The following is a 72,089-nucleotide window of genomic DNA, read 5'->3' on the forward strand; positions in this document are numbered from 1 at the left end:
TGTTGAAGTGGTTTATTTTGCTGTATTTATTACTGCTTGTTAGTAGTCTGATTAAATTTACCTGTTATTCTAACCCTCTTATTTTTGGTTTTAGCACTTGGGCTGCAGGCCAGTTATTTTACATTTAAGAAGATTTTTGTGATCTACATTCTTGTGTACAAACCCTTATCAAAACTATCTCTCCCCAAGTCCATCCAAGTTTCAGAACTCTATGTCTAGACAATTCCAATCAGTTTCTCCTGCCAGTCTGGTTGACATGGGCTTATTGAGACAGTGCAGCAACTGCCTCATGTTCACTGACAACCCTCTTCTCCTAGCACATAATCCGTCTAATTGCAAGAAATGCATCCACATCAATAAACTGGAATCTATGCTCTGTCATGTCTCAGTCAGTACCCCTGACAAAGCGGAGATTGCCAGCACAAACACCACACCACCCACCTCACATAGCCAAGCACAGCACACACACACCTATACAGAGGTCAATAAAAACTTACCTAAACAGCAGAGACCTCCAAAACACACTCAAAGACATTCCACAAACACTAAACACATCACAGACAGCAGACAACACACTAGTGTCTCACAAACACAGCCCATAAGGCATAACAATAAACTCATACAGCCCATAAAGCACAACATTAAACCAAACATATTAGTCGTTGATGACTCAATTGTGAGACACACCAATGTCCCCCCTCACCAGGCTTGACAAGGAGAAGATCACTGTCAGTTGTCTGTCAGGTACCAGAATCCACCACATCATGCATGCACTTAAGTCTCTGCAAAACAGGTACAAGTATGACTCTGTCATTGTTCATGTTGGTGTGAATGACTTGAGATGTACATGTCTGGACTATATGAAGAGAGACATGATTGAGCTGTCAGAGTATGTGTCCCAGGCAGGTATGACCCTAGCCCTAAGCACCATCCTACTTTCACCAAGAATGATACCACAATACCAACAAAAAATAATTGACTTCAACAATTGGCTTAGTTTGCGTGGCCACAGTAGTGCAGCAGTTAGCGTTGCTGCCTCACATTAAGAGGTTCTCTGCTTCGATTCTCAGCTGGGGTGCCTTCTGTCCATGTCCTCCCTGTGGTCGCGTGGGTTTCCTCCGGGTGCTCTGGTTTCCTCCCACATCCCAAAGACATGCGGTAGGTGGATTGGACACTCTAAATTGGTGCTACACGTGAGTGTGTGCATGTGTGTGCCTTCTGTGGAAGGTTGGGTGCTGGGCTGGCAACTCAACACTGTAAAACTCCACTGCCAATCATGAGCGGACAGGTGATCTGCTGTGGGGACTTCTAACTGGGAAAAGCCAGCAGAAGAAGAAGAATTGGCTTAGTTTCTGATGTCATTCCAAGGGGATCCAATATCTGTCTACCTGGGATGAAATGGTTGACAGGCCTCAGTGCTTTGCCAGAGATGGCCTCCAAGTGTCACCCCTGGGATTCAGGATTCTGGCCAAGGCTCTTGTCTCCCCCTTTGTGCTTTTTTTAGGCAATGTCCCACAGACAAATCTTCCAACATAAAAGATCTGTCAAAAAAGCAAATTGAAGGTCAGGCTGCTTAACGCTAGGAGCCTTAACCTGAAAATGCACTCACTGGAGGCTCTCCTAGCACTGGAAGGTGCTGGCATGGAAACTTGGTTAAAGGGTGCAGAGAGTACCCCTGCCTTACCAGGCTATACCTCATTCCACACATCCCAACCCCAAAATGAGGTTGGGAAGACTAAGGGTGGTGGAGTTTCTATTTTCATTAAATACAAGCACACCTCCAGACTGGTTTGGCAGCATGATTCTCCAGGTGCAATTGACAATTGGTAAGACACTCATTCAGGTTATAGCTAGCTATAGACCCCCTCCATGACTCATGGCACCCACTCCTCCTACCAGGACGTACTTGAGTCCATCAATGTATCCCCTAACATCCTGATCCTTGGTGACTTCAACTACCGCACCATAAACTGGGTGAGCTATTCCTGCTCTAATACACTCACCCAATGATTCCTTGACTTCATCAATTCTAACACACTAGACCAGCTTGTATCATCCCGCACAAGGGGAGATAGCATTCTATACTTGATTCTCACCAACATGGGTGACTGCTGCACCACCCCCATAGTAAGTTCTTCCCTAGTGAGATCAGACCATCGGTCTGTCTCATTTGAATTGTCCATCCCATCCAACCCCCCAGCCATAACCAGGCTAAAAAACTTCTCAAAAACTGACTACAACTTTCTAAGGGAGGGTATCAGTAGCTTCAAAACACTGCTCCCCTCAGAGGATGCAGAATAAATATGCTGAACAGTATACCAGCTGAATATACAAGCACCTGTACAACTGCATGGACTCAGCCATACCCAACAGAACAAGAACCTGCTCCTCAAGGAAACACAAGCCTATATGGTGGACATCCTCTATCAACAGGCTTTACAACAAAAGGAAGAAACTGTTGTCCAAGGGTAGAAAGGCACAAATTCCCAATTGCAAAAACTCTCTTCTTAGCCTCAACAAGCAAATTAGAACATTGTGAAAACCTCCAAAGCTGATTATGAATTGAAACTAGCCTCCAAAACAAAGGCTAACCACAAAGCCTTTTTCAGTTACATCAGAAAACCTCCATGGCAAAGCCCAGGTTTGTTCCAAATTAGTTCTTAATGGTACCACTTACAGTGATCCTGTTGACCTAGCCAACTTGCTAGCAGATAGTTTCAGTGCAAACTTCACTCCCAAACCCACAAAGGCACATTTGACATCCCTGATACTTGCCCTGCACCTCATATCTCCACAGATCAAGTGTTAAAGGCCCTATCCAAGGCAAAGAACACAGTTTCCATGAGATCTGATAGTATCCCAAGCTGTATTCTGCAATATCTCCAGCAAGAACTAGCCTCACCATTGAGCATCCTATCCAACCATAGCCTAAGCACAGGCTTCATTCCAGCAGAGTGGAGAACTGCCATTGTCATCCCTTTGCACAAAGGTGGTGTCACTACTGACCCTGGAAGCTATCGCCCCATTAGCTTGACAAATCTGATCTGTAATGCCATAGAGTGTATTATTATGGACCTCATAAACAAGGACATAGGCAATCTCCAAGCACTTGACCCCACCCAGTTCAGATTTATCAAGGGCAGATCTTGCCTGTTGAACCTAACTGACTTTTTCGAGACTGTCACCAAGGCACTGGATGAGGGAATGTCAGTATATGCAGCTTACCTTGACTTGGCCAAAGCCTTTGACATAATCCCCCACTTGGGCATCATCGAAAAGCTAACACAAGTTGGCAGAAATGCTTATCTCATCAGGTGGGTGGCCAACTGGCTCACTGATAGGGCCCACAAAGTCAAAATAGGTGCCACCACCTCTGACAGCAGCCCTGTTACTAGTGGTGTCCCCCAGGGATCTGTCCTGGGACCCCTATTGTTTGGCATCTACTTCTCAGAGGTCCAGGGAAAGACAAAAGGTCTATGGCAAGTTTGTGGATGACTGTAAGTTGGGTACTGTCATTGACTCCCCAAATGATGTTAACATACTTCAAGAGGATCTCACAGCAACAAATGACTGGTGGCAAAGTCACGGCCTTAAGTTAAATGCAAAAAAAAAAGTATTATCATATCATTCAGCAAAAACACTGCCCCTACTGATTACCACATTAACAGCAACCCCTTAAGCACACAACCTGTGGTGACAGACCTGGGTACACAAGTTGACAACAATCTCACATTTGACCATCATGTAGCGGCAGTGGTCAGAAAAGCCTTTTACCTGGTTCATCTCATAAGTAAAGGAATTGCATCCAGAAAAAAAGGAGGTTATTACCTCTCTGTACTCCTCCCTCATTAGGCCAATAATTGAGTATGAAATCACATTTGTTATGTACCTCTCCAAACACCTGCACCAACTAGAAAGGCCACAGAAATACCACTCAAAGAGAATCCATAGCCTCCACAATCTGTCCTAAGTGAACAGTCTCAAATCAGTATATTCTACTCTGTATTGTACAGATTGCTCATAGGTGATCTGTATCTTGCCTACAAGGCAATCTCAGACTCTGCTCTACTAGAGATGCTCTATATCTGTAAGTCTAACTCTTTACGTAGTACCCGATTGAAAGGCTTAAATCTAATATGTGACATTAACAAAATCTGCTGAAGAGACAGGTTTGTCTCACAAAGGCTGCCCCATCTCTGGAATAGACTCCCCATACATGTCAAACAAAGTACGTCACTGACCATTTTCAAGCACAACCTTGGTGAGTGGATAGGTAACCACAAATTTGTCCCAGGGGTTCCACCTGTGTCCCTCATTGACAGGGATGACAGTTGCTGATTAAGGTTTCTTTTTAGGGGATAAACTATTGTCTAGGCTTGTAAGGGCACTAGAGCCATTAGCCTAGTAATCTCCTATGATCCTATAATGTAACAGATTGAGCTACTGAGTCAATACTATAGCAGGTGTATTTGCAAGATATATGTGCATGCATACAGTCTGTTACACAGGATTCACATAAGCATGTATATTCAGATGGGTATGACGTGTAACGCTGAACTCTCTGTCATGACTTTGTTACCTCAATCTGTACTGACTTGCCAGTACTTCAGCCCACAGAATAGGTTTTGTGACAACTGTGCCAAAAGTAGGTGGCACAACTGTGGACATTCTGTAACAATTTGTGCAATTGTCAGCTATACCTGATATCCTAGGCCTCACATACATCCATCAATATTGATTTTGCTGTGTACTGGTTTGGTGTCTACATCACAGTCCCAAGTACACTGACAATTATCACATTATATGTACAGGTAGTATGTCACTGGAAATCAGGCTATATTTATGGAAACACCTATTCAACTTCAGAGCTGAGTGGCCTAGTGGGTTAATGCATTATTCTGTAGTTGACAGGGTCCTGGGTTTGAGACTTGGCAGGGGGGTAATTATTTTACAGATGGGCCTAACAGTGACAGAAACAAAGAAGGTTTGCACAGTGTGCTGTGCCAGTTAGTCCTGTTTAAATCCTCGCTAATTCCAAATAAAGAAAAGAAAAAAGGGTAATAGGAAAGTGGTGAAATGGGGGCAAGCAGTGGTAAAAAAATGTGAAAGGCAGGAAGGGATGTGTAGGATGGATGTAGAAAAGGACCATAGCTCTCTATTTCTTGTACAGCAGCAGCTGTGTAGGTTGTAGAGAATTTGGAATTTGGAGCCTCACATCCCAGAGAGAGGGATGAGGGTAACATAACTGAGTTGATTAATTGATGTAATGATTGACTACGTGCAGTGTATGTGGGGACAAAATGGAGAGCTATGCATGGGGTGATTTTTTTTTTGTGGGACAGATGCCCTTGTTTAAGAGACAAGACAGCATACAGGGGCAATTTATGACACATGAGGGGGTAAACCCCTTTGACAGGGAGGGTGTTGTGGAATCGGAGAGCCATGTGCCTCCAGATGGCAGCAGTGAGACTGAGCTTCCCAACCATGGGCAGTCAACACTGCTCCTTCACTGCCTTGAAGGTGACTGTGCTGGGGGCTGGGTGCCAGGGCCACCTTGCCCTCCAGGTTGGCCAGTTTTCCCTCAATCCAGTGCAGGCAGTCTTCATAACCATTGTGTATGATCCTGTGCACCATCCCTGGTAGCTGTCACTGGGTGACAACTACCTCTCCACAACCACTCCCAATGGGGACGGGCCCATCCCCTGAGGTAATTCCACCCATAGGTGGGGCAGCACCAGGTTGGGTCCCAGACATGCTGGGACCAGGTGCCACAGCCAGTTGAGGTAGGGTAGGTGGATCACCAGGAACCGACCTACCCAGTCGAGCTATGGTGTTGAGGTTTTTCAAACTGTATAGCTTAGTAATGAACAGACCATTTAGTTAGTTATCACAGCATGCCAGAACATTGCAAATAACCCACTAACATAACATTGCATAACATATGGAACACAACAGTAAATGGGATACCAGTCAGTATTGCAACATCATGCCAGTAACAGTTTTGGTATAAGGCCAACATCATAGGTAATTCAATAAGGTATGTTAGTATGCAACCATTGTAATACATAACAATAATAAAACACAAACCCAACATAATGTTTTGAGAACAACATATGTAAAACTAAACCATACCTGATGTATAACAATAAATTATGATGCAGATAAGGGGTGGGGGAGAGATGAATACATTACATTACTACCAGTATAGTCTATATATTGTTTGCAACAGTACTCTTATATACTCTACAGATCTGCCCTTACTTTATGTATGCAAGTGCCCTATAGCTTCTGTAATACCTGCATACCTCTCAAGCTATCCGCATGGGACAGTATGGGCCAAGCTGTAACACCTACAGGTACACAACTATAGGGGACTATTACATGTTAGGAAGACATATATAACTACCAAGGTGTACTGTGGACAGATGTAGTGTGACTATGCTATTGACATAAATCAAGTGGATGATAAATCTGTGTCCATGGGAATTGGCAGCAGTGATCACAGTCCATGACAGCATGACACTTGAGTGACATGTATCGTGCACAGTACATAGAGTTTACCTATCATGCCGTCCTTGGCAGGCATGTGGTTAGACTATCGGCAGACATTCACAGACACACCAAGCATACAACTTTACCAAGATTAAACAGTTTATTTTGTTAACTGTTATTAGTATTGTACTTGACTTTATTTACTGATGTTTTATCACCTTGCTGAGCAATGCTGTTAACACTCTGGTACATCTGAACACACAAATTATTAACCCATTCCAACAGCTACTGCAGCCATTTATTTATCTGTAATTCCCGTGGAGAGAACATCTGTTAACAACATATAATTGTTTCTATAAATATTTAGTAGTACTTATCCCTGGATTTGAACCCCCATCTGTGTGTGACAAAATGTATAGCACACGCAGCATTTATCAAACTGAGCTACTTAATCACTGCTAAATATTGACTACTGATATGTTCCTAGAGCTCACCTGGTAACAAAATATGACCTAGTAATAGAGGTAGAGTGTTATACAAGACTGCAGTGACACCTGAACACACATGCATGAGATTCATGCATGACAGAGATAGTAGGTGAACTGTGCGTTAATACATGGAATGCAGCTGTAGACAATCAGCCCCTAGTGGATGGAAATATATGTGATGTGTACAGACCATATTGAAGTGCTGGGTTAGCTACCTGACCCATATGCAGTTACAGATGGTATATTTGCAGTCTACAGCTATTACAGTTTCATACTTGCCTGCCGCAGTATACCTAAAATCAGGAATGCATTTTGCTGAAATGCATGATACATTATATCTTATAGTACAGCTCCACATCTACAGTTTAGCAAAACACTCTTTATTAGCTAACCTTCAGTCACTTAGTGGTATTATTCCTGTTTTTACTTTACAGCAGATGTAATACTCGATTCCATGACCAACAGTCCAAAATACACACATATTGCACAACACAGCTTTATTAGGAATGACTTCATGCAGTGATTGGTTTATATCTACAGTCTTTATTGATGACCAATTCATATAATGCAGGTGTTGCAATACAGCTGTAATTCCACAATTAATGCAGTAGAAGCTTTATTTCCTTGATGTTATTAATGCAGTAGAACTTTATTTCCTTAACATTATTAATGCAGTAGACAATTTATTTCCATAACATTATCAGGTTTCATGCTTTCATCTTCATTGAACTGCACCTGGCATTACTCACTTACATCAGTCCAGGTCTATGACCACACTCATTGCTGTACAATCAAAACTGAATATACCTACTGGCAGTTACTAATGTCCACTTTCTTGTCCTCTTCTATAGATTGCAAGATTCTTCTGTACTCACCACACTCACGGTGCAACCTGGCCAGGCACCCTGCATGGGCCTCTGGGTTGTGAGGTCTCTCCTCTGCAGCTATGGGGATAGAAACACACCATTATGCATACCGGTCTATCACACATTCAGAGTAGAATTTGGTAAAATAATGATAACAATACTTACAAACTGGTGGGACAATGTACAAACCAGCTAAGCACTCTTAAACTGTTCCTTGTTTAAGCAGTGCTTGGCTAGGCGTAGCTGTGCTTAGCGGAGCTTAGCTAAGCGCAGCAAAGCAGGATTTAATAATACATTTCATAATTGTGTAATTGCAAAATAAAAGGTTTAATAACATGTCTGTACATTTATACATTATTCCATCAATGGTTTACACATACTTCTCATAATTGTGTATTTGCAACATAAATGCTTCATACCCTGTCTGTGTATTCATACAAATTTTAATCAAGGTTTAATAGTACTTCTCATAAATGTGTATTTACAAACTAAATTTAATAATGTGTCGGTTTAATCAAACAGAATTTAATCAGGATTTAAAAGATGTCTCATACTGTGTATTTACAAAATAACCAAGTGGTGTATTCGAACCCAGCACCTACCGCTGTTACTCTAACCATTCGGCTACATGGCCACATGAAATGCCATTATACATTTACATATATCTCTCCACTACATTTAAGGACCACTAAACACCATGGCTCGCCATGCAAACCCACTCAGCTATTCTTAAACTTGACCTTTCATAAATAATTAAATGTATCCGGTTTCTATTTTTAGATGTCTGGCATGTGTCCATTGCTAAGTGCTGTGCCCTGCAAACATAAAAAAAAAATAAAAATAAAACTTATTGCACTTTTTATTAGTAGAGATAACATTGTTATCCAGCTCTTTGACAGTGCAGGGGTGTGTTACTCATCTCCAGACACAGTAACACACTCACTACACTTATTCCATAACCGTGTTACATGGCTCTCTCTCAGTGGCGTGTCTTCATTAGTATGCAAGGTGCGCTGCCGAGCGTGTTCTGCATATACGACCACGGTACCTTCCATGTAGGCCTTCCACTATTTCTACACAGATTTTATTAAATCCCCAGGACTTGTTTTTTGAAAGGTAAGTTGTATCCCATTTTTTTGGTTTCATAGCTTGTGTTTGATTTATGATTATATTTGCAAGTTGCCAGTATTTCTTATTAAACAAAGACAATAATGCTACAGAACGTACTACTAGAATTCTGACCAGATTTTTTCTAAGTATGTCAGTTAATGGATCATAGTTTGCAAGGGTAAAGTATACACATAATGATTTGTTTGTGAATAAATTTGATTCTATTCTTACATAATTTCCACTAGTATACTGTACAAATGGTGATTTGTTTGTGAATAAATTAGATTTTATTCTTAGGTTAAAGATAAATGAATTATAGATTTTGTTATTTATTAAAGGTTTAGCCATAGATGAGAAAAGAACAATCTTTGTTTTGTCAGTATGATATGTGTGATGTCCCACCACTGGCCCAGTAATCAAGGAGCCTCAATCCTCACCACTGGCAACAGTGGGGGATGTGTACACTGAGAAGATGACAAGTACACACACAGTAAAGTGCAATTTCTCTTAAGAGCACACAGAGACCACAGTCAGTCTGGGTCTGGTTTCTCCCTCTTTCTCCAGATCCCCAATAAGTCTCCCCACTGGCACAACTATATAGTTGAGTCCTTAGCCAGGGTTCCAAGCCAAGTCTTCCAATACTCTCTCTGTCCAACCAGTGCTTTGTGTCCCTGCCCAAGTAGCTCCCATACACTCTTGGAGATGTGTTTTATTTGTGTCTGAAGATGTTTGGTGATTTTAAACCTGATGAAAGTGCTTACTAATAAATGGTATTTTACTGGATTTTGCACCTGTGGTTCTCATCCTTTGCTGTTAATTTTTGGTCTTCTGGTTGGTGAAATTTTGCTTTTTACACACACACCTGGGAAAGGCAGGCACAGGTTTACTTGCTACACCCCCTTCTACCCAGACTATAAGATAGTTATCACTGCCACCAGAACCCCTTATCAGCTACTTTAAGGCCCTTAACAAATGGTGTCCAATCCTACTGTGTAATGTTACTATTAATCCAAATGGTAGTCTGACCAAGAGCAAGGCTATTAGGAGTGGCCTGTATAGTGTCACCAAATAGATATGCAAGTAGTCTAAGAGCTTAAATATCTCTAGACAGAAAAGCCGCAATTGAAAGGTTTAAATATATTTGATAATAGATAATAAAAGAACAAGACAATACTAAATATGTATGCACAGTGATAGAGTTCAAAATCACAGGAAATATTGAAAGCAACATTGCAGGACAGTCTTAAATAAATACAAAAATCATCTAAGCTATACTTAACTATATTCCTAACTGAATATGAAAGAAAGTATTGCACCCCAGTTAACTTACTTACAACAAGGCAAGTGCAGATGTGGTGAGTGGTTGTTTCCAGATGATGCTGTCAGGTCAAAGGCAAAATACAAAATGCACTGTTTCTCTCTGAGAGAGTTCTTAAATTAATATCTCAAATATTGCTGCTGGGATACTTACAGGATGACATAACTTCTTGTCATCTATCAGTTCCCAGCTAAACCCCCATTGCTATAAACTGCCAGCATTTAGCATCTCCCTGTGAAAACACATAAACAAGGGCCTTCTTAGTTAGCATCTCCCTGTGAAAACACATAAACAAGGGCCTTCTTAGATCTTTTATCAAATGTTGGAAGTTGTAAAATAATTTACATTCCTCCACATGTAAAGACAATACAAAAAACTTATAGTTCTAGACATTGTATCTGTTACTGCACTGAAACGGAGAGATAGCATCTTTTTTATGGCCCAGCTATAAAGTAACTTAACCTCAACCATTCTTCTTTTGCAAGTTAATCTCCTGTTAAAATGCATACATCTAAACAATTACAATAGTATACAAAAGTATCTCTTCTGCACACATGTCTATACAATATGACATAGAGTTCTAATACATTTGTAACACAGGCATATGAATCATGTTGCTATTCACAAATGACAATTAACCATTTACAAAATTCCAGACAGCTGTGCTGGCAGTATCTCCCCCTGTCACACTTCTATATAAATCATATTAATATTCACAAATGACATATAATTATTTACAAAATTCCAGACAGCTAGACTGGCAATATTTCTTTTTGTGACACTATGTAAGATATTACCACTCCCATTTGTGTTTCATGACATTTGTTCAAAACACTTGTCAATTAATATCTGGGCATATCTATTTGATGCTGAGTAGATTACCAAGTCAGTGTTTAGGTAATTAATATCCTCTCTAAAGATATTGGGCTGGATTCTATAATTATTGCAGAAGCTAATAGTGGCAGAGCAGTACGCCAAAGGAAGACTTCAGCACACCTGTTGCAGATCCGTTTTCAGAAGACACGCTGAAGGTAGTCCAAGTACTTAACTATTTAGCACAGGATAATTAGGGATTCCGTGCATGCCAGTCTGATTCCAAAACACATTGCACACATACACAGTGCAACTTAAATGCAACAAACTGTCACATGGCTCTGTTTCTGAAATCATCAGCGTATACTTTATGGACTCCAAGGAATTAAAGCTAATACTACTGATTTTGCTGAAATCAGTAGCAAAAGAAAAAAATGCATACAAATTCAACCTGCTGTTAATGAACTGCAACAGGCTGCAGTGACACAAGCTATAAATGAAGCTGTTGCTGTCTACCCTAGAAGGCAACCAGCTTGACTCAGAGTAAGGCCACACACAACTAAACCCATCATCAGACCAGCAAATAATTGACAGGTACTGCCTAAATAGACAACTGGTACAGGCTGTCTGCAACACATGTGCCCCACACATGTCAGTGCAGACACTGTGAGAAAACCCCATCTTCACTGATACTGAGGTGTGCCTCAGCCTGGGTGCACTTGCATCTGGGACATTCCAGGGACACATGAGGGATGCTGTGGGAGCGTCCCAAACAGCTGCCAGCCGTAACCTGGAAAAATTGATGGAAGCCATGTGCAGCATGGTGGATGACTACATGCACTTTCCTTCTACCCCCATGGAGCAGAGAACTGTAATGCACAAGTTTTACAGCATCACAAACTTCTCCCATGTACTCAGTGCAATAGATTGCACACATACCTTTCAAGACAGCAGTACATCCTGAAGTAGACCAATACATCATCTGCCAGGTAGTGTGTGCAGCAGATGTTAGCAGAACCAAAATCATGGCAACATGCCATGGAAATGCTCATGGTGCTGCCATGTGGAGGGAAAGTGGACTGAGGGCTGCATTGCAGCAAAATGAAATACCTGAGGTACTACTTCTAGGTAAGTACAGGAGCAGAGCTAGGACCACCCAAGTCAAGGATACCCCTCACAGCAATATCTATTCTGACCAAATGTGTTTTCGGTCCCCACAACAGGTGACTGTGGTTATCCACTTGAACCATGACACTAATGACCATGTACAGAGAGCCATCTGACCCTGCACAGAAGTCTTGTATAAGAGCACACACAACAGACAGAAACACCATAGAGCATGTGCTTGGTATACTGAAAGCTAGATTCAGAAGTCTGAACACATCTGGAGATGCACTGCAATGCACACCTGAGAAGGTAGCACAGATAAGAACGGTGTGTGCCATACTACACAACATGTCAATCAGAGCACATGGCAGTCTTTCAACTGCAGGTGTGAGTGAACTATCCCTAGAACCCCAGATGTTCGAAGAGGACATTTCACAAGTATATGAGAAGGAGCAGGAAGATGTAAACACAGGTGTAAGCAATGTTGGTTGCGACTATGCGTGCAGGTCAAGGCACAGGCAAAATGGCAGCATCTGACCCACATCTTTGAGTCATGACAAGCCACATATACATGAGTACACAGATTAAACACTGATGTTCGGGTGTTGTCCCACCACAGCAGCGCAGATTGCATCTAATAGCAATTACCCACTAGATATACACATAGATAGCAGACTCTCATTTTGAGCAGTCAATGCAACCATTATCTCACCATGTCTGTGCTGTTGTCCTTCATGCATCTTACATAGTTGGTGTGTCATATGCAAGTTCGTGGACATCTGACCGATGTTATTGCTGTGACTGTTCATTTGCCTGCAGCAGGAGGCAGAAATCCTTTGACACCTGTCCACGCACAATGTCTGTTTGTTTATGTCTTTCAAGATTCCCTCTTTCAGGTTGTTATAGGACACTACCATCAGCAGTGGTCTCAACTGGGTCTGTTATTCTGTGGCCTCACTGGTTCAACATCCAGTGTGCCATAATCCTCTGAATGGCTAGACAAGCTGACCTCCACATCTGAGGCTACAGCTGCAGCAATATCACTGCTAACTTCTTAAACTGACTCTACCAACACGTCAAAGTCTTGTGTCCCAGAGACCCCAATACCATACTGAGACACATCTGAAGCTATATTATGATCCCTGATGGGTTGATGTATGATACAAACAGTTGATGTGCTACAAAGACACAGATCAGGACAATGTGTTTACATCATATGATGGATAGCATCAAAGACATACGACACATATATCTCATTTAATATTCCAAATAATAGTGAATTTACTTGAGGTCTACTGTATGTCTGCTTCACAGAATTCACATACATGAAGTATACAATTTGGTTATGAGGCCAACATACATGACATATGTGAGTAGTACAAAAACACACACACACACACACACACACACACCTGACAACTTCTCATGGAAAGATGATGCTGTTGAAGAGGGATGAACTTCAACTATTGTAGGGGAAAAAACAGCATCAGTGATCATATCAATGTCACCTTTAACTATGTGAACACAGTTAAGACATACAAAAGGTTTGACACACACATACCACTCATATGTGCACTCAATGAGGTTGATGCAGACTGTACTAGGAATAGGAAAAGGACATAGTATTAATGGAGGACAACTACAGGATTAACAGCAATGATAGGTATGAAACGTAGCTAATAATAACATACCACTGACAGACTCCTGCTGTGGAGAGGTTGTGGGTTGTACTATGGAGCCTGCATTGGGAAAGTAAAAAGAAAGACAACACAGTCATGCATTTAGCAAAAACAATACTGACAGTAACACATATACAACACAGTAACAGAGCTGCAGATAACTCATGTGATGAATGTTCCAACTGTACACCAGATGTGCCTGTGTTGAGAAATACTGACATAAATGTCAGTTATCACATGTGTGTTACACATTGATGCAAGCTATGAAAAGTTTACTGTAACATACTTGGTCTGTCAGAACTTGAACTTGCATGACTTGGGCCCCCTACTGGATGTACCTATCATGTACAATGTTAAGGAAATAACAATGTGACAGTAAACAGCAGTACCATGAAATGAGGCTCAGGCAATAAAAGGTAGTGGTCACAGTAGCAGTATGGAGACAATCACCTGCTGATAGAAGCATCTTGAAATGAGGGTCAGGTAATAAAAGGTAGTGGTCACAGTAGCAGTATGAAGACAATCACCTGCTGTTCCCTGGTTTAGTTCCAAAGTAGAAGAACCTGTGAATATTAATGCAAACAGTATTACACATATTGTTTGGACTGCTCTGTCTGTTGTATGAATGTATGTCATTAGCCTTAGGTTCATCACCCTCACTCTGTGTGCTCAACTCTGCTGCTGTAAATCAAAAAATAATATATAAGTGTGCATGTTATCGCACTATGCAGTGATTTTCTCTATACCCACACATGTTATGGAAAGAAAGACATACATGTTCAACCTGGAATTCCAGCTTCAATCAAACCCCTGGGTATGTGTCTCTGTCCTCTTGCTGTAAGCAGTGAGGCCAGAGATATTGTGATGTCATCAGGGTGGAAATGGTCCACCACTGGTGGTGTCCCTTAATCTCTTGTAACATCTTACTCTGTTGGCTGTATGAAGGATCATGTCTGAGCAGAACCATCTACAGGCATCGTGGGAATGGTTGTAACCTCCAACTGTATTTATCATGTTGGTGTGATCGGTCCAGATTTCATGTTTCCATACTGTATTGCCAGAATCACCAAGGAGTCTCTGTCCATGTTGCTGGAGAGCATCAATTATGATTTCATTTTCCTGGGGCTAGGATGGTTGGCCATCTGATAGTGATATGCACATGATAATATTCCTATGTGGGCCTATTTATGCAGTTGAGTCTGTGGATAGCATATGCCAACATAAAACAGTATGCATTGCTCTGCAATGCAATGGTCTGTATAACACTGTGTGTGACAAATACTAATGTGACATATAAAAAGTAACAACAACACCTTCATGCATAACATTTGCAAAATAAACATAACTTACAATATCTTCAGTGTTCATGAGTGGGATTAGAACCCCTCATGCTACATATATGTTGAGTGAAGGTCACAACATCATGCTACAGAAGTCTGCATGCATTTTGCATGACAGTACTACAGCAAGTAACAACTGAACATTTTGTGGAAGGTGTAGGAAAATCTCAGATTCAATAGGCAGGCCATAGACAGTATGGATCCTTTGTATATTGAGCCAGTGCTGATAACACCTTTGTTAAGAAATTGAAGAAGTATCAATAACAGAATGTTTTTAACAGTTTTAGGAAACATGAATTAAGAAATATCCAATTTATCAACATAGCATAGTGCATATAGGTAATGTTAGAATCTGCAGATTGTAGTTACACCATAGACTGCAAGGAATTACCAGTAAGAATTGTGGGCGATCCATAAATCTGCATTTATATGCTGTTCACATTTGCAGTGTAAATCTGTCTATACAACTGCATATGGGACCAAAATCAATTATTTAAAATAGCAACACCTGTATGCATAAAGTTCAAAACAACATCACTCCAGTCACTTATAACAACTTCTGTTAAAGAGCACATTTTGAGTAAAAATTAGTTTAAATAGGTACCTTTGGAAATGACGGACTTGAACAGATGTAGTTATCACCAAAACAGAAATGCAATCAACTGCCAATGTTCCTCTCACTTTGAATCACAGAATCATAGTACATCTAATGTGAGCCCACCTTTAAGTACCATTTGCTACTATACATAATTAATGAGGTTCATTAAAATTCAAGTTTTTGGACTTCCAGTTGCTTGCCTCCACGTAAAGTGGCTTCATGCACCGTAACACCCAGTTGTACTGGGTAAATACCAAATAGGTATCAATAAATGGTACCATGTGGGGCATGTGCACATTATCTGCCAATGATCTGATGACATGACATTAGAGCCATTTTCAAATACTGATTTTAATACATTTTGAAATCACACCATTGCAGAACTGTAAACCGAGTGGTACATCAGTGGGCATTTCTCTGCTTTTTTTATTTTTCATTTGTGGATCATGAGGAGGCAGAAACATGTCCATGTACCCAACTGGACCAATGAGGAGATGATCCAGATGTTTACACTATATGTCAGATTGGAGCAACAAATAAGAGTCAGACCCTGAACTTCACCATGATAGACCTCTGGAACCAGATCACGAGAGAGCACTGAAGACAGACAAGGATCTACTGCACTGGAGTGCAGATTCACCACCTCTATGATGACCTGCATCAGAGAGATGCAGAGGAGCTTCAAAGGAGGGTTTCCTAGGTGTGGACCAAATTGTTGCCTGTGTATGTCAGACTGGAGCAGAGAATGACAGCAGACCCTGAAACTTTGCTATGCTAGACCTATAGATCTGGACCATGACAGAGCACTGAGGACAGGGATCTACCACATTGAAGTGCAGGTTCACCACTGCTATGGTCACCTGTATCAGAGAGATGCAAAGGTGCTTCGAAGGAGGGTCACCTAGGTGCAGAGGCAGCCAGTAGATCCCTACAGTAAGTGTGACTTTCCTGTGTATACCTGGGCATTCCTATGTAATTTAGAGATATATATGTCCCTATATATCAGTTACATGTTTTTATAACCATTTAGTAGCTGCTGATAATAGGTATAATTACATAGACATGGTAACTATTGTCCTTTTAAATATGGGTTTGATTCCAATGCTGTTAATTTGTGTAACTGTGAAAGTAGCAGACTCCAAATCCAACTTCAGACCAGTGACAAGTTGAATACCATAGGGTTCAGTCCTGGTTCCTCTCCTGTTTGGTATCTACTTCTCTGAAGTACAGGTAAACACAGAAGGTCTTTGGCTAATGAACTTCGCAGATGACTGCAAACTAGGAGCCATAATCAAAACTCCTAATGATGTGGACATCCTATAAAAGGACCTCACTGAGACAGATGCCTGGTGTCAAAGCCATGGCCTCAAGCTCAATGCCAAAAAGTGCATTGTCATCCCTTTTGGTAAAAACTCTGTACCCATGAACTACCACATAGGCGGTAGTCTACTTAACACCGAAAGTGTGATAAGAGACCTTGGAACACAGGTGGACAGTAGTCTCTCCTTTGATAATCAAATCACCACAGTAGTCAGGAAATCCTTCTATGTGGCACACCTCATCACAAAAGGTTTCTCATCCAGGAAAAAAGAAATAATTTTTCCCCTCTACTCATCACTCATTAGACCCATTATAGAGTACAACGCCCCTTTTGGTATGTACCTCACAAGACATCTAAAACAACTGGAAAGGCCACAGAAATATCTCACAAAGAGGATTACCAGTATCAAACAGATGCCCTATGCAGACCGTCTCAAAAAACTCCAGCTTTGCTCCGTCGCATATCGCCTACTCACAGGCGATCTCTGCCTAACATACAAAGCTATGTCAAACCCAGAGCTGTTGGACATACTCCACTTAAAGAAATTCCAATCCCTCTGACCTACACACTCTAGGGACCTAAACATTGTCACCACAATAAACAAAACATGCTGAAGGGATAGATTCCTGTCCCAGAGACTTCCCATACTCTGGAACAAACTACCTATCTATAGCAAACAAAGCTCCTCATTAGCACTCTTCAAGAAAAATCTTGATGATTGGATGGGAGATAGGAAATTCACCCCGGAGATCACTTCTGTGGCTCTGTTCGACAGGGGCACAGGAAAATAATTTTCTTGGGTGGCGAAGGCCAGGGTACTGTTTGGCTAGGCTTATATAGGCCCTAGGGCCAATAGCTTAGTACCTACCTATGAACCTATGAACCTATAATAATGTTTATAATATCCATAATTATGACATTTATAGATGTGCATACATTTTACAACATCTATTGACATCATTCATCATTTTACATAGCCACTGTCTTCATGCATCATTGATGCCTGTAGCACCTAGACCATGGATGACTGTGTACTTTGTAGATTTTTGTTATAGTACCACATTATCTCCTACTGCATTGTTATTTGTCAAAATAAAAACTCATTCATAATTTCTTAATTCATTCCTCCTAATAAAGTAAGCAGTCATATTTATTTAAGCCAAAAAGGAATGCCTATCCAACTGCTCACACATATGTTACCGTATATGTGTTGATAGCTGTTATTTCTTTACAATAAATTGCCCAATAAGTGTTTTCAATATTTAGATTCATCCATGATTCACAGGAAACTTGAATAAATACCTTCAGTACTTCTTTGTTGAAAGGAAACCCCTGCTGTCTGTTAGTTCAGCCTATAGGAAAACTGGCCAACATGTCCACATTTTGCTGTTTGGTGGGTTTCACTCCACACAGTGTAAGCATATCTGTAATTGTTAATCTTGGTTTGCTTCACCCATAGCATTGGAGAAGTATATTACAATAATTGATATTAATGTTCATATTGTGCATGAATATGCTCATAATCCTTAATGCTCTGCTAACATCAGCTTTCTAACAACAGGGTTTGTAGAGCAGGACCTGTTTGTTTAATTAAGGACATGTGTTGGCTGTTAGTTCAGTTTGTAAGGAAACCGTCTAACATGCCTACATTGTGGCATACTGTGGATTCAATTCCACAAAGGGGACACACATCTGAAACTGTTACCTTGGTTTAAGTCACCCATAGCATTTCTGTAGAGAAGCATATTCCAATAATTGATATTATTGTATATTTTGAGAATGATTGCAAATAACTTGGTTATTCAGTAAATTCCCAAGAATATATTTGTAATCCGTAATGGTCCATTAACATGAGCTTTTTAAGCACAGGGGCAGTAAAGCTTGATACAAACTGTTATATGTCTGACCAATGTTTTTGTTAATATTTTATACTTTGTAAAAGTGCTATCAAGTTCTGTTTTATCATTAAATATTACAGTCAATACAAGAACAACATTATCCCCATCATTTGAAAGTGTGGGATGGGCAGAATAACAGTTGAAATGCAAAACAGGGAAGATGTATATATTTGCTTAGTGATGTGAACTTTGCCATGGAATATCATGGTCATAAATTATACCTTACTCTGATTCCTGATGTACAGCAACTTGTATGGTTCTGTTCACAGATGCTCTATGATACATGACACTGTCCCATTCTCTGAGGAATGAATGATTTCCATTACAGTTAATGTTTCTGAACACAGGACTGACATGAAGTTTTTCAAACTTTTTATCTACACGATCAACACATGTTCATACTTTGAAATCCTAATCCAGGCTCCATATTGGTAGACCACCTCCCTTCCACATGATGTTCTAAAACCAGGTCATTTCACAGCAATCAGAAGAGGTGCTTTTAGTCAAGATGGATTAGCTAGGCAAATAGCTTTCAACCTTAGAGTTTGGGTGTACAATGTAGTTGCAGGTTAAAATCTCATGTTCTGCAATCCGTGTTTGTAAATATTAAAGACTATATATAAGACTGAAAATGTGATTATCTAACATTTTTCATGAGTAAATTGTCTAGAAACTGTTCTGAGCAATATATATCATTGTTATTTGAGGAATATATCATTCATAATTTCTGTTTCCAGGTGATGAAGATTGGACCAGGAACTCAGCCCTTTGCATCAAGTAGATGCACAGGCTTGGGGAACAGATGAGAGTGACAGGTATGTTGATTATTTTTCTGTTTTATAAAATGAAATGTATCTGATCCTGTTTACAGGCCTGTATTTTTTACAATAGTGTGTATATTGATTAGAATGTAGGAATACCCATAATGCATCAGTAACAAGTGAGATTATCACATTGTCGCTGGACTTAAACTGTGATTTAAATCCACAAATGGTGAACCATCATGTAGGATTAAGCCAGAGCCTGGTATATCTGTCACAAATATTTTAAGGTGTATATTTTGCGTACATGTCTTTGTGTTTTGAGTGTTGCTTGTAGTTCATGTCTTAGTTTATGTCTGTGTTTTCTGGTGACTTGTCTGTTTTTCATAGCTTGCATATTCATTGACTGAATGTGTGCCAGCATTTGCAAACTGTGTGGCATGTCCATTTGTTCAACATGAGTATTACAGTTATCTACAACACCTTGGGTGTTTTTATTAAAATACAGTTATAGCCTTGCTTTACTGACACTTGTGCCCATTTCTTTGCAGTAGGTCATAACCAGCACACCCTGCTGTTCAATGCTGGTATTGTATCTGCCTGCAGCACCTTGGGTGTTTTTGTTAAAACACAGTTATAGCCTAGATTTTCTAACACTTGTGAAGATAGACATCTTTCCAGCATTTCATAATCAGCATACTCTGAAGTTCAATATTTGTATTGCATCTTTTTACAATACCTTGGATGTTTTTGTTAAAACACAGTTATAGCCTAGGTTTACTGACACTTGAGTATATAGACATTTCTTTGCAGCAGTTCATAATCAGCAAGCATCATCAGGATGTTTGTATTTTGAAGGCTATTGATTGGTACTAATTTTACTTAATGAGAACAATTGTGCACATACAATACTGTTAGTACAACATATATTACATTGTCATACGTTGCAAGCTGTGGTGATTGAACATATAACAAATGTGTTAATGTTATATTCATTATACTGATGTATGTTCAGCCAATTATCATGCTCCCAGGTCAGATGTTTGTCACATGGCTTGTCTATTGTCCATAATATTGTCATATCAATTTCCCCTCATTTTAGCAATGACACTCGGCTGCTGTTTATATAAATCATTACATGCAGACAGTACAGTCTCTAGATTTGAACATCCATATATTTTACAGTGCTAATGAGCAGAATGTGTTTCTCAAATCCTATACAGGTTTTCACAATATTATACTGGCATCCTGTTTATGAATAGGACATTGACAGCCAGGCATTTATAAGGTACCTTTGTAGATAATGGGCATGTGCAATTGCTGTGTCAATGTTCATAATTTTCATATTAGTTCTTCTATGATCTTCATGGTAATGATCTGCATGGTAAACATTTGCTTTTCTTTTCTATTGTGTTTTACAATTAGTCCTGACAAGGCATGGTACCTGTCAGTGTTCTCCTCTGAAATGAAGATGATGAGCACATGCCAAGCCACTATCTGACGATGATAAGGAAGTTGGACGCCCTCCTTTCTGAGCCATCATGCCTGCAGTGTGGAGGAGATTACCTCATTACCAGAATCAAGATGATTATCAGGAGGAGATCCAGCAGGCTTTGACTGATTTTGTTCCAAAGACAGATGAGGGACATGATGGGGACATTCTTTTAGGATATGGCTTGGACTATGTGTGATTCTTTCTGGGAGATAGCTGTGTGGTCATTCAGGAGTCTCAGCTCCATCAGTGTGGTCCCTCCAGTCTGTAAGTATTGTCTGTATGCTCCACTTGTTTTATGCTGCAAACATGTTGATTGCCATATAAATGATTGGACTATATATATATATATATATATATATATATATATATATATATATATATATATATATATATCTACAGACACACACACACACACGTGTGCATGCATACAATGTAGCTGTCATGCTTATGTGTTCTTGTCATGTGACATTTACTTCTGTTTCAGTGTGTGCATGACACACCTTAACACATTATACTTTCCTCCCACATTCAGCTGTTTATACATTGTGGCAGTTAACCTGCAGCTAGTGCTGCAAGACATACCTGATATACTTGTACTTTAATGAGACAAATGACAGACAACATATATTTTCCATAATCTATTACTACCCCTGTGGTATGGCTTGGAATTGTGTAATGCCATATCATGTATGTGCAACAGAAGGACAGGTCATTCCACATGTGTTTTGGATGACAGTTGTCATGATGTCCCACTAGCATGATGTAGTTTTGTGTGCCAAGGGTTGCCATTACTGATGCCATGTGGGATCATATATGGGTATATCATGTCTATGTGAGTTCCACCTTTTCTCACTGCATCAAACAGCAATGTAACAGTACTCTATACACACTGTTACAGATAATTTATTCTTTAACAGTACATTACTCTGTGTTTGCTATATTTAAACTTTCCACACCCATTACTTATTCACATAATTTCACACCATCCACAAATAGTTGAATACATTAGCTGACTATACATGTATGTGTATGTGTATATGTATGTGTATAGTCAGATCCATACTCACACACAATTGTACCTTTCATAAGCAAGCATTCACTGACTTACTACTTATGTGTTGTATTGATGCTATCAGGACAGCCCTTTACTCAGTCAGGAGCAGGATGGGTAACATACACCTGCATTTGTTTATTCAACATTTGCAAGGCAGTATATGTGTAAGTGCTTGAAATTCTTACTTTGGCCAGTTCTGTGGATATCAGCAACCATTCTACCCATATGACATACACTTTCCATGAGATTAAATGTATTTTGTTTTGGCTTCTACAGCACCCTGTGTGCTGTACACAAGCATTTGCAGTGTGTCAATTTACATTGTCCTGCCTTTCCCTGATGTGGACCCAGGTTGCCCACCTCCCTACCACCTAAATATTTCCCTGTTATATTTTACAGATATGTTTGCCTTTGTTGCAATTATTGACCATTGCCATGTATTAATTTGACATAATTAACATGTGCCAAATGTATGGCCATATTATGATACAGGACATCTACACACCTGTTGCTGACTACTGCTTGCATTACATCCTTGTTCTCATTTACCTGTGTGTTCATAATCAGTTCCTCTTTTTCAAAATGTCATCAGCCAATTGGCTGATTACATTTTGAAAAAGAGGAACTGATTACCTGTTATTTAGGATCCGAAGACAGCCTTAAAAGGCTGAAAGCACTCATCCAGGATTTTAACTTTTATTATTTTTATAGTGTTTTGACAGTAAACCTTCTCTGTGGTGGCATCTCATCTTTTTGATTTTGATTATTTTGTTGGAGAACGAGCTGCCTCTGGTGACCCTAAGGAATTTGTTTGATTATTATTATTATTTACTTGTGCTTTAACCAATGTATTTTGTTGCCATCCATGTGTACAACCTACTATATTTATTAAGCTGCAGTGTTATATTTTAGTAAATAATCTTACGTCATTCATGTATGAATGTGTATTGATCTTGATTTTGTGTATGTTCCATTTATGCCACTGACAATCTTGCATACACATCTGTACCTGTGTGTTTCCCTTGACATGGCATATGTGTAACAGATATGCATTCCATTACATTTTTTTGGGAGGGGGGTGTAAACCTGCTTGTGTATGTAGCAGCCATTTTGTTGCTTGTGTACAATACTTCTCTTTGGCACTGTGCCTGGTTGTTTGCCTTTCACATGCATGGTTGTAGGTTTGGTTCTGTCCTTTGCTGGAAATATATAACATTGTTAAACTTGTATTTGCTCGTCTATGGTATTACTTGGCTTACATCTGCACTGCTGATGGACTGCTTGGATATGTGTTTATTTACCCAATTTCTATTGTGATCCATATTTATTACCCTGCAACACACATCTACCATTGGTCAGACACATCCATATAAGATGGCCACACAGTTTTCAATATGTTGTAACATGATAGTGCATAGGCAGATATGCTTTCCTGCATTTCACCATGGCTGTTATGCATTCCCACCTTGTCTGATACCTTTTCCTTGCCCATGTTGTGCAGTGTGTTTTCTGTGTAACATACCTGTCCTAACTGTTTATTTTCAACCTTTTTCTGCCTTGTGTTATGATATTTGTTCTAGAGGTATACCTGCTGTGATGTCCTTCTCCTACTCTTTCCCTATCTTTACCTTTGCTTCTATTCCAACTTCCCTCTGTTGTGTCCCTGTTCTTCACCCATACCCACATCTTCTTTTCTGTCTCCCACTTGCCTTGAGTGTGTGCAGAACCTGTATTCCCTACGCAAGTCCCAAATCCATTGTTAGCAAATAGCAAATATGACAGTGTGATCATGATTGCCCTTCACCTTTTCATGTTTTTTATTATAAAAAAAAAATATTTATTTGAATTCCATCAGAACCCTTAAGTGTAACTAAGTATATTTTATTAGTTCAGGTCTTATGGAGATATATGTAGTGGTCTCTGAGCTGACTGCAGAAATTGCTGACGATATATATTAAAATTACATTGGAGCTTTGAAACAAGTATTTTTTGCTAGTGAATGAATTATGGAAATATCCATAGTTGTCTATAATGTTTCTGGGCAAATTTGTGACAAATGTATTATGAACGCCATGCAGCTTACATTGGGATAGTTAGCATTCTTTTCTTTTTAATTGTTTCATAATGGAGTCAGTTATATTTTGTAGTTGTCCTTAACCTTACTGGACAGATTCTGTTTTATATATGTCTGTATAACTAGCAGGATATTTGAACTGGGATCATCTTTCTGTAACTTTGCTAATGTATAACTTGCTCTGACAACCATTTCTCATTACTTATGGATTACTTGCAGATTTGTTTAGTGTGCCACTGCTACTGTGATATTTCATTGTGCACTGAGTTATTCTGAGTCTTTTGTGGTACATTTACATATCACAATGTTGTGCACCAGTTTATGCTGATATTGGTGAAATGTGCTGGATTCAGTGAACTTTACAGAATCTAGCCCATTGCTTTCATTGATTTTTCTTTCTTTGTTTAAAAAGGAAATCCTCATGTTCCGCAGAGTACAGAGATGGTATACAATAAAGTCATATAAATGTATTTTCAGTACCACTACTGAGCAATGCCTAATCCCAATGTATCTTCTTCATGTCTGTCTTTTATGTGTTCTTTTTCAAATATCAAAATACTATCTCATTGGATCAGCAGCAATAAAAGGATGTATACCCTGAAATTTGTTATATGTGTTTTATATGTTTGAATAAGGTTTCACTAATTGTAAAGATTACAGTATCTTCTAAACACACATAATACAATTTTAAAGCATTCATTTTATAACCAAGACTCTTCAAATGTAGTAAGGTTACCTTCACATGGAATTACTGATTTTTAAATTACTAATTTTTTTTTCATTTTGTGTATTTTCATTTTTTTTTTATTTCTTTTGGAATATGAAGAGGTATAAAAAAGGTCACCATGGAGATGAAAAATATTATGTTCCCCTTAGATGCAGAGTTGAAGCCTATTGGGTGAAAAGTAGCACATCTAGTTGTACATCTCAATCCCAGCTTGCAGGAAATAACTCTTCTATTGATGGCAACATGGTGTTATCTACTCAATGACTGTCAGAACTGTCTTTAATTTCCTATGCCATATAAAATGATGTTTAGATTTTAGTAAATAGATTTGATGTATTATGTTTGCTAGGCTGTTTGACAATGGCACACTATTCTAATATATTTTATCTAAATATGCAACTGACATTAATACTGCCAATGTAATAACTAACCAAAACTATCATATGGTTTCACAACAGATTATAAATCAACTAGGTAAATAACTAGGTCAAACAGTAAGAAACCTAATATTAAAATCTCTCTGAATATATTTGGGTGTCAGAAAGATTACTGCCCTTTAATTTGTGAGTAACTATAACTGTAACAAGGTGGAGTTCCACAGCAGTGGTGGATTTCCAATAAATGCTTAATTAAATATTAACACCTGTACTGGCTGGAGCACCATCTGTGTGGAGTCTGCATGTCCTTCCCGCGGTCGAGTGACATTAAAGACATGCAAGTAGGTGCGAGCATGAATAGGTATGCCTTCGTTGAAGGTTGGGCATTGGGCTGGCAACTCGGCACCGTAAAATCCACTGCCAATCATGAGCGGACCAGAGTTCCGCTGTGGCGACCCCTAACCGGGAAAAGCTGAAAGACTTTTTTACTAAATATATCACTTTCAAGGTGAAAAGGAAAATAGATGCAGCTCTATGAAGATTTAAGGACAGAACACATACTACTTAGACAGTTCCCTTATTTACAAGTAGGATTCATCCATCACTAGAATAAAATCAAATGAAATGAAATGGTTTCATGGATTACTGGATTCAAAAATAACATATCAGGATATACTGGAGAAATATGGCCTGTGCTCCTTGTCATAGTGAAGGAGGATTGGGGATGAAGTTATAATTAAAAAAATCAGTAATTTCATGCTGAATCAGAACAGTCAAAATGGAGTCTAGTCAGGAACAGGAATAACACTGTTTGACAAATGAACTACTTCTCTGACAATGTTTTCTAATTGTATATTAGCCTTCCTGCTTTCATAAAAGTATAGATTCTTGCTCATACTTAAAGATCTGAATACTGATACTGGTGTAAACTAGAGACATGTAGTAATGGTTGGGCACCGTTAGGTCTTTAACTCCTTGTGCTATATTATATATGTATATGGATATGAATTTCCATATCCAACAAAGTACCAATAAACATATGTGAGACACAAATATGCAAATGAAATTGAAGTCCACATAATTGTAGCATTTAGGAAGTCAACCATCCTGGATAATTACCATGTTGACAATATGCCCCTAAAAGTTGATCCAGTGGTCAAGGGTCTGGGTGCACACATAAACAGTAGCCTTACTTTTTTTTATTTGTAAAATAATTTTTATTACATTTTAAATAAATTGAAATAGAAGTACATAATTTAAAGTTCAATAGAAATGAAAAAGGAACATGAAGCAACCTAAATAATGTCCATAACAAATATTAACATGAAACAAAAACACTAATATTTTTCTAATAAGTCCTTGAGTTTTTGCCAAGATAGTTTCTTATGGGTGACATTCATAGTTTGATTAAATAAAGTTTGCAATTCTTTATTACATTGCTGCTAGACATATAAACTCTGAAAAAAAGAGAGGATACATTTACTCTTCCAATTCACTGTAATAATCTTTCTGGCAATAGCTAGGATGGACCATAGTAGAGACACTTGGGTTTTAGGAATATAATTAAAGAGTCTGTTATATTACATTTGTCTGACCACAATGTTTGGCAAAGTTTCTGAATTCTTCCCAGAATGAAACAGCCATTTGACACTTCAGTAACATATGTTCCCAGTCCACAAACAGCATATTATTACATCTCCAACATCTTATATTTTTTCTTTTATAGAAGGATGCTATTTTACATGGAGGTAAAAAGCTTCCATTCAAAAACTTCCAAGTGAAATTTTTCCAGTAAATGGAAGATGTGGAGTTACTTACAGATTGCAAATATAGCTTTTTATTGACCTCTGAACATGTTTCCTTATTTACTTTTGTAGAGTAGCCCCAATGGGACATATCAAAATCCATAAAGTCAGGTTTTAAAATTTAATAAATTGTTTATATGTTTGATTTATTTTTATATTCAATATTAATAACCTGAAAAAAGAATTCTAAAATTTTTGGTCCCAGTTTAGTGCTTATATCTAATGACATTTGTAAGTTGTTATTTATGAATTCTCTTAATGCCTGAATGTCTAACCAATTGTTATTAATTCTGTTATATCTAGCTAGATGTTTTTTGTAGAAGTTATGCTATTTCCATCTAAACATTGGTACCAAAATTTTAAATTACCTTTTCCAAGATTAGTTATTGTATTTAAATTAAAAGAGTCAAGACAGCCAGTAGTATACAGTATAGGGAACATTAAGAGCAACATCTATTTAAGTAAATAGTTACTGTTCACAGCTGTTTTGAAAATGTCTAAAATATGTTTAATACCAAAACTATAAGTTGTGGTAATTTTATTATATATACAGTGATTTTTTAAGGCCCAATATGCTATATTAATATTTGGCATGACATTAGAATTCATTTCAGCTGTTATGTTTGAAGTTAAAATTTCTTTGTATAAAGATTTCTAGTTTGATCTATATGATGAGTTAAACCATGAGCTGACAATATTTAGGATAGTTGACTGAATGTAGAGTTCAGTATTTGGGAATCCAATACAGTTTTCTTTCCAATCTCTTACATGCCATTCATATGATATTCTTTGCTTTTGTGGATGACACAAGGATTTTAATAATAAAGAGTTTAACCTTTTTATAATTTTATTAGGAGGTGGTTTAAGTAATGACTGTGCAAGGTATAATATATTTGGTAGTATTATCATTTTTATTAATATAAGCCTATCTTCCATTGGAATGAAAATGTTGTTCTAACTTTCAACTAATTTTGAGATACTATTAATTATGTTCTTATAGTTTAAAACTACTGTTTCCTTCTATTTAGTTTTTATATTAACACCTAAATATTTAAGGTGCTTATATCCCAATTAAACTCATTATTTTTTTTAAAGAGGATGTGGCTTTTTATTTATTAACGTTATTTCTGTTTTAGTCAACATAGCCATAGATATTTTATAGTCTACATTCAATAATGTAATAGGGCGATTAGAAGAACATTACTGGGGGGTTGTCTTGTTTTAAAATAAGAGAATCCAATGAATATTTCCATGAAAAAGGAATATTTAATGAATTTCTAATTTCATCAAATGCATTTATTAATACTTTAAAGATATTATCTGGGATTATTTTATATAATTCTGCAATTAAACCATCTAATCTAGGAGTCTTGTTGTTCTTTAAACTCTTTACTTGATCTTTTAGTTCTTTAAGAGTAATAGATTTATCTAAATTATCATTTTATTGTTTCAATACTTTTTGTTTTATGTTTTCCTTTAAAAAGCTGTCAGTTAAGTTGCTATTTTCTAGAGTTACATCTTTATTATTAATTTGTTCACAGTGTTTCCTAAATGCTTCTAAAATATCTTTCAAGTCCATTACTCTTTTAGGTTTATTATTCATTTGGCATGTAATTTCTTTAATATGATTTACATTGTTTAATATTTTGATCTTATTGCTATTCTATGCACATTTTTAGGGTTTAAGTTTCTACAAATTTACTGCAACTTTATGAATTAGTATTTCTCCACATTTTTGATTAAATTTTTTTTTAATTCTGCAGATTTATCTTTCTCAGGTGGTTTTAATGTTAATTTTAAGCTGTCAATTTTTTGAAGCATCTTTAATTTTTTGAAGCATCTTTATTTCATTATTGTAATCCTTTCTCTTTGTTAAATACCATTTTTTAATCTGCCATAAATATAGGCCTTTAAGGTGTACCATAAAATAACATCAGAGACTTCGCCATTGTTATTAGCATCCATAAAAGTTTTTAGTTCAAAAACCATTCTTTGAACCTTTTATTGTTTTTACTATATATGCTGGCATTCTCTCCCAATGTATTAATTCATTAGATTTTAATGTTTAAATCTGCTCTAAGTTGAAATGTAATGGCATTATGGTCAGACAAGGGACAAGTTATTATTAATACTTCTTCTACTTTAGAATATAGTCCATTAGATGCAAAGACTTTATTAATACTTGTTTGAATACCAAATTTATATGAATATTGAGTATAATTTAGGAAATGATCCAATTTTAGCTCTTGAATATTTCTGAGGTTCATCATATTTGTAAAACTGATTAATTGTTTAGTAGTGGCAGTTATTTTAGGTTTCCTGTCTCTAGTGGTTTCATTTTCTGATAGTATACAATTGAAGTCAACAACCATTAATATTTCACCCTTTGCATGATGAGCTATAATGTCCAGATATTTTTTGCTACTTTAGTACCCATTCAAGGAATAAAATAGACATTGACAAAAGCATGCATCTTCTTATCTATGTCAAGCATGACTAATCCCATCATACCATTTTTGTCAGTATGAAAGTCAATCACCTTAAGTACATCTAAAGACTTCTTCTGAAGTATTATGATACTTCTCCTTTTAACATTGTAATGTGAATCCACCAGTATCAAGTATTGATTACATGTCAATCTTTTTATGTCTTCCTTTATTAAATGTGTTTCTTGTAAAAAAAACTACATCAGTTATTTATTTTAAGGTACTTAAATATACTTCATCTCTTTATTGGATTATTCAAACCATTAATATTTAGTGATATACACTTATATGTTTTCATGTTTTTAATTTTAAAGTGTCTAGCAAGTTTAAATAGCAATTCTATATTTGGCAGTACTTAATTTTAATCTCTTTTGTTATGGACAAAATATTAGAAATATTCAACAACAAAATGAAAAAAAAGTATTTACGACCATTAGCATGGAATCCATCATTCCTGATTTAATGACATAGTCATTCAAATCCACTTCTAACATCTTTAACATTTCTCTAACCATTCTTCTGCATCTACTTCTGAAGAGATGTTTTCAATATTCAGTATTATTCTGAACAAACTTCCTCTAAAAATAAACTATATTAATCTAATTAAATTTAGGTTTATGTTTACATTTAGCTTAAAATTATTTTAAGATCATGTTAAATAAATTTAACTTACCATAATAAATTAAATTAGTGATAGTTTTCATAAGTTTCTAATATGATAAGAATAAAAAGAAACAATAAATGCAATATTCCTTTTAAGCTAATTAGCTGTGCATTGCCCTTTAACTATTGCTATTACAATTCAGTTTACCCAATACTAATTTCTTACTTAGTAAAATAGCTGTCACTTAGAGTTTCTGTATGTTTTACCATGCTAACTTCACAATTTATTTATTTAGGGTTTTGTTGAAACACTTCCAAAGCCCTATCCTGTCTCTTTTCCCTCTAAAACATATAATACATTAAAACTCCATAGGAATGAAATGTCTATAGAAGGTGGCAGAGATGTGTGCTACATGAGACTAACATCAGAAAAATGGAAAGTGTAAGGAAAACAATCAACTACAGATCTAGATGACCACAACTACAAGACTTCTTAGTCCTAAAATAATCAGATAGTTGTATATCATCAACTCTGGAACACAACATGTAGTTGCAATATATAACATGAATTATTTTATTTTTAACATTTAACTATTTGCTTTTTTATGTTAAAATAGAGCTTCAGTCTGTAGTATTCTTGTCCTCTTTTATTCTAATTAACTTATCTCTACCCTGCCCCAGCTGCTATACTGAAACATGGTTACAGAAAAAAGCAAATGAAAGTTTCCCTTAAGGGAAAAGTTCACATCCTGCAAAACTACAACTCACTCAGTATCTAAAGGCTTTGTATTTGACTTAACATTGATTGCTATGTAATGTTTATTATTTCAAACCATCATACAATTTGGCTTTTGCATTGTAATAGTTTCTAAAAGACTGTAGTATATATCAACATACTAAGTCAAAAAATCTAATTTTAACAAGGGAGAGCAGTTCTCTCAAACCCAAAATCATATTTAATAATATAACCCATATCTGTCAACTGTCCAGATCTTAACAAAATGTCTGTCCTTTGCTTTCTACTCTTGTTTTGATTGCCACAAAACCAATGGTCTTCCCAGCAATTTACTGAGGATCGAAGCCAGTAAATAATGACTTACATTAATTTCAGGCACGGTATCCTTCAGAAAATACATACCAAGACAAATGTTATTATTGTATCATCTTTCTAAGTCTACAAGTACAGCATTTAAAAATCTGTTCCTATTTTAACCACTTACTCCCATATCATTCCAGGCTTTATCCAAATTTCTTAATCTAAGGAGTCAAGAGGTATGATATTATCAACACGTATGTCATTATAATTCAGGTCAGTGAAAGAAATCATAACAAAGTTATGCAATAGTTCAGCTTACAAACTACCATTTCATAGCATTTGATAAGTCAGAAGTATCATGTTCCAGTAAAAAAAAGTGTAAGATGTGATCGCAAACATTTGAAACAGATGCTAAACTAATTATATTAAAGGACACTATGAATAATACTGATGATATATCTTTAAATGTTTCAAAAGCAATATAATGCATTATGGCAATGAAAGTAATAGAAAACATGTATCTTTTAGTTTCACACTGTTACCAATGTTATTATAATGTGCTGAAGTAAAAAAAAAGACTTATACCACATTTAGTTTTATTATCACTTGCAAAGTGATAAAGTTACAGAACAGTACATCAGCTCCTTAGAAGTACTATACATTTTATGTCTAGCCATAAATTCTTTTAAAGAGCATATTCTCTTGTCTTTTGTTCATAAGCAGGTTTCCTCCTGTTTCAGTGTTCCATCCTGAAAGCTGTTTAGGTTCAAAGGTGATTTACAGCTCTTCCATTCTTCTGGTAGTTTGCAGTGCCATAAATCTTTCTTCTTGGATATATATTGATTGCAAGCTCATCCAATCCATAAGACCAGGTGAGGTTCGGAGACTAAGGCGGGAAGTAATTTTTACATTTGTCAAAAAGCTTCACCCCATGCTTATGATCTTCTGAGAGTGAGCAACATTCAAAAAAAAAAAACAATCAACAGCAAAAACAGAGCATCATATCTATTAATATAACTGGGCAGTTACTGAGCCAATTTACTTGACTCCAAAACCTTTAAACTCAGCAATTTATTAAAAGAACCACTAATTCAAAATATAACATACATTTTAAGGTTGTTTAACATAATTTATAGGAAATCAAAGCAAAGCAATTGAGACAGCAGAGAAAGAAAATGAAAAAAGAACAACTCATTATATCTATCTATCTATGTATCGATATATATATATATATATATATATATATATATATATATACATTGAAATAAAGTTTCACTTGGATGACAGGTTTTGATTCTGCTATCATTATATTAAATTCAAAGCATTTAACCCATCAAACTCAGAATAATTACCCACTGTCACATTTTCATCAGTATGTTGTAAGCCAGTTAATAAAAGAAACTAATCCTTGTCTGCACATATATTTTACTAAAAATTGTCATCCTGCAGATAAATGTTATTCTAATTAAGTAGATATATAAAATATTATTTCCTAAATTAAGAAGTAAAAGTCTTTACCCTAGTAAATCTTAAGTTGTGAATGTTGAAGCAAATATTTACTATGTAATAATGCATGTTACAAAAGGCAAAACATACAGTCCAAAGTTAAAATAAATGTTAAGAACTTTGTTACTTTTCTTTGAATGTTTTGCTATTATTTTCTTTTAGTGACCATCCAATTTTGACTGCATGTCTTTTTAAACTCACTGATGACCAGTCCATTACTTCTTGTTTATCTACAAGTCCACTTTTCTGTGCAGTGTTCAGAGCTTCATCTAATGTATTAAATTTCTTCTGTACTTCTGGCAGGAACATTTTGATATTTGCTTGAAACAAAACAATATTTGAGCTTTGATGTTTGATTTTTTTAGGCTTTTAAGCAATGGGATGCATGCCTTCCTTTTAGATATTATTAAATAAGTATAGGCATTGTCAAATCTAATTGTTTTACCATTTAAAATTATTGGATTGTTATTCCAAGCTGTTCTTAAGGCTAGATCTTTATCTTGTATTGAGCTAAATTTGACAATTATTGATCCTGGTGTAGATGGGGTTTTTATTGAAGAATTGTTTGAAAGAGACCTGTGTGACCTTTCTATCCCAAAGGAAAGTGATTCTGGCAAATTTAAGATTTTTGGGAGCCAGATGTTTAAACATGAACCATATTATTTCCTTCTTATTTTTCAGTAACACTGTATATTCTTATGTTATTCCTGCTAGATCTGATTTCAAGATCATCTATCTTTTCTAGGAAAGTGTTGTTTTGTTTCAATAGAAATTCAACTTAACTTTCATTTTCATTCCATCTGCCATCCACATCACAGAAATACAGGGCCCGAGGACCTGAATTTTGTCTGTGACTTAAACAGAATATGCTGGAGAGACAGATATGTGTCCCAGAGACTGTCCCTCCTATAGAATAGGCATCCCATCCATATGAAGGTGAATTCATCTATTACTCAGTTTAAGTGTGACCTAGACCGGTGGACAGGGGCTAAGAAATTAACAGCAGGCCTGGCACCCCTGCCTCTTATGGACAGAGGTATTTAATAAATGCTTGGTCCTCAATGTCCTGTTTGAATACAGAATGTCATTAATCTTTTGGGAAAACCTGGCTAGGCTTAGAAAGGCCCCCCCATGTAATCAGTCTAGTACCAGTCTATGAATCTATAAGTATTGTTTCCTAAAAAGACCATCAGTGTGATGATGGGCGAACTTAGATTAAATGAGATGCTAATATTAATACTGTCAGTATACCATTTCCAAATCTATAGTTTAGTTGATTCAGAACATAAAACAAAATCTTCTAAGATTAGTGGCCAGGGTAATCATATAGTTACATGTTAATATCTCCATCAACAATTCAAGGCAATACAATACAATACAAAGAAACATTCAAACTTAACTAAAAACGTTATCACAGACATTGGGGCAAACTTGTAAAAGAAGATAATATTATCAGTTAAGTTTGAAAGTTTTGTTGTATTACTTTGAGATGTTGATTTTGATATAAGCATGTAATTATATGACTACCCTATCTTAATCAGTTTATAAATTAATCAGTAATCTGGCTCTGAAGAATTGTATTATTTCTGGATATTATAAGTCATTCTGTGATTGAAAAGTAATACTGCTTTGTATGGGTCTCAAAGATACACCATGGGCAAAATTTTAGAGATGATCTAGGTCAAAGTACTTTTTATAGCAAATAATTAGTTGAAGCTCTTAGATGATATATGCTCAAATAACAGTCCCTGGAATATGTGGTGGGTCAGTGGTTAAGATTTCTGCTTCACAGCTAGAGTTATATTTCAATCCCTTGGTATCATATGGGTCATATTTGCATATTCCTGTTTTGTCAGTGTAAGCTTCCTTCAATTATACAATGACAGCTCATTTGTATTCAAAAATGTGCATGCTGATTGGACAGTCCAATCAGTTCGCCATTGTAAATTAAGCATATACCAAAACAATAAAGTTTGGCCGCTGAAGTACCATTGAGCAGCCAAACCTTCTATTGAAATATGCTGCGGGACAGCACAAAAATAAAAGAAAAGTCAGGTAAGTTTTCAAAAATAAAGAAACAGAAACATACCTGGTTTTCCTTCTATTTTTGCACTGTCTCTTGTAAAATGTTAAGATTAAAAAAAAAAACAAAAGACAGCAATGGAGATTCACTTTTCTCCATTGCTTCTTCTGCCCACACTGAGGTACTGTGTAAGTGCGGGGATGCAAGTCCCATACACGTGCTCAGTACATCAGTAAAGAAGGATAAACACAATGTAACACATCAACTCTGTACAAAGACATTATTTAAGAAAGGTAAACAATTTCTTTCTTAAATAATGTCATTGTATAAGTAGCAATAATCCACTCCTGGATTTGAGCATATAAGGATTTACCCACTTTTGGCTTTGTTTAATCACCCGGGCTTTGCCCCCATGATCAAACCACGACAACCATGGGTAAATCCTGATATATGCAGACCCTGTCATGGATAATTGCTTAAGTATTCCAGCATCATACTACCTTCCAAATTTTGTTGAACTGACACAACTGTGTATATAAAGATTTTATGTATATATAAAATATTTTTAGTAGATAGTAGTTTGCTTTTGCAGCTTTCCCATTTTACCCATTTACAGTCTTATACTTGTAAGGATAGTGGTTCCTTGGCCATTTCTTATTATATATATATATATGTATATGTACATTTTCTTTCACTAGCTTTACTTTTTGTTCTCTATAACATAACACTTTTAAGTACCCAGTGTAATACTGAGAGTCAGCATTTTTTTCTTGGAGACTTTTCTGGCTGAACAATAACTGAAAAAATGACTGATTCAGTGGGAGAGGCAAGTTCATATTGTCCATAAGCTCAGATGTTGGGTAGCTTTGCTTGCAATCTTTATCTGACTAGAGCAAGTCAGTTGCTGTCATTTGCTGTTTATGTTATTCTAATTGCTAGAATGGGTAAAACAGAAGCAGCATGAGCAATCCTTGCAGCCAAATATAGCATCTATGAGCATTCTGTCATAATCATTAGGTTTCTAGATAGGTCTGAGGAAACTGTTTCTGAGACTTATTCTCCAAGCTGGTGGAAAAAGAAAACATATTAGAAATGCTGCTGTATTCCTGTATTGTAAAATCATTGTACTTTTTATTAACTGTAAAAAAGACATCAGCTTCAGAACAGTAAATTTTACTATATTTATATATAGGTATATAGATATATAAATCATCTATCTGTATTATTATATATAAACAGATAGATACATATCTATATATCTCTGCATCTCTCTCTCTCTCTATATATATATATATATATATATATATATATATAGATAGATAGATAGATAGATATAGATATAGATATACATATAGATAGATATAGATATCTAAATATACCCTGGGAATTCAATAAACTCTGTAGGCTTAGCACAAATCCTATATGGAGTTTACATGTTTGCATGGTGTGCAGCAGCACTAATTGCATATACATGCCACACACCCCATTTAAACATAAACAAGCGTGGTTTTATTGTCATCAACACTGTTTACTTATTTTTATTATTTATTTGCTGTTTGATTACCGGGGAAGTCCACTGGGCCGAATTGACCCATTTTCAGTGGAGGCCCTGGGAGAAAAGCTCCAAGATGCATTATACAATTTAGATACAACTGATAGTTAATATTAAAGATAATATTATGTAGAATAGTTACTCATAAATGCATTCATTATCATGCATATTTAACAAATTCATTAAGCTTGAAGGTAGGAATCATACAGTTTCATTTGAGGAAAACAGATATGTGTTAGGTGTGGAAACAGTTTACATACAAACCTTTTAAGAAAATGTAAATATGCTTTACATACACACATCAACAGTAGAATGCTATTTACAATATTTACAAGGTTGGGCTGTGTGAGGGTGGCTGTAGGAGTTGTTGAATGATTAGAGATAAGCTATAGAAATTGTTGACAGCTTAGATAGGCTCATCGGAAGATAACTATGAGAGTTGTAGAGCTTGGGAACCAGAGCAAGAACCCCCTTTGATTAGGTTGGATCAAGGCAGGTACATTTTCATTTAGTGGACAGGTGTTTGAATAGTCGGGTTTTGAAGTTTTCTGAGTTTAGTATGGTTCTTAGTGTGGAGGGAAGGGAATTCCATGTTTTACCTAGTGAGAAAGATGGGAGAAGTTGGCCAGCAGGACGTTTAGGTTTATGGATAGTAATTAAGTTCTGATTTTCATATCTGAGAGCTCTGTTGGGTGTATAAGGGGGAAGGATGTTAGTTAGAGCGGGACATTTTGTTGGGTGAAATATGAGTCTATGTGCAGTAGTGAGTTGGCGATAATCTAGGTAGTTTGGGAGTTCAAGCCAATTCAGGGATTGTAAGGTTAGGCAGTGATGTGTGGTATTTTTAGATTTAGAGGCAAATTTAGATATTTTGTTGTAGCAGTTTTTTACTTTAGAGGTGATAGAGGAGGACAGGTTGGTTAGGAGAGGGGTTCGTATAATAAGGAAGGAAGAAGATAAGTTGAGGCCAGAGTTTGCCTGGTAGAGTTGGAGAGAAAGTGATTATTCCTATACAGCATACCTAGCTTTTGGTGGGTTTTCGTAATATTTTGTTGAATATGAATATCAAACTTGAGGTGTTCATCTACAGTAATGCCAAGTAGTTTGGCAGAGGGGAACTACCTCTATAGGTGAGTTGGTTTAACTATAGACTTTGAAGTTGTTTTTATCATAGGAGAGGATCTTTGTGGGAGGGAATAGTAGAATCTTTGATTTATTCGCATTGAGAGAGAGGTGGTTTTGGCACATCCAGTTTTCAGTTGTTGAGAAGGCAGTTTGGGTTTTAGTCAGCAATTCAGAGATGTTTGAGGCAGAGCAGACTAAGGTTGAATCATCTGCATATTGAATGATTTTAGCATCAGGAACAGTAGTGTGAAAGTTATTAATGAAGATGTTAAAAAGCATTGGCCCAAAGATGGATCCCTGTGGTATGTCACTTGGGGTAGGTAGGAAGGAAGAGATGGAGTTCTTCCATTTGACTGCCTGTGATCTGTCTGATAGATAGCTGGAGAAACAGGATAAAGCATTACATGAGAGATTAAGGTTTGAGAGATGACAGAGAAGGTGCTTGTGGGAAACAATATCAAAGGCTTTAGACAGATCGAGTAAAACAGTAGAAACTAAGTGTCCTGAATCTCGGGCTTGATTGACAGTTTCTAGGAAAGAGAGTAGAGCGGTTATTGCGCTATGGCCTGGATGAAAGCCATGCTGGTTAGGAGTGAGAAGATTGTTTTGGGTCAGAAAAGGCATAAGTTGGAGGAGGATGCATTTTTCTAGGATTTTGGAGATTGGTGAGAGCAAAGCAATGGGATGAAAGTTTGAGATGCTGGTATTTTTGCCTCTTTTATGAAAAAGAAGAATATAAGCTGAGCACCAGAGTTTGGGGACATATGATTCTTTTATGGATCGGTTGATAATGATGCTGATTGGGAGAGCAATGCTATCAGCAACACATTTTAGGAAGGAAGAGGGAATATTGTCGGGAGCGTTAGAGCAAGGTTTAAGTTTGAACAAAAGTTTTTTATAACGTTAGTGGAGATGGGTTTGAGTTCAAACAGATGAGGTGAGTTAGAAGGGAGAGAGTGTAGAGCTGTTGGGTTATTATTGGGAAATGTCTTGGTGAGAGTAGTAATAGTGTCTATGAAAATGAGTTAAATTCAGAGCCTAGTTCAAGGTCAGATTTACTTGGGCCAGGACAGGGATTATTCTTGGAGCATGGATTGAGGAGTGAGTTTATTGAGTTCCAGAATTTTGGGGGATTTTTAGTGTTATTGGACTGAAGTTTGATATAGTAGGATTTTTTGTCTTTGGTGATTAGTCATTTTGCATGGTTGCGGAGCTGTTTCTATTGGAGCAAGGTATTGGCCAGTTTATTGTTTTGATAAAGCTTCCATAGTTTGTCTCTGTGGTGCATAATTTGTTTTGTCTCTTTGGATAGCCAAGGAGCAGTTTTAGTTTTTATCCATTTGTTTCTTAGTGGGGCTAGTGAGTTTAAAGTATCAAGGAAGACAGAGTTGAAGTATTCTATAGCCTTGTCAAGAGGAAGGATGTTTAGAATTTGCCAGTTCATTGGTTTGAAAGTATTTGAGAAAGTAGTTGGGATGAAGCTACTGAGGTTACGAGTTTGAATGTATTGATGCTGGTATGGGGAGGAACTAGTTGAGCGATGCATGAAGGCTGGGAAGTGGTTGCTAAAGGTATCAGGAATTGTGCCAGAATTGGTTATTTTATTTGGATCTGAGACTAGGATCCAATCTATAGTGGATCCGGGAGGGTTTATTTTGTTAGGTCGAGTGATGGAGAGGATTATTTGAGTGAAGTTATAGAGGCTAATGGCTAGGGAGGGAGAGGGACAATTGATTTTATTTCAGTCAATATTCACATCACCAAGGATATAAGTTTCATAGTTAATTTCAGTAGAGGCCCATGGGAGAATATTTTTCAGTGTAGAGATATTGTTACCAGGTGAGATATATAGGGCAATGATGCAGATATTTTTATGTTTATTTAGTTTTAGAATTCCAGCAGTTAGTTCAGTGTTCTGGAATTGAGGAATTGGAATTTGGAGGGGAATTAAGGTAAGTAGGTTGGAGTAGACTAGGGCAGTGCCTCCACCTTTTTTATTTAGTCGGTCATTTCTGAGACAATGAATTCCTGGGGGCAGAATCTCAGAGTCGGAGATAAAGGACTTGAGCCAGGTTTTGGAGATGGCTATAGCTGGTTGATTATGGCTTAACCAAGCTTGAAATTGGTGTACTTTGTTGTTTAGACTTTGTGCATTAATTGTAAAAATATTTAGGGTGTTGAGATAGGAAGAAGAGGGTAAGGGATGAGTGTTGTTAATAAAGAATGTAGGACCAGGGATAGGATGGATGTTACCAGCTTGGACTAGGTTGTTGAAGGAGATATCCTTTAGCCATATTGGTCTGTCCGGCATGAATTTTGGTAGATTGTAGACTGGAGCAGGTGACAGTGTCTTGACTTTAGAGGAGAAGAGTTTAGGGTGAAATAGGTGCAGAGGGTTGGGCTGAATGAGATAAGAGGAGATATAGTGGAAATGGGAGTAAAAGTGATGGAGAAGGTGGGTTTGTATGGTAGTTGTCTTTGTAGGTGGTATTGGACAAGCATAGGTGGAATATGAGGTAGCATAGTATAAGGGAAGTAGGAACATAAAGAAAAGGCTGGGGGACTGGATGGTGTGATAACTTGAGGAGAGCATATTGGAGCAAAGAGAGAGTGGTATGAGTGGTTAGGAAAATAGAGAAGGCTATGAAGAAGAAAGGGTTTAAAAAGTGATGGAGGTATTCTAGAGATTTAAGGAAAGAGGAGGGGACTATAATTATTGGGTGGAGTACAGATTACAGAGTTTAAGAAGGATGGCTATAGGTGGGAGGAGTAATGAGGGGGAGCTGGTATTGGGTAATTAGGCTGAGAGGGTGGGGTAAGATAGGAATAAAGCTAGGAGTACTGGGAGTGGGTGAGAATTGTGGGGAAGGGGAAGGGAAAGGAGTGAGCCCATAGGGTGAATGGAGCGGGAAAGAACACTAGAGGTGAGTATGGCAGAAAAAGTATCAGCAAAGAGCAGTTTAAAGGCTGTAGTTGGAAGGTATGAGCTAAATATTTCCAGCAAGAAAATGAAGGCTGCCTTTACACAGGGTGGTTAAGCAGGGGGGGGGGAGATATTTACAGTCTAAGGATATTAACTCACAACCAACTGTTTGTGAAAAAATAAAACTTGTTGGGATTATAAAGAATATCTAGGATTTATATTGGTAGATGCTGCCACCTAATGGTAGAAGGAGATAGGAAACAGCAGGGATAGTTGGACCAGTCTTAGGTTTAAATTTATTCTAGGGTAGTGATAACAGGAGGGGGAGAGGGCAAACGGTCTGCGGTAGGCTGCTAGAATTCACACACGGGAGGGCAGACTAACTCTATAGATAGTACATCAAGTCTACATTTAATTAGTGTTAAGCAACATACATTTACACAATCTTGTTGGGGGGGGGTCTTCTCAGTAGTATTTTTCTAAGTACCAGGCAAGCTGGCCAATTCAGAGTGTCTTCAGGTGATGGCTGGAGGTATTCCTCTTGCATTTAAAGCAGGGAGGGAGCACCCGGGATGGATTACTGTAGAGGAGAGGGAGACAACACTGAGTTAGTTAATATTGCAGATGTAGAGGGGAAAGGTAGCAGGTAAGGAATGTTTAGAGAAGAAGGGAGGGTGTAGCAAAGCACAGTAGTAGAGAGAGTCTATGGTTAGATGAGGCTGGAGCAAGTATGTAGAGGAAGATAAGGTTTGGGGGATTAACAATGGAAAGCAGCAGACATTATAGTATGAACAATACAAGTTAGGCAATACAGGCTCCATTAAATAGAACAAAACATTCATTCAGCAGTTCAGCATGCTATCAGTGACCCTAGCCATTTGAAAGGACAGGGTTATACAGCAGTAGAGCCAAATATAAGCAGCAGAAAGCAAGGGGTAAATGATAAAGTAATACTATAAAGTCTCTAAACAATGCAATATATAGTGCTCAACAGACTAACACAGTAAAGTATGATATGCTCAGGCTGTGCAATAACTTGTGCTGAACAGCTTTCAAAACAGTTTTCAGAACAATATAAAAGCCATGTGATGCCCTTATAGAAACAAACGGAAAAGAAAAATAGTTGCTAAGCCAGTAATTAAGCTAAAGGCTCTAGTAGGAACACTGATCCACCTTAAAAGAGAAATAAAGGCCTTCAACAATATATGTTCCATGGCGTCCTTTTAACAGGACATCTGGAGAGCAGACTAGGCCAGCAAAGTGCAACAGTCAAGCCCTGTACACTCAGACTAAAGTAATGCAGCTGGTGACAACATAAAAAGAGAACCACTCGTCCCAAAAAGCAGCTTACAGCTGCTAAGCCGGTAATTAACTTAAGCAAAGGGCAAATGACACAGTACAAAGCAAGCAGTCAAACAGTACAGTGTATAAGGCAAAACGATCCCCAAAACTGTGTAGAAGCTGTGCGGAGCTCTTATAGTTATAAATGGGAAAACAAATGGCTGCTAAACCTGATTTTAAGCAAAAGGCTTGAAGGGGATTGTTATTCCATCTTAAGAGGCTATCCAGCATTCAGTGATGTGCTTTGGTTGGCGTCCTTTTAACAGGACATCATTACACCAGGTTTATGGTCGTGACAAGCCAGCAGTAATCAATCAAGCCCCTTGTACGCATACTAAATTAATGCAGCATTAGTCAGTGTAGAAAAGAGCCCCACTCATCCCAAAAGCAGCTTGCAGAGGTCAAAAACACATGTAGGTCACAGATAAATGAAGCCATCAGCATGAGGCCAACAATAACCTTACAACACAGTTACAAACATTGCATTGGAGTGATAGCCATCAGCACAAGGCCATTTATAACCCTAAAACACAGTTACAAGTAAAAACGTGGAGTTTAGCACAATAGTTGCTTAGAGGCTTGCAAATGATAGACAGATATGCTGAAAAGACCTACCAGGAGGCGAAAACAAGCAGCCTAAACCACAGGACCAGCACAAAGGAGCTGTGGATGCTCAGGACAGAATTTAAAAATGGCACCACAGTCCATGGGAGATATAAGTAAACTCCAGGAGGAAACTAGCTATGGGGGAGGGGATAGGTGGAGGGAAGGTGGTTGGACTAGAGGGGTAGAAGGTAGGAGGGACTAAATGGGTGGAAAGTTGGTAAGAAGGACAGTTCCAGGAATGGGGAGGGCTTAATAGAGGTGAGTATGGCAGAAAAAGTATCAGCAAAGAGCAGTTTAAAGGCTGTAGTTGGAAGGTATGAGCTAAATATTTCCAGCCAGAAAATGAAGGCTGCCTTTACAAAGGATGGTTTAGCAGGGGGGAGAAGATATTTGCAGTCTAAGGATATTAACTCACAACCGTTTGAGAAAAAATAAAACTTGTTGGGATTATAAAGAATATCTAGGCTTTATATTGGTAGATGCTGCCACCTAATGGTAGAAGGAGATAGCAAACAGCAGGGATGGTTGGACCAGTCTTAGGTTTAAAGATATTCTAGGGTAGTGATAACACAAGGGGGAGAGGGCAAACGGTCTGCGATAGGCTGCTAGAACGCACACACAGGAGGGCAGACTAATTCCATAGATAGTACATCAAGACTACATTTAATTTGTGTTAAGCAACATACGTTTACACAATCTTGTTAGGGGGGTCTTTTCAGTAGTATTTTTCTAAGTACCAGGCAAGCTGGCCAACTCAGGGTGTCTTCAGGTGATGGCCGGAGGTATTCCTTTTGCATTTACAGCAGGGAGGGAGCACCTGGGATGGATTCATTTACACAATCTTGTTGGGGGGGATCTTCTCAGTAGTATTTTTCTAAGTACCAGGCAAGCTGGCCAATTCAGGGTGTCTTCAGGTGATGGCCGGAGGTATTCATTTTGCATTTAAAGCAGGGAGGGATCACCAGGGATGGATTAATTTACACAATCTTGTTGGGGGAGGGTCTTCTCTGTAGTATTTTTCTAAGTACCAGGCAAGCTGGCCAATTCAGGGTGTCTTCAGGTGATGGTCAGAGGTATTCCTTTTGCGTTTAAAGCAGGGAGGGAGCACCCGGGGTGGATTACGGGAGGCGAAAACAAGCAGCCTAAACCGCAGGACCAGTACAGAGGAGCTGTGGATGCTCAGGACAGGATTTAGATCCAGCCAACCAGAAAACCATATAAAGCAACATGGACAACAGCAGACATGTAGACCTGTTTACCTTCTGGTGAACTAGGTCTGCGGGATTGTGCAGAAAGCGACAATGACTATCATGTTTATTAATAAAGCAGTGTATATAGTTCCAACACATTACATGAAAGTGTATACATTGCAGAGTATTGTGGAAACCTGTTTCAGACATACTGAATAAAATTTGTGTAAATGATCAGTAAGGGTACATAGACTGCATTATAAATAAATAGCCAGGGGAAGTGTGTGTATATATTGAAAAGGTACACACAGATGAATTATATTCATGAACACAGGGGAAGTGGACAGGTGAAACATGGTAATGTACAGCAGATGAGGGCATGTCAATGAAGACATTGGTAGCATGAGCACTAATCACATATTGACATGATACTGTGCAGATTGCACAGTTATTGCATATTCTGTGACTGTCATACAAGATGACATAGCAATGGAGAAGATTCTTTGTGATTGTTTGTGATATAAGCATCCTGACATGAACAATGGAGAGGACATATATCAGCAATGGTGTATATATAGGGGTTAGGTGCATATTGTGAAGCTGTGCAAAATGAGTTGCCTGAATATGGACAACAGTAGACAGAAGCATGCACAATCATGGACAATATCAGAATACTACCAGTAATCCCATGTCTGTCACATAACATCTCTGACTGTGAGTGATCATAGATGGTTCTGCAAGAACACACCTGTAAAACTATTATAAATCAAGCATACCTTCATCAAAATTTAAGATTATTGGAGGTGTTAGGAAGGACACTGTCACACCTGTACTTACAATTACAAGCAATCCTGGCTAGTTGACAGGTGTGCATGCCATATATATGTCACAATCCACACTGTCACGAATGTAACCCATACCATCGATGTTGTCAATCAGCTATGTATTGACTGTACGCATCACAGAAACATGTATAACACATGCATCTTGCATACTACCTTGATGGGGGGTTGGCACCATCAACTAGTAATGTGTATGCAACAAAAAGAATACTTTGGTATGGTCAATAAGATGTGTGGGAGGTCACTGTAGCAAATGTGGTACACTTGAGTAACTCATCATTGGAAAATGTGTTGTGAAGTACATGGTAAAGGGTGGGTTGTACTCAGTTACTGGTGTGATGAGGGCTATGAACTATGAAACTATAACGCCCTTTGATGTGGATGTCCCACATGTACTCAAGAGTTGTGTTACATGCAAAGGAGTAGTCACCACTGTTGGCACATGCTGGTGGACGTTCTGCATATCATCTACCTGAGTACACAGGTCACATACCAATTAGTCTGCTTATGGGGTGTGCTGTCTATATTATAATTAGATTTTGTATTTGCTTTTACAATATATTTATTTATTTATATTTATTTATTTATTTAAATTTGTTGACCGGGAGTGTCCGACTGGACGTAGGTCCATTTTCAGCGGAGGCCCGGGGAGAAAAGCTCCACAGTTAAAATAAACAGACAGTATTTACATTGGATTACATAGTGATTAACAATTTACATAGCAATTACTTACAACATATTTACAGATGAAGAACATAGTACATCAGTAGACAACTAGAATCTTTATCTGTGAAGTGCATACCAGACATTAACAAATGTTACAAGAAGAAGAAGTTCATGCTGTATAATAAGTACTGGCTTATGAGCATCTGAGCTTGCTATAATCAAGGTAGTTAGTGGAGTGGAAAGAAAGGTAGTGGTTGGATGGGGTGGATGATATTAGAGTGGGAGTTGCAAGGGCATAGCCAGCATGTTTTTAGTTGCGCTTTTAGTAAAGTTTTGAAGTGGGTGCATGATGGTATAGAGGTAATTGTGGGTGGGAGTGAGTTCCATAATTTGGCTATGGTGCAAGAGAATAGTGCTTCACCAGCAGAGTTATTGGCTTTAGTGATCTGCAAGTGATTTTTGCTGCTGGATCTTAGTGGTCTGGGGGTGCGATAGGGTTGGAGTAGATTCTGGAGGGATGGGACATTTAGTGGATGGTTTACTAGTTTGTGGGCGAGTGACGTGTATAATACAAGACTTACGTGATCATGTAATCAATATGAATATAACAAATCCCTGCATGATTTTTGTTCATCTCCCGTGACTCCATGGCTGTGGCAGCAATCTTTTGTGTTTGTTGATACTGTCTGTATTACACTAATATCATACTTGGATAAAATGATTGTCCACAATCTGCAGTCCTCCACAAAACTGTTTGGACAAAGGATGTGCAAGTCATTCTGGGCATCTGAAACTTAAATAGTGAACAGTAAAGGGACTAGCACAAAGCCCTGAGGTACAGGCCTGGATCACTGGACTCTAGATATAGGTCTCTTCACACACTTCAACATACTTATCTGTCAGTATGCGATCCGGTGGTCTACCTACTTGGTAATGTAGGTGCTTATGGCCACTTGTGACAATGTCTCAGTAATACCTCAGTGTGGATTTGTGTGAAATGGCTTGGCCAGGTCATGATATGCAGCATGACAGTGTTGTCGTCATGCAAGCCCTTGCTGACCTTATTGAGGACATTGAACAAATGTAACAGAAATGTTGCAGCATGAACAAATCACACATGTTTTTCATACACATTCAAGATGTTACCTGTGTCCTTTTAGAAAAGCTCCATGATGACTTGTTGGTCTACCTCACAGATGAGGAGAGTCATGATGCAGCTATACATGCATGGATCAGGTGATGTTCCCTCCATAGTCAGAAGAATGCATGTTGATGTACACCCTTCTATGGAAACATAGTCTGTAGGGAGGCTGTGTTGAAGTATGGATCCAACTGTGCCTGGTAGGTCCATGTTTTGAGTCATGCTATAGACAATCTGTGATGCTGTCAGGGACCAATAATTCTGTGTTATTAGCCACAGAGAGTACACAGATGTGCTGCCCTGCTTAGAATACAAACTGAGTAATGTTTGCATCTATGCTGTTGCTTATGGCCAGTGGCAACATGGTGGTGATGTGTGATACAAACTGTCAGCAAGTGGATTGTCTAGTTGCTCTAGTTGGGTATGTCTTGTGGCATCTACATACAGATCTGTGCTCAGTTGTATATTCCACTTAGCATTTCAAATTTATTGGAATAAATGATTTGTGAAAAGACCTATGAATACAACCTTAGTCATTCATCACATTCCACAGTCTGGTACTATGTACACAGTTGTACAACTGTACCAATGACATGAACTTACATCTATTGCACAGCATAAGCCTATATGTGTTTCATGGGCAAGCTGTGTCAGAGCAGCCTGATGCACTATCAGAACATGTTACATATCAGTTGTTTGTGGCTCATGCATAACATTTCCTGACACAAATGCTAATAGCCACATAATGGTGCTGCTAACCACCTCAGTAATTCTTGGCTATAGCAAGACAACTTCACATACAATAAATTCCACAAGATTGCAATTGTATCAACATATGTGATACACTGGTTGTGTATATCACAGTATAACAACATGTGTATAATACAAGACTTATGTGATCATGTAACCAATATGAATTTATATTGATGTGTGTCACAGGGGTCTATATTTATTAGAAGACTGACTGTTTAGGTGATCAAACACCTAAACAGCGATCTTCTAATATCGAACCGCACAATGTCGAATGTCCCAGGGAAACACGTTCCTTGGCCACAGCACAAAAAACATTACTTTACATCTAAATTAAGTGAGGGGCTGTGCCCCCCATAACCCCTAACTAAATATACCAACTCTGAGATTGTTCAACAGTAGGGAAATAGCAAACTCTAGCAAACAGCCAAGGGAAATCTTTCCCTGCGTTAAATCAGCCATTCGCCATTTTTTTGCTTTTGATATTAGATCGATGTTTAGGTGTTCGATCACCTAAACATTCAGTCTTCTAATATAGACCCATGTCACAGAGCATGTAATGATGGTATGAAGACAAATGCACACCTATGCCATACTGAAAGTGCCATGTGATGGTGAAACGTGAGCTGCGTAGATGGTTGATCAGCTCCACTACAACAGCACATGTCCTAATATGGTGACAATATACATACAAGTGTATCATACCATGGCAACAGTCCTCAGGGAGCATATTACTACAGCTGTTATAGAAAGAGCAAGCAGTGCAATGGTATCGATGCCTATCAATACATTAGCTTACATCACAGGTTAAAGTACGCTCTAGTAGCCATTTTGTACATCCACACCTCAATATAGCACATGTCAGTGATATGTCAACTGCACATAGGGTCATAGGACATTATTGGGCTAATGGCCAGCATCACATGAGATCCTAGCCAGTATTATGCCATGTAAATAAAAATCCCTATATCTATATTATGGAAGATAGTAAGACTATTGTGTGTATGTGTATATTTGTTGGATTGCATTATGTCCTGCCACTGTCTATATGGGACATATCCACCACACCATGACAGAATTAACAATCAAACATGCAATGGTCTGCAGATGGCTTGTAGATGCTCATGGAAGGACTGTGCTTCATGATGTGTATATGCATATCAGACATGAGGACACCCTCCACTCCTCTGCAGGAAGGATGTCACATGGCCAGAGGAAATAGGAGGATACATGGGGCTATGTGGAAAGTACCCTAACTGGTAGTGAAATGAAGAGCTATCCCAAAGATCATACAATGACCATAATGTATCACCAACCACACATACACACAACGGTAGACTGGGCCTGATTTGAACATTACACCTGTGTAGGCATAGAATATGAATGCCATGCAATGTCACAGTAGCAACACCACATATGTCTGACTGTAACACTGTTGTGTTGCACTTTATGGAGTATGATAGCATCATTGTATGCTGAGGCGAATATGTTGGGAGGAGCATAGGCATGGATGTGAAGTCACATCCCTGTGTAAAATTGCCTCAAAAGTGATAGTTGTATGTATAGACATGCAAGTTGCCTGCTGTCAGATTAGAACACCTATATTTGTAGTTAAGGTAGCTTGCAAACACAGTAGTTAATGTTACTTCCACAGCACAGGCTTGTCTTGAATACTGTCAGAGTGCATGTTACACATGATGACATAATTATTTGCATGCCACAACAAGATGTTCAGAGGAGAGCTGTACATAGCTGAGGACTCACATATTGTTCTAATGTTGCCACTGTAGGGATTGCTGAATGTATCCACAGTTGACTGTAGTGAGAACAGAACCCCCGCATACTATTTGCTGAGCACAGTGCTTAACACAAACACCACAGCACAATTATGTATTTTATAGTGTTGGAGTATACTTTATAGCTGATGACATCAGCAGAGTCTAGTAAGAAGAGGATGGTAATAGCAGTGTCCCACATGCAGGTGTAAAATGGTCTCTTAAATGTCAACCAACTCAACACACACATGCACACACACACGCACACACACACACACACACACACACACACACACAAGTTGACTGCAGTGAGAACAGAACCCCTGCCTAACTAAGCACACTGACTAGAGAACTCAGTATTTTACACAAGCGCCCAAGTTTGGGAGGTTGGCATAATGGTTAAGTATTTATATTACAGACTCAAAATACTAAGTTTGATTCTCACATGGGGTAATTGGCTAGGCTTAAAATGGCTGACAAGAACAGTTAGCCTACTATCCTATGAACAAGTCTGATTTGAAAAGTGTTGAACAATACTTTATAAGTGATGACCTCAGCAGTCTCTGGTGAGAAGAGGATGGTAATAGCAGTTTTCCCACGTGCAGTATAAAATGGTGTCTTTAATGTCAACCAACTGAGCAAACATCAGTTGACTGAAATGAGATTGGAACCCCTACCTAACTAAATACACCAACTAGAGAAATCAGTACTTAATACAAGTGCCACAGCACAAGTCTGACTTTTATAATGCTGTAGGACAATTTATAGTAGATGACATCAGCAATGGATGTTTGACTGCATATGTTGGGAGGCTGTTTTGAAATGGATGTGTAGGCATGTACAAATGTCAAAATATTGGTACTCCATGGGATCATACTGATGATGGCAATATACACAGTTATGCTCTTCTGACTGGACAGACAGACATGCCAGTTGATTGAAGTGAGATTAGAACCCTTACCTAAGTACATCAGCTAGAAAACTCAGTACTTAACGCAAGCACCACAACACAAATCTGACTTTTACAATGCTGCAGGACAATGTATAGTGGATGACAACATCATTGGATGGTTGCGAGGCCTGAATAAAATGGATGGACAGCCATTTTCAACTGTCAAGATATTAAAGATATGTACGTTACCAGATTGATGAGTGTGCAAAGTGTAACATTTGCCATTGTTTTTCCAGTGTGAAAGTATACCTTAAAAAGGCAGCAAACTATATGCAAACAGCTGTCCAGATTACTACAAGTATTAATCCCAGGGCCTCAGGATTATGAGAGTATTGGAGGAACTAAGGGATTCCACCATCAACATAGTGAACCTAGAGAAAGATTTCCTCACCCGTAGTTACAGTAACAAGTTCATCTTTGGGATGCTTGAACCTATCTCCCTCCAAATAAAATCAATCCTGATTACCCAAACTCTGACAACAGCCACAAAACTAACAGAAATAAACCACAATGAGTAAAATAAAGACATCTCCATGATGGTTACTTACTCTACTGACAGCAGTCTTATAAGGGACATCATTAAGGACAACAGGATTATTCTCAAGAATAACCAAGTATTAAAAAATATACTACTAGAAAAATCTAGTTTCAACATTTGGATAAACAGGAATATCACACATCTTGTTGAAAAAATTAGCAGAACAACCACGGACCAACTCAACTCCCTGAAGGGTACATTACCTTGTCGAACCCCCCCCCCCAAGTGTAGTTACTGTAAGCACATGAGAAATAAAACAGGTTTCCACCGCCCTAGCACTGACTGCTACTACCACTAACAAGAACCTGGGAATTGCAATTTGGAATCAGTAGTTTAAAGGGCCCAATGCACCCAATGTCCTGCCCTCTATATTAGGAAACCTATCAACAGACTTAAAATGAGAATTGCCAGACACCTTACAGACATCCACTACAAAAACAACAATGTGCTAGCTAAACACAACTGAGATCAACCCAGACACAAGACATTCCAATTTCATATTTTAGATTGTATACCAAAATAATAACTACAAGGATCATTAAATGACAGACTGGAAAAAGGCAGATTAGAATGGCAGATCAGACTAGAAGCATGTAAACCACCAGGACTTAACACTCAGATTTCCATCACCGGCATTCTCAATCTTAGAAGACTCCATCACCACGCTTATTTTTGACAGCTGAACTCTCCTGTTTTAATTTGACTTTGGTGAAGGTTTATACAGTTATTTATTCATTTTTAATTATTCATTGGTTATCAGTTATTGTACTTCTGTGCACAAAAAGTTTTCTTTTGAATTAAAAGGTTCCACTCGAGAGGCAGATCCAAAGAAGCGTGAGTGAAACCTCTGCAGACAAGTTCTATTTATTAATTTTTAACATACAGAGATGTTTTTAAATGGGTTTATTTTCCTTATTGTTTAAATTATCCTATGCAATTTTAAAAAATTACTTTTATTTAACTGATAATCTGCTGTACACCAAGAACAACATTTAGTTTCTATAAAGAATACCAATCACACATAACCCAAATTATGAATTCCTCACTGGTGTTTGTTATAAGACCCATAGCAGACCAGCATTTCAATTTTTCACCCAGTCAGATTTTACTTCCCAATTTTCCACATACAGTATCTCTATCCAATCCCACATACAATGGATAATGTAGTATGTGTTTTAGAAAAGTTATCCTATATAGTTGATTAGATGTTTAACACCTAATAGTACACATTTATGTATCTATAAAAAACACCAAAGATATGGACCCCGATTACTATATCCTTATAGGTGTATTTATAAGTCTTATAGCACACCAGTTTTTCAAAGTTCTCTCATTCAAGATGATGCTCAGCTTGTTTGCACATTCTGCATTTTATTTTTTCTGTTTTTTTGAATTTCCTGGCTGCAAACACTCCATTCAATTGCACAGAAGCTAGAAGCAAGATAATCATTGGAATATCACAATTATATATTTATGTTTCAATAGAATTAAATAGAATGTTGATTTTTAATTTGTTTTTGAAATATGTATAAACCCAAGCATCAGGATTTAAGAAACTTCATGTAGGATTTGTGTAGAACCTACGCAGAGTGTTTCCATGTATGCAAAGCTGTGCCTGTGGCAGTGCCACGCAATACATGCTAATGAAGCATGGCATGCTTAAACAAGGATTCATGGCATGCAGCAGTGTTATTACGCCACAAAATCTCTTCAGGGAAATGCAGACAGCATTTCCATGTAAGATTGCTGTCGGCAGTATAGCAATCAAACCTCTCAACCTCTTACAGCAAGAAATCTGAACCAAGCTATAAATAATTGGGTGATAAAGGCCCAAAAGTAGGGGCAATGTTTAAATACTGCCCTTACATACTTAAAACATTGATAGAATAACAGGTTTTGCAGTAGTATGAATGTTCCAAAGGGTATGAAATCTGAATCCTGAATGTCTATCATTTTTTTTAATTCAATCCCCAGTTATTTGCCAGTGATTTGCCAAAAACCCACAAATTTATGAGAAACAGAGCAAAACTATGAAGCACAAATCTGGACATTTTGTGAAAACCTGTACAGTTAAGAGGTATAATGGCAATTACTTTCCCTTGTTCAAAATTTATCATTTTCCCAAACACATTTAAATAAGGAAACATCATATAAGAGACCCTGCCATAGATAGGTCATTTTGCATGTATTAATTTCATATATTTTTGTGTTTTTCCTTTTTTTTTTTTTTGCACATCTTTGCATGATGCTCAGCTTGTTTGCACATTCTGCATTTTATTTTTTCTGTTTTTCGCATGTTTGCATGATGCTTAGCTCATTTGCATGACTAGGCCACCCATAAATCAGACATGACCTAGACAGCCACAACTAGAAACTGGATGCATTCAATTAATTCCACTGGGCATTCCTCAAACTCAGTAAGCCAGGCTGCACTGCACTAACACCATTAAGTTAACAATGGATACTAATATAGGGGATGTCATGTAACTACTCTTGTGGAAATAGGTGGTAAGTCTATTTCTGGAGTGCAAATAGTTATGGGTTTTAGTACAGGGTAAGCAAACTTTTCTTTTACTGTGTTGACATTGCAGATTATACAAATGAAGTGCATTATAGGCAGGTATTTTCTCAACCTTTTTAGTGGCAAGAGCACTAAGTTTAGGACTGTTGTACATATGGTCCTGGATTTGAAAAACACATATGCCATACACTTTTAATGTTGTTCCATGTCATGTCATATTTACTCTCACTCATAACACCTGACATAGTGTAGATGATATTAATATTTACATGTATGAGGGCTGAGACACTAATATTGTGACAGTTATTCTTACCTAATCATTTATATAGGTACTGTGCATATATTATGAAAAGTATGACTTTGGGTATAATGTGTGCTATGTTGATGCAAGTATATTTCTACAATCTTATTTGAATAACAGCTACATAAGTGGCTGTATATCAAACATCCTTGGAATTGCATTTTTATTTTGTTTATTTCCCACTGTTGTGAGCTGCTTACCATCATGCACCCTGGCTTACCGTGTTTGCACAATGGTAAGCATCACGCAGAATTTTCAAATGTAGCAAAGACGAGACAGTGTGCACTCTCAGTAAGTGCAATACATGCAGTTGGTGGTAAAATATATATTTAAAGTGGAACTGGTGGGAAATGCTCATTAGACATTGAGCTTGATCTTTAGGAGATATGGTTATTGTTATGGAGGGTGTGTGCTTCTGGCCCACTCCTGCTGTAGCGGGACTACTTGGGTTTTCAGTATATGTCTGAGGCCTGGACTAGTTTGGCTAGGGTTTTAAGGAGTGTAACAGGTATCCCATGCACTGGTGAGCAGTGTTGTCATCATTATGATGACCTCCACAGGAGGAAGAGGGATACCCTTGATCAGTATATCAGGGAACGTAGAGCATGGAACACTCCACCAATACGTAAGTATAAAATGCATTGATCAATAGTATAGCTGAATATAGTCAAGACTGGTATTCATAATGGCATTCTATTTTGTTTTTCTTTTCCACTGCTGCTAAAGAAAGGGCCTCGAATGTGAGGTCTCATGCAAGGATGAGGGAAGCATGTGGTATGTATGCAGCTAAAAAGTACTGTTATTGTAGCTTTAACTGTTAAAGATGGATTACTTGTTATTTCAGATAGTTGTATATAATTGAGCATGCAGATCTCAACTGTAAAAGAAAGTATGCATGGCTTACTCTGTAGCACAAAGCAACCATTTCACATTCTCAAATAACAATGAGCAGGCATGTATAAAGTGTAAAAGGACAGTATGCATACATTAGTCCAAAAGAAAAGTACAGTATTACAGTAGTCAGTGGTTGTAGATTCAAAAACCACACTTCCCAAATATACAACAGTGTGTACAGTAGTGTTATGTTTTCAGCATTATATACACAATACTGTTAGCTAATCTTCTTTATAGCAAGTTACTTTCAGATTATAATACCTCTAGCATGACTGGCCTTCTGTCAAGTGTAAGCATGCATATGTGCAATATATGCACAAATGAATGATTGCTGGCTGTAATCTGATGAGTACTACAGTGTCCATCTGTTAGTAACTGGGTAGTCTTCAAAGAAATAAAGACATTTCTTAGGAGTTGGTGGTGTTGAAAGTAAAATGTAGCAGAACAGAGTGAAATAATTGTAGAAAGCTTTTGAATATTAACTATGAAGTTCATAGGTTCATAGGTAGGCACTAGGCTATCTGCCCGAAGGCATTTATTAGCCTAGCCAGAATGTGTTGGCTTTCACCACCTCCTTAGATTAGTTCCCTGTGCCTCTGTCCAGCAGAGCCACTGAAGTGATCCCCGGGGTAAACTTTCTGCTTCCCATCCACTTGTCAAGGTTTTTTCTGAAGAGTGTTAGCGAGGAGCTCTGCCTAACGTAGATTGGAATCTTGTTCCAAAGCATGGGAAGTCTCTGGGACAGGAATCTATCCCTCAAGCACACCCTATTTATTGTTGTGGTGAGGTTTAGATTCCTAGAAAGTGTGGCTCGAGGGGATATGGTTTTCTTTAGGTGGAGCATGTCCATCAATTCTGGGTTAGACATGACCTTGTATGTCAGGCAGAATTCACCTCTGAGTAGGCGGTATGCAACTGAGTACAGCTGGAGTTTCTTCAGTCGAGCTGCATAGGGCATCTGTTTGAGGCCAGTGATCCTCTTGGTGAGGTACTTCTGTGGTCTTTCCAGCTGTTGCAGGTGTCTTGTAAGGTACATCCCAAATGGGGCATCATACTCTATGATGGGTCTGATGAGTGATGAGTAGAGGGGCACAATGACCTCTTTTGATCTGGATGTGAACCCTTTTGTGATTAGGTGGGCCACATAGAAGGATTTTCTAACCACTTTGGCAATGTGATTATCAAAGGAGAGATTACTATCTACTTGGGTCCCCAGATCCCTTATTATGTCTTTTGTATTTAGGGGACTACCACCTATGTGGTAGTTTGTGGGTACTTTGTTTTTTCCAAAGGGGATGACTATGCACTTTTTGGCATTTAGCTTGAGGCCATGATTTTGACACCAGGTATCCATCTCAGTGAGACCCTTTTGGAGGATTTCTGTTTCAGCCAGAGAGTCAGTTATAGCCCCTAGTTTGCAATCATCTGTGAACTTGGTCAGCCATAGTCCTCCTGTGCTTGTCTGTACCTCTGAGAAGTATATGCCGAACAGGAAGGTTCCTAGGACTGAGCCCTGGGGAATGCCACTTGTAACTGGTTTAGAGTTGGACCTAGCTCCCGCAACTCTCACCATGTGGATTCTGTCCGTGAGCCATTTGGCAACCCATCTTGTGACATAGAGGTTTATGTTCAGGCTGGTGAGCTTGTCTATAATACCAGAATGGGGAATGGTGTTGAAGGCCTTTGCGAGGTCTAGATAGGCTGTGTGTACCACCATTCCCTTGTCTATAGCCTTGGTAACTGTCTCAAAGAAGTCCACCAGGTTTAGGAGGCATGATCTGCCCTTAAAGCTGAACTGGGTAGAGTCCAGTGTTTGGAGGTTCCCAATGTCTCTGTTAATGATTTCCATGATGATGCACTCCATAGGCTTGCAGACCAAGCTAGTCAGGTTTATAGGGCGATAGTTCCCGGGGTCTGTTGTAGCTCAACCTTTGTGGAGTGGAATAACCATTGCTGCACAACACTCTATGAGTACATAGCCTGTGGAGAGGCTGAGTTTGAACAGTGTGATTAGGTGAGGGGTTAGTTCTTCTTTGAGCTCGTGTAGGACATAGTCTGGGACACCATCCAGTTCCATTGATGCTGTGTTTTTGGCTTTGGAGAGGGCTGTTTTAACCTGAGTTTCTGTGATTTCAGGGGCTCTACATTCTTCTGGTATGGTTATGGGCCATTTTGGGGGTGAGAGGGGGGTGAAGTTTGCACTGAACCTGTTTGCTTGGATGTTGGCGATATCAGTCGGTTCAGTGTATTTTGTGCCATTCTGCACTAACTCCGAGCAGATCTGAGCATTGCCACTTAGATTCTTGACATAGATAAAGAATGCCTTGTGGTTATCTTTGGAGTCCTTGGCAATTTTTCTTTTGAAACTCACCTTGGATGATTTTATGAGGAATCATAGTTTCTTGCTGATACAGATCAGGGATGTCCTCCCTTCTTGGGAGTTTACTCTTTTCTGTACTAGTTTCCTCCTTCTAATGTATAGCTTGTTTATGGCAGCAGTCCACCAGACCGGTTTCCTTTTCTTGGAGGAGTGAGTCTTAGTTTTTCTTGGGATAGCAAGATCCATGCATTCTTGTAGGTGCCCATAGAATGCATTAGTAAAGGACTTTGCAACTTGGACAGCATTATCCTTTTGTATGGGGGCTTTGAAACTTTTCACCTTGGTCTTAAGTAGCGTGAAGCTTGCTTTTGAAAAGCTTTTCATGGTGGTTTCCTTGTCCGGGGGTGGGGGCAGAATGCAGATATCCAGATTTATTTGTTTATGGTCAGATCTAACCAGCGAGGGGTTGACCTCCAAGGTGGAACACCGGTCGCCCATGTTGGTGATGACCAGGTCCAATATGTTGTCACTTCTGGTGGGAGTATTGACCAGTTGATCCAGGGTGTTTGAGTTTATAAATTCTAGGAAATGTTGGGCAAGGGAGTTAGTACTTGAGTAGTTCTCCCAGTTAATGTTTGGGTAATTGAAATCACCCAATATTAGGGTGTTTGGTAAGACCTTTATGTTTCCCAGTGTTTCCAGAAATGCGGAATGGGGGTCCTGGGACATGGTGGGTGATCTGTAGCAAGCTACAATTTGAATTGCTGTTTTGCCCATTGTTAGTTGCATGTGGATGAGCTCTAAAGCATTGTGCTGTGCCACTAACCTGGAGGTGTGGGTATCCTTGATGAATATGGATACACACCCACCTTTTTTATTTCAGCCTGGGTTCTGTGGTCGAAATGTATGGCATGAATTGTAGCCTGGTAGTGCTGGGGTACTCTCTGGAGCCTTAAACCAGGTTTCTGTTACTGCACATATATCGATTTTCTCCATACTGAGGAGTGCCTCGAGTGCATGCATTTTGAAGTTTAGACTTCTGGCATTGAGTAGCATTACTCTCAGTTTTTTGTTACTTGTGCTATTTACGGTGGTGGGTTTGTCTTTTGAGCCTTGCCTAAAAAAAGCACTATGGGGGTGGCAAGAGCCTTGGCCAGTATTCGAAAGCCTAAGAGTGCCAGGTGCAAGCCATCTCTAGTGAAGCAGCGTGGCTTGTTGAGAATGTCATCCCAGGTGGACAGACACTGGATCCCCTTTGAATAACACCAGAAACTTAGCCAATTGTTGAAATTGATAATTTTTTCTTTATACCGTGGTATCATTATTGGTGAGGGCAGGATGCTACTCAGGGTCATACCGATCTGGGCTACGTGATCAGAGAGCTCTTCCATGTCTCTTTTCATGTAGTCCAGGGAGGTATGGCTCAGGTCATTCACACCAACATGGACAATGACAGAGTCATATTTGTACTAGTTCTGGAGTGACCTGAGTGTTTGTGTTATGTGGCGTATCCTAGCACCCGACAGTCAGCTAACAGTAACCTTCTCCTTCTTCAGCCTAGTGAGTGGGACGTCAGTGTGCCTGACTATAGAGGCACCTATTACTAGTGTGTTGGGTATGTTATTATGCCTTAAGGGCTGTGATTGTGTGGCACACTGGTTTTGTGAAGTATGTGTTTCATGGTTTGTGTTGAGGGTGGAGGTTGCTTGGATGTCTGCTTTGAAGGTCTCTGTTGCTTTTGCAGATTTTTATTTAGAGCCTCCGAGTATGCTTTTGTGTATTTAAGTTAGTAATGGTTTCCTTTTTTTTCTCACCTCACAACTTTTCTTCTTTTTGTATTCTTTAATTTGTTTTCATTTTGTTGGTATTATGTATAATTTTGTATTTCTTTGTTTTAATTTATTATTTCTGATTTTGATTTTATTTGATGTTATATAATTTTGTTTTATTAATATGTTTAATTTTTGTTTTCTTTGTTCAGCTATTTATTATGTGTCTAATTATTTATTTATTTATAACTGTATGTTCATTCTTTTTATTACTACAGCACAGCAGGGTATGCAGGCCCCCCCCCCCATGATCCTCCAACTCTCACACCACAGGCTACAGCATCAAGGCCCAGCACATCAGGGCTGCAAATGTGCAGCACTCCCTCTTCTCCCCCTGCACTACTTAGGTCCTCGAGTAGTTCTGCCACAGTAGATAGGCCTGTGGTGCCTTCTGGGAGCAGGGGTGGAGTGGGTACATTTATCACCTGGAATGAGTTGCCAGGTATGGTGTGTAGGACTGTGCACCACACAGTGGGCACATGTCTATGCTGGATGGAGCACCTACTCTCCATCCTGGTACAGAGTAACAGTCATGGAGGCATACGTCGGCATTGCAGCCACTGGCACAGTGAGGGGGACAGTGGTGGCAGTCTAATGAGTAAGGACTTGACTCCCACTGTCACCCATCTTTATGTCCATGAGACCTTTACCCCACCCTCATCCCAACCATGGTGTTCACCCTTTCTTGTGTCTTTCACCATCCCTGTATCTTGTCTTGTATGCCCTGTCTGTCAGCAATTGCTTCCTCACCTTGCCAAATTGCTACCCCAGACATGCCTATGTTCCTTCACCAAAATTCCTCTCTCATAAAAAAAGGCACTTGTCCCCCCCAAAAAAAATTCATCCCATACATAGCTCTCTATTTGATTTGCTCAAATTAGCTATACAACATGATTATGTTGTAGCCACCACTGTCTTTGCAGGTGACAGTCCAAATTTAGCTAATATTGTATACATCTGCTCAGTTTTTACTGTGGAAGAAATGGATAGCTATGGCTCTTTCCTACACCCTTTCTGGACATTCCTGACCTCTTTTGACTTTGTTTTCCCCCTGCTTGTTCCCCGTTTCACTACTTTCCCATCTTCCCAATTTCTTTATGCACCATCACTAAGCAACAGTAAAAGGCAGTAGTATCAGTAAATGTATGCAAAGTTAGCATACATACATGGGCGCCAGAACCATAGAGTGAGGGGGGTGGGGAGCCCCCCCCAATTGTACCTCTGTCCCTTTTGTTTTCCGCACTCCTACCAAGTGCCGTGATGATGTCACATCAGCGCACGTATTTCCGGCCGGCCATTTTTTGCAAGCAGGAGCAAACAGATTTATTCAAAGCTGCTGCCAGGAAACTAACAGATTTATTCAAAGCTGCTGCCAGGATTTATATTTGCAGAAGCCGAGATGCTCTGTACTATAGGATGTATTACAGAGTGGAACAGACAGAAGCTGGAGGTATCAGAGAGAGAGAGTGTGTGTGTGAAAATGTCCCCAGCAGGATACATCTGGTGGCTAGAGGTACTCAGGCTCAAACCCTGTACCTTGGGTACAGGTAAAAAGAGCCTAAAGCCCCTAGCTACCATCACTTGTGAATTTATGCCTCACATATTTGTTCTGTTCCTCTGGTAAAACAAAACCTTTTATTCTAGCAATTTTCTAATGTTATAAAATCAGTATTTGAAATGTGTCCTTAGTTTGGGGCTGTTTTCCCCCATTATTGGCTTTGTTCTGTATTTTTGTGCTAAGAGGTTGAGAGCTATGGTGAGAAGTGAGAACTGAAGTCACCAAATGATATGATAGCCATTTAAGTTGGTCTTCCTATCTTTTTAATAAACTGCTGGTTTAGCTTAGTGGTATCTTGCTCTGACTATAGTGCACATAGTTCTGGGTTCAAGACTTAACAGTGAAATGCATGGTGGTTACATAACATTTTATGCAAGCAACTTTCCAAAATTATACATGCAATGTTTAAAATGTGTTCTTGGTTTTTGGCCTTTTGCCCCCCCCCCCCCAATTGAAAATAAGTTCAAGAAGCTGTGCAACATGCCTATGACTTACACTCTACTAACTGTGATTCTGTATTTATATATTGTGTGTAGAAGTAGACTTGTATCATGGAAATGTTCTGAATAGGGCAGTTTTGTCATTATTGGTGCATGCATTTTGCTACATTGCCTACTGGAAAAACGTTCAAACAATAAATTTAAAATGCAGTTGTGTGTGGAAGTAGACATTTATGATGGAAATATTATGAATAGGGCAGTTTTGTCATTATTGGTTAATACATTTTTGTTTCATTTCCTACTTGAAAAATGTTTAAACAAATTTAAAATGCGCTAACTTAAGTCTAACAAGGAATATAATTTAATACAATCAGGAAGGTGAATCAAGGAATGCACACATGTATGCATGGCCCTAAAAATGTGTTTGAAAATAGCCCAGAGGAAAGTGTGAAAGGCTCAAAATCATGGGCAAATTTTAAGCTTTACTCTTGTTACCAAAGCAATGGATGAAGGTAAAACAGTTCACACCACATTACCTTGACCTGGCCAAGCCTTTTGACACAATCCCCTACTCAGGTGTAGTACAAAAGATGAATAATGTAGGAGCAAACACTTACATCACCAGCTGCATTGCCAGCTTGGCTCACAGGATACAGGAGATCAAAACAGGGGAAGAGACCAGTCACCAGTGGAGTCCCCCAGGGTTCGGTGCGGAGACTTTTTCTGTTTGGCATATACATCTCAAAAGTAAAAGGAAATACCAAAGGGCTTTGGCCAGCTAAGTTTGAGATGACTGTAAGCTATGAGAAGTTATTGAATCCCCAAATGACTTAACCATCATGCAGGAAGGCTTGTCCCAAATAATAACTGGTGTCAAAATCATGACAATGTCCTCTGAGAACTGATCCAATTGTTTGGCATTTGGGAACTTGTGTGTACAGTGACCTAACTTTTGACCAACATGTGCCCAGAGTAATAATAAAGCATTTCTATATTGCACAGCTTATAAACAAATTGATTGTGACTAGATCTAGTGATGTTGTTGTCTCCCTTTACAAAGCTCACATTATGTAAATAATTTTGTATAATGCCCACTTTGGCATGTATCTGTCCAGCCCCATGCAACAACTGGAATACCTTCAGAGATACCTTACTAAAAGGATACTAGTCCTAAACAATAGGTCCTGCATGGACCACCTCAAAGATTTATTACTATACTTAGTATCCTACAGAGTGCTTAGAAGTCTGGCATACAAAGCATCCTCCGACATAATACAGATGGACCTACTGAACATCAGCAAGTCAAATGGCATCAGAAATACTCAGTCAAGGTATCTAAATTGAATGTTGGGGGAGATGGATATATATCACAGAGGCTACCACTGTTCTGGAACAGACTATCCATAAAAATAAAGCAAAGCTCATCTATCCATATTCAAATGAAACTTGGATCTAAGGATGGGTAATAGAAAATGTACTCCAGGATTTCCCATCATGTCACTAATGAATAGAGGCAGTTCCTAAATGCTGCATCCGTTACATGGCCCCCTCAAAATATCTATGGTATGATCACAGTTGTTCTCACTAGGGCTAATATACAATTATCAGCCATGGGAATAGCTAAGACCAATCAGAAAATGTTAATTCAAGCACTAAAAGGGAATTGGCAAAGCTTAAAATGTCCTCCAAGTGAACCTATGTTGTGGTAGCAAATAGTTATAAACAAATTACCCTTTTTAGTTCACTAAGTGCCCCTGTCACCCTCCCCAGTCTTTAACAGCTTCCGGCGCCCCTGCATGCAAAGTTCATGCCTACACTCCATTTCGAACTCAGTACCATCTGCCTCCAACAACAATGCATTAACCCATCCGGACACAGCGTCAGTTCTTTAACAGGTGTATTTTATACAATCAATATTAACTGTTGCATGTTATGGTCACATTTACCCTTTGTACTCCCCAGTGCTTTATCATATCACCAATGTCATATTTTCAACATTAATTGTGTATGAAGCATCATTGCACGATAGATATAAATGTTTTACAAAGCCTTAGTGTGCAGTCGCCATTTATTTTTATAAAGCATGTGTGCACCATTCTGAACATCGCACAGCCTCACTAAACAAGGCAAATTAAATGTTAATAAATAACAGAAATGAGAATAGTAAGAAACTGTATTGAATACAGCTTTATTTGGAACCAGTTCTATGTGACCAAAGAAAGGAACTTATCACTGGCTGAAGTCAATTACTACCTGCAGCCAGAGATTCAATTAAGTATCAGGTGTATGCAACAGTAGTGAAGTCTGAAACATTCTACTCAGTGTATAAAATACACCTTCTACTGACTCTGTAGCACCACCTGTTAATGCATTGATCCAACTGCGTTTTGGTTCAGATGATACTGGGTTCACATACAGGTGTATGTAAGAGTTTCACATATCACATATTTTTAAGTGTAAAGAAATATTATAAATTGGGATACTTACAAATCTGTGTCATCATTTTTGTGGCACATGGTACTGGTTTCAAATACAGGTTTATATAACAGTTATAATACTTTTTCCATAGGCAAGCGTTATTGTACAATGCACACCATTGCACACCATCATGTACATATTCTTTAAAGAAAAGGAAAGAAATGGGGAAGACGGGAAAGTGGTGAAGTGGGGAGCAAGCAGGGGAAAAGCAAAGTGAGAGGAGGGCAGGCAGGAATGTGTAGGATCAAACCCACTTTGTCAAAACCTATCTTCATTGAATGGCCATTTCATCAAACTTTTTCATAGGGAAAAGCAATGGATGACCAACCTAGCACCTGTCACTAAATTCTAAAAATGTAAAACCCACCCAAGTGAGAAGCTTCACTCCAACACCCCCTAATGTGGAGGACTGTGCCCCAACACCCCCCTAACTAAATATGCCAACTCTGAGATCACACTGCAATGGGAAAATGGGAAATCCCTGATGATGGCCAGCTGTTGTTTTTCCCTATGAAAAACTTTGATGAAACGGCCATTCGATGAAGAGAGGTTTTAACAAAGTGGACTCAATAAATAGCAATTCAATGAAGTAAGTATATGACAATATGATATACACCCATGTGTGGGTAAGGTAAGGTGGGCAGTTGAGGACACAATGGCAGACAGACAGGACATGCAAGACGAGATACAGGGATGGTGAAGGACACAAGAGGACAATTAACACCATGGCTGGGGAGAAAGGGGACATCAAGAGCCGATGGACGTCATGTTTGGAGATAGTGAGAATTGAATCCTCACCCAATGGACTGTCATCAGTGTCACCTCACTGCACCGATGGCTGCAGTGTCTGACCTCTGCATCTCCTTTTATTATTCAGAATAATGATGGAGAGCAGTGTCTCCACCCAGTGTAGGCATGCACCAACTGTGTGGTGCATAATTCTATGCATCATCCCTGGCAGTTCATTGTCTGTGAAAAAATCACCACCTCTGCCACTACTCCTGGAGGGAACCACTGGCCTATCCTGTGGGGTAGAACTACCTGAGTGCCCAGTTAGTGCAGGGGCAGCAGACTGGGTGCTACCAGTGTATGATCTTGATGTCTTGGGATGTGGTGCTATAGCCAGTGGAGTGGGGGCAGGTGGTGCCCATAGACAGGCCTACCCCGCTGTGCTGTGGAGAAAAAGGAAAAGAAAAAAGAACATAAGGGGTAGGGAGAGAGAGAAAAAAGGGAGAACATTAGCAACATCATAAGTAGCATACAAACCATTGATACAATTATTTCACTGTATTTGGTTACCTTTACTATAAACAGTACAAACTGTGTGTCTGAATACCCAGTTAATAACAGATGCACAGTATAGTACAAATGTCAGTTAGCAATCCTTCATGCGCATATATATTGCCCATGTGCAGGCTCCAAATCTACTAATTACATTTTCCAGCAGGCCATTTCTGCAACTGCTAGAGAGATTTGCAGGTACAGTGCAATAATTATGAAAACTTAACAGTACTTGCTCATTTGGTAATTGTGGTCTTTGAACCCACAACTGCTGACTACTCTCTACAAATGTAGTGTTCTGTGTTGCTACAGAGTACTGCATGCATACTTTCCTTTAACAGTTGCAAGATGTATGCTCTGTAATATAGTACTGTATTTATAGGCCTCAAACTCTTATAGCAATAAATATGGACAAAGTCATATGGAATATTGGTCCAAAGTCCAAAAAATAGGGATGACTCTTACATACTTGCCCGTATAAACCTATTAAGCTGATACAGTAACAGGCTTTGCACTTGCATGACTTTTTTGAAAAGTCTGGAGTCTAAATCTTACATGTCTGACATTGTTTAGTGACATCAGACCTCAACCCTTATGCAATTATGTAACTAAAAACCACAATTATATCTGCAACTATACAAAGACTGGGCAATCTGTGGAAATCTGTCCAGCTGACAGGTATTACTGCATTATATACCAACTAAACCCATAGCTCACAGCCTCTTACAGTCACAAATGTGGACCAAGCAATAAATACTGGAGGTATAAAGGCACACAAATAGCAATACATTTTACATATTCTTCTACAAACCTAGAAAAGTGATACAATAACAAGCTTTGCAGTAGCACAGATGTTCTGAAAGGTATGGAGTATGAGACACAAATATTATTTTCTGACTGCAGTCCTCAATACTTTGACTAAGATTTGCCAGACAAACACAATTTATGAGAAGCAAACTACAATTATGAGGCAACAATCGGAACATTCTGCAAAACCTGTACAGTTGAGAGATATTACAAAGCTGTGCTTAACTTTTAATGCTACAATAACAGTACTGTTGTAATGCACACATACTGCATGCTGCCCACATCCTTGCCAATCAACTTTCATGGGTTCTAACATTCAGATCATGATCTGCCACAGCTGTGAAAAAAACAGAACAGAACAGAATACCATTAGGAATATCAAGTCTGATTATATGCAGCTTTAAACTATTACAAGTAATGTCTGAAAGTGATGCTTACACATCTGAGGGGTGCCACCAGTCCGACAATCCTCGTTCCAATGGTCAAGGGTATCCCTCCTCCTCATCCTGAGGTCTCAGTAGTGGTTCCTGCACTGTTCACCAGTGTGGGGGATACCAGTATTACTGGTCAGAGCCCAGGCCAGACTATTCCATGCCTCTGTCCTTGATTATGAGCCATGATAGTGCATCTGCAGGAGCTGGAGCCCATGGTCATTCACCAGGAGTACAACAAACACCCTGGACTCCTGGACACCCCACCTTTGAGTCATAAATCTCAAACCCTCACCAGAGCAAGTCTAGTGTTGAATGATATTTTCTTACCAATTGCATGAATCACATTTACTCAAAGGATACACATTCTGATTTAGAACATTTGAAAAGGCTGCACATCACTTACCATCATGCAAACAGGGTGCAAAGGGTGCAACATGTTTGTGTGATGGTAAGCAATGCAGAAGGTTGGTAACTAATACAATTTCTATGTTAACTGAGATAAAGGTAATTCTGTAATTGTATTGGTCCAACAGGAAGGGCATGCCAAGCCACATAGCAGGTATATACTTGCCTGAACATAGTACACATTATGCCCACACTCATAATTTTGCTATTAACTAGACAGTACATAGATTAATAAATAATGACATAACTCATACAATATTATTTTGTCAGTCTTAATTTGTATAGATATTATATAAGCTACATTAGGTCACCTGCTATAAGTGAGAGTGACTATAATGTGAACTGGTACAACATTAAAATTGAATGACATACACTGTATTCAAACCCTGGACTACATTAATGCTAGTCCTGCACTGATAGCTAGTGCCACAGGAAAGTTGGGAAAGCCTTTCTCTATGTGTCAGTTCATTGCTAAATACTGAGATGTTATATCAGTAAAACAAAGACCACACACCTGTACTCGAACCAAGGGCCATCTAGGCTTCAGACCTAGACAACACCTGCTGCCACAGAATAAGTTACATAGCATCCCCTAAGTTACTATTCATTGTTAATTTCTCTCTGTTAATTGTAGCACAACAGTGCTTAGTGGGTTTGCACGATGCGCAATTACATTACTAGAAAGCATCCAGTTTCTATTTTTGGCTGTCTGGGTCCTGTATGCTACTTGGGTGGTTCAGCCATCCGTTTTGCACAGTGCTACTCTATACGCAAAACTGATTAGCATAGTCAAACATGTTTGTGCTATGCGGAGCATCTCACAAACAATGCACCCCACAATGTACTGTACCTCCATCACCCACTAAAGTAAGACAAAAGGTGAAAGAAAAGAAGTGGAAATACAGTTTGTTACTACACAAGAGGTATGTCTGCAGAGGTCTGGATTTCCAATCTCACTCCAATGCACCTTCAGAAAACAGGATGGGTGCCTTATCCCTGTTGGCCACACAAACAGCTTGGCAGCAAACAACTTTAAGTTATCCATCACACATCACTCTTTCACAATGTACTTTAACTGATATGAAACCACTGGCTGTTATTTATACATGTATTATATGAAATCAATTTGGATGTACTGAACTTAGTGATCACACAACCTGTTAGGACTATTGCTTGAAATTATACCAATCTGTGTTGCTTGGCCATTCAGCAGTTATCCGACCAGTATTCAGAGATATGCAGTGTGAAAGCCAGTCTACCTCATTTACCTTATATTGTGTGTGTATATTGACTGGGAATATTATGATATGCAGTTGTCAGCAAATTGAAGGCCAGGTTGGATGGCACAGACAACCATACACTGCTCTTTTGGTGGTGGGAGCAAAAGTGAATTCCTGTTATGGCACATGCAAGAGTACTCTGTTCTTACAAGGGGGTAGGCCAAGCTGCAGTCATGTTATGGTACAGCTTCTGTATGTAAAGATATTCCATTATAAACATATGATGCTAAACTGAGGCCATGCATTGATCACCATTACTTTAGAGAGTTATGAATTTGTGAATCTTGCATGGCTGAATACTACTACTTTCTAATGGACACATACAACTGAAACAACTCTCTGCTGTCACATGTTACTTGACTTTCTATACATATCTTCCACCTTTTACCTGCTTACTGTACCACGTGAGGAAATGAAAGTACATGCCATAATAGTATTATACATTACATTACATGTTCAAGATTTACCTTGTAAATGCTGTGGTTGTACTCCACAACCTGTGACATCCCTAGGAAAAAAACAGCATGGAGCATGCATGGATGCTTTATATCTTGTTCAATAGCCTCACAAGATTGGTTGATTAGCATGCACTTCACATGCTTATACAGCATACCTCCCAAACGTGCTGAATTACTTGGTTTTTACCGAGTTTGGGGGTTCAAATTAAGGGGTGCCACGATTCCTGAGTGGCATCCCTTCATTTCCAATTTATTCTTTTGTTTTTTTTAATTTCCGCGTGGTTATAGCTGACGTCATCATGTGCACAATGACGTCAGCTCCATCAGGGCTACCAGCCTGTCAGAATTGAGCTCAAGGAGCTCATGCATTTCCAGCTGACTGCTGACTGTTTTGCAAGCGGGAAAGCAGTATGGATATGGAAACTAACTCTCCTTAATGAGAGCAAATGCTGGCTGCTAATGTGACATTCAATTAACTCTGGAAACTAACTCTGTTTAGTGCAAATGCAAGCGAACTAACTCTGCAGGCAAAATGAAGTGCAACAGAATGAACGGCTCAGAAGTTCAAATGCGAGTGAACTAATGGAATGAACAGCACTATGGAAGGCTGGACGCAATGAAGTTCAACTACCTAGTAAGGTAGGTGTGTGTGTGTGTGTGTGTGTGTGTGTGTGTGTGTGTGTGTGTGTGTGTGTGTGTGTGTGTGTGTGTGTGTATGTGTGTGAAGACTAATCAGAAATTTGGATATATTTAGGGCTAGGTCCGTACTAATCATGATTCTTCTGCATCAGTGCATTTTCTTCTACATCTTGTCGATTGTTTGCATACGTATTCATTAGCCTGTAGTCTACACCGTTCTTTAAACTAGAATGTAATTGTAAGTTGATTGCTTGGTCTACAGCAGGTCTCACAATTCTGGTACTTTGTAGCATTCCTAAGTTCATAATTTACAATGACTTGAATTCCGTTAATACATGTCCTTAATTTGTCTGCCACTTACAGGCTACTGAACTGCTGCAGCTGTTCATCCCTTGTTCATATTCTGGAACAACACAAACCCACATTATGACCTAAAATCAACTTCTGTACCTACATCTGAGTGTAGATTTGGTGACTCATGCTCGTTTGTCAGTGTTGGGAAACTCTGGAACATGCTTCTACTTGTCCTGTGACACATTTCCTAGTATCTATTAAGAAACTAATCAAAACACTTACTTTGCATTAATGGAATATGTAATTGTACATAAGCATGAATGTTCTCTAACATGTGTACCTGTTTAATAATACAATAAGCAATTTACCTTATTTAACAAAAATCACACTTACTTTGTCTAATCTCACTGTTGCCTGTTTATATTGCTTTTAAATTATTTTGTTTTACTTTGAATTGTGTGTTTATTGAATGTCAAATAACTGTCCTTGATGTATTGTAAGTATGCCTAACAATCGATCTCCAGCAGGGAGGATCACTGTAACAGTAAGTCAGATCATTTGGGTTTACCCACCTTTTGTTTTCTTTGATCTGGCTATAATCTTCCAGTTGTTCTGTATTTTCTGTGGAGACCAATGCAATCTCACACATGCAAGAATACATACACATGTACCATGAGAATCTCATACAAGTCCAGCATTTTCAAGTCTCCTGTTCAGTTCTTTCTTATATAGTTCTGCTGGTTCCTTGCTGTCATTCAGAAGTTTTCTGAAGTGCATAGTTAAAGGATCACTAGGGTCAGCCACAAACTTACCAATCTGTGTAACTGTAGAAGCACGTATGAGCCAAACGATTGCAGTGTTACAATCCCCCATTTCCTCAGGAGCATGAGGGGGTTAAAAGAGCTTAAGAGGGGGAAAGTCATAGCTGCGTGAATGACAGCTTACCTCTCTCTCAACACAAAAAATACAGAAAACAAATGGTAGGCAAGCAATGGAATATAAAAATACAGTACTATGTATCAATGTTTTAGTCTTGCATGCACAGTTTTGTTGAACAAATGAACAAATAGGAATGCAGTAAGTTCTCAGTTTTAGCATGATATAATCAGGCACTTAGATGTTTTACTAAATGTTGCTTTCAAGCTGAAGTTTTCCCCCACACATAATTCTGTTTGCTTAGTGTGTGAAAATGCCCCCATTTAATACACCTGGTGGCTAGAGGTAGTCAGACTCAAACCCTGTACCTTGGGTACAGGGTAAAAAGAGCCTAAAGTCCCTAGTCACCACCATTTGTGAGCTTTGCCCAAGTTTTTTGTGCTAAGAGGTTGAGAGCTGTAGTGAGAAATGAATTCACTAAATGATAGCCATTAAGTTGCAGCCTTCCTATTTTGCAGGAAGCTGCTGATTTGGCATAGTGGTATGTTGCTCTGACTGTAGTACATAGTGTCCTTGGTTCAAGACTTGCCAGTGAAATGCATAGTGGTAACACATTTTATTCTAGCAACTTTTCAAAATTATACAAGCAATGTTTAAAATGTGTCCCTGGTTTTTGACCTTTTGCCCCCCCCCCGCAAAAAAAAAATGAAATTGAAAATAAGTGTGAGAAGCTGTGCAAGATGCCTATAGCTTACACTGCTGTCATTCTATTTATAGTGTGGGTGTGGAAGTAGACTTTTATGATGGAAATGTTCTGAATTCGGCAGTTTTATCATTATTGGCTCATGCATTTTGTTTCATTGCCTACAGAACAGCCTACTGGAAAATGTTCAAAAATCAATTTAAAATGTGCTCTGCCTAACAAGTGTGTTGAATTATACAAGGAATATAACTTAATAAAGTCAGAAAAGTGTATCAAAGAAAAGAACACATGTATGTTTCTTGTTTTGTGTGCAAGGGGCCAATGATTTGAAAACAGCCCAAGGGTAATCTTAATCCACCACTGGCCAGATGCATTTTCTTCAAATGTGGGGTGGGTTTCAATGCTGTTTCAATGAATGTGAGTTTCAAGGACGGAGAAGTTTTAATTTCAAGTCTATTTTCATTGTGAGACAGTATTGCTTTGTTTACCAGATGTCTATTACCGTTTGTGCATTGTTGTGCTGTAAAATGTAAAAATAAAATCCAAATAATCATTGTAGAAGTAAAGCAGTATGCACACATTAATGTTTATGGTAAATGGGGAGAAATAGCCAGGTAATGGGACATTGGAATGACTGCAGGGGGACTCTGGTGCCATATTTTGGTTGTCTGTTCTTTAGTTTGCATTTGAAAGTTGGTATCGCACAATTCCATTGGAGTGGGTGGGGTTATGTAATTATGCATGAAAATTAGATGTTAATCAGCATACTGATGTGTACCTATTTTTCATGGGTCTTGTCTAGATTTTTAATGTTTCCAGGTTGAGAGGTATGTTATGCAGTAATTAGCATCTCTGGAACACAGACCAAGACAAATGCAGTCCATTAATAATGTACTCCATTATAAAAAGGCAAATGTGTAGCTTACTAAACTGATGTTGAGGTGAGTTAGTGCATTGTTCAGCTCACTAAGACAACCATATTTCTTCACAGTATTACTCTACAGAGGAGTATTGCACTCCATCACCTATGTTCCCATTTTGTTACCTACATAATGCATATGCTGGAATGTAGTTAAGAATAAATGTGAAGTAATATCTTTCACGCTTAAATCTGTATGCATTATTTAGAAGTGTAATGATGGTATGCCCTTGGTTGTCAAGCCATTTCACAGGTACACAGCATTGAGAATACCTGAAATAGGAATGCTGTGTTATAAATATGCACACATATTACATGGATATGTCCTTTGATAGCACTTTTAGCATCTCAAAGATGTTTTGTTAGGACAATGGTTCTTAGCCTGTCATTTTGTTTGGGGGGAACAAAGATGAGTTAGTGCTAGGGCACTCACTGGACTGCACTGTTATTTTGGGTGGGTGAGCATATTCTACTTACTGCTATGGCACAAACAAGGATATGTTTCTTTTGTTAGTCTCCATGTTTTGTATCCTCCATCTTGTTATTTTTAAAAATATGCAAACTCTTTCATGTTTATCCACGGAGGAATACTAACAACTTTCCTTTACTGCTTTATCGGTAAACAGTTAAGTTGTAGTTATGTGATCCTCATGTATTATCATTCTTTTGTTTTGTAGGGCACAATATGTCTGCTCTTCATAGGCCCCCATTTACAGATGTAGAGAATAATCTGATAATTGATGCATGAAGGCAACATGCTACTGTGCTGCTGTCCAGGGGGTGGGCCAATATGGCTGAGCAAACAGCCCTCTGGGATGAATTAGTGGCCATTTACACCATTGGGCAACATAATCACACATATGAGCAGGTGTGTCACAGAGCAACAGACATGGTAACTGCTGTAAGTAGGTGTGGAGCTGTAGTGGCACATGATCAAGACACAGGTGGAGGCACTGCTGCAGTACCCTCTCTCACTGGCACTGAGGAATTCCTGATGAACCTTGCCACCCCGAACAGCTTCCAGCAATCCATGGTACATTATGTTCTGGATGTGGGCACAACTCCTGCATCCCAAGAAGAGTTTCCAGGCATGTTTCATTAGATGATAATTAATATACTGTGACAGAGTGCACTAACTTCAATAATGTATATGTCTGTGTCAGTTGTTTGTTGGGTGGATGGATTTAGGATTGCTGCAGTTAGACGTTCATTTGAAGTTGTCAGCCACATTCTTATTGACATTCTAGGTACTGCCTATATAGAGTTGTAAATGT

The sequence above is a fragment of the Protopterus annectens genome, chromosome 1.part1 (genome assembly GCF_019279795.1).
Source record: "Protopterus annectens isolate FY-2018-M chromosome 1.part1, PAN1.0, whole genome shotgun sequence".
Classification (NCBI taxonomy): domain Eukaryota; kingdom Metazoa; phylum Chordata; order Ceratodontiformes; family Protopteridae; genus Protopterus; species Protopterus annectens.